Source organism: Gymnoscopelus microlampas (genome assembly GCF_963454915.1).
Source record: "Gymnoscopelus microlampas genome assembly, chromosome: 14".
NCBI classification, from domain to species: domain Eukaryota; kingdom Metazoa; phylum Chordata; class Actinopteri; order Myctophiformes; family Myctophidae; genus Gymnoscopelus; species Gymnoscopelus microlampas.
The window spans coordinates 37,506,011-37,578,099 of record NC_139951.1 but is presented as its reverse complement, the minus strand read 5'-3'; the positions used below and the strand labels follow the sequence as shown (position 1 = coordinate 37,578,099).

The 72,089-nt window shown below is 40.5% G+C and overlaps 4 protein-coding genes across 5 annotated transcripts; 3 read left to right on the top strand and 1 right to left on the bottom strand.

Annotated features, from left to right (window-relative positions):
• Nucleotides 1-26,452: 26,452 nt before the first annotated feature.
• Nucleotides 26,453-31,812, bottom strand: fbxl15 (F-box and leucine-rich repeat protein 15). Its single transcript, XM_084078065.1, has 5 exons — nt 31,673-31,812; nt 30,453-30,612; nt 29,072-29,574; nt 28,266-28,468; nt 26,453-28,134 (listed from the first exon to the last, which is right to left on the bottom strand). Exons 1-4 carry the CDS (start codon nt 31,699-31,701, stop codon nt 28,279-28,281), a joined length of 882 nt encoding a protein of 293 aa, XP_083934191.1. The 5' UTR covers nt 31,702-31,812; the 3' UTR covers nt 26,453-28,134; nt 28,266-28,278.
• Nucleotides 31,813-37,193: 5,381 nt separating this feature from the next.
• gpx9 (glutathione peroxidase 9) lies at nt 37,194-38,685 on the top strand (the record flags this gene model as incomplete). Its single annotated transcript, XM_084078892.1, has 5 exons — nt 37,194-37,325; nt 37,461-37,554; nt 38,157-38,287; nt 38,408-38,538; nt 38,628-38,685. The coding sequence occupies 5 exons, from the start codon at nt 37,194-37,196 to the stop codon at nt 38,683-38,685; spliced, it is 546 nt and encodes a 181-aa protein (XP_083935018.1).
• Nucleotides 38,686-39,938: 1,253 nt separating this feature from the next.
• Nucleotides 39,939-44,940, top strand: ndufb8 (NADH:ubiquinone oxidoreductase subunit B8). The gene is made up of 5 exons (XM_084078777.1): nt 39,939-40,060; nt 40,712-40,838; nt 42,818-42,917; nt 43,633-43,788; nt 44,772-44,940. Exons 1-5 carry the CDS (start codon nt 39,967-39,969, stop codon nt 44,865-44,867), a joined length of 573 nt encoding a protein of 190 aa, XP_083934903.1. The 5' UTR covers nt 39,939-39,966; the 3' UTR covers nt 44,868-44,940.
• A 1,174-nt stretch (nt 44,941-46,114) lies between these two features.
• sec31b (SEC31 homolog B, COPII coat complex component) lies at nt 46,115-71,041 on the top strand. Of its 2 annotated transcripts, XM_084078507.1 has the most exons (27): nt 46,115-46,226; nt 47,842-47,955; nt 49,652-49,775; nt 50,331-50,523; nt 50,783-50,878; nt 52,529-52,669; nt 53,096-53,238; nt 53,349-53,448; nt 53,565-53,726; nt 53,933-54,085; nt 55,314-55,547; nt 56,142-56,216; nt 56,348-56,440; nt 56,669-56,786; nt 57,322-57,500; nt 58,610-58,736; nt 58,973-59,118; nt 59,790-59,963; nt 61,720-61,872; nt 62,593-62,785; nt 63,198-63,608; nt 64,298-64,336; nt 65,241-65,299; nt 67,314-67,442; nt 68,061-68,180; nt 68,490-68,561; nt 69,084-71,041. In XM_084078507.1, the coding sequence occupies exons 2-27, from the start codon at nt 47,877-47,879 to the stop codon at nt 69,261-69,263; spliced, it is 3,693 nt and encodes a 1,230-aa protein (XP_083934633.1). In that variant the 5' UTR covers nt 46,115-46,226; nt 47,842-47,876; the 3' UTR covers nt 69,264-71,041. The 2 variants fall into 2 exon arrangements, with proteins under 2 accessions (XP_083934633.1, XP_083934634.1); XM_084078508.1 differs by lacking the exon at nt 64,298-64,336.
• The last annotated feature ends 1,048 nt before the right edge of the window (nt 71,042-72,089 follow it).

Here is a 72,089-nt window from a genome sequence, read left to right as displayed (position 1 = left end):
TTCACTGACTATGCTTCAGCATACACCCTGACCCCCACAGAGGCATTACAGTGGCCAAACATAAAGCGGGGCTTCATGAAGCCCGAGCTTATCTGGGCTCCGAAAGTATGTGAGACATGCCTGGGAACAAAAGGCCGTCTCTCAGCCCGGGGAGCAGGCCAAGGGGATCTCTTTCAGCGGCCACAGATTGCCCTGTGTTTTCTTAATTGACAGACCCTGGCCAGGTTTGATAGAAATGACATGCAGCTGGCGCGGTGCAGGTAGACCACCTTTCAGCGGCGAAATTGTCCTCAATCCACTTCATAAAAAGCAGTCTGGTTGGAGGTCTCGGGGTCTCCCCCTGTCTACGCGTCGCCCCCCGTGGAAGCCTCATATCACGGTGGCTTTACGGCAACGTGGGAACATTTCAGCAAAGTCTACGGTGTGGGGACGCAGCTTTCCTAAAGTCCCAGATAGTCCCACACAGCCCATCAATGAGTTGAGAGAGGCAATTAATTTATTTTAACAATCAATGCAGTAAAGTAATTATTAAACGTTGTTACGTTTATTGCCATGTAATCTAATGTTGATGGCGGTGGTGGCAAGTTATAAATATCATTATCAAACCTCCTCATTATAAGTACATATAACAGCTATACAGTGGTGAATGTGTTGTTATGGGGCGTTAGGGGGAGCAGCATAAAGCTATACGTTGCCTATCTCAGTCTGAGGAAAGCATGTCCTCAGCTGGCCAGATATAGTACTGCACCCTTTCTGTATAAAAGGCCCTCAGTTTTGTTAATCTAATTAGGTGTAAATGTTGCTTTATCTCTTTTTACAAGTGAATCCCCCAAACGTTACTGGAATTAACCTGTAAAATGCTGTAAAAGAAGTGTGTGTATGTGTGTGTGTGTATATATATATATATATATATATATATATATATATATATATATATATATATGTATATATATATATATATATATATATATATATATATATATATATATTAGGGTTGTCCGATATTGGCTTTTTTACCGATAACCGATATACCGATATTGTCCAACTCTTAATTACCGATACCGATATCAACCGATACCGATATATGCGGGGATTATTGTGATTAGGGTAAGCTCAAATTTCATATCACACACACCATATACAGTAAAAACTCCTGTAACTTACTTATAAAGCAAAAAAAAAAAAAAAAAAAAAAAAAATTTTTTTTTTTTCAAAAACCGATACCGATATTTTCCCGATATCAATTTTTATGCTAATATCGGCCGATAATATCGGGAGGCCGATAAAATCGGACATCCCTAATATATATATATATATATATATATATTGTTCAGTAACAGGAGTCTCCCCGTCTTTCAAGCTCTTTAGTAAACAGAAAATGCATTTTGTAAACAAGTGAAATTGGAAGTGATGGAAACAAAACAATTAGCAGACTAAATTGGAACTGGAGCACAAGCTCTGATAAATGGTCTTTATAGAGTTCTCTGTCCTCATTGGATGAAATTTGCAACCCACCTGAGAATGTATTTTCTGTTTATTAAAGAGCCATGGGGAGACCTTTACTGCACAAACACTCTATAGCAATGATTACTATGAATGCAATGAATATAGAGCTTTAACTTATAACAACAAAAATACGAATAAGTAAACAACACCACAAAAAAAAGAATCAAAATAGTATTTTTCTGTGGGGAAATGTTTGAAATACTTTTTAAAAGTAAATGAATATAAATGTAATCTGCTCACAGCTGAGCAATTACTTTATAAAATATGTAGCATGATGCACTGAGGCCCCTATAAGTCCTCTAAAGTAAACGATACAATGTTAAGACCAATCTTGGAGTGGGGTGGAGATAGATGAAGCTATAGAACAGGGACAGATAGATTGAAGTATAACATACTATATATGTGTAATAGAGCAAAATAACTACAATTTAGGTTGCTAAATACCTGCAGATATAATAACACCTACAGTATACAACACCTACAGTGGTGGAAAGTAACTAAGTACATTTACCGTACTCAAGTACTGTACTTTTGAATACCAAACTTTTACTTAACTGACTATTTCTACATTGTGGTATTGATACTTTCACTCAGGTAAAAAATGTGAGTACTTCTTCCACCTCTGAACACCTATTCAACCTGTACCTATATAACACCTGTAGATATCATCTTCATTTCAGAAATTAACTAACAACAATCCGTCATTTTTTATGTCAGTTGCCTCCCGATAGAGAGAGGTAACTGCAGTGATATCTGAACTATAGCAAAGATGGTGGTGCATCTAGTGTCCAATCCAGAAGCCGTCTGCTTCAAATAACTTTATCAACATTGTCAACCAGTGGGTGTCCTACCCAACGCTAGGGTCTATCTCAGTGGTAGGGAGACCATCTCCAACCACTGCAGATGTGCAAGTCATATCGTATTAACAAACTCTACCATACAGATTTGTTAATCACTTAAACGCTATATAAGTATACTTGGTCCCCTCCTTTTTTCCCTCGACTCATCTTTGTCGGAAATAGTCGATCTACAAGCTCACAACGCGTCACATTGCGACTGTTGCCCAGAATAAGAACACTAGGGGTTTACAGGTAAGTGGTTAAAATTAAAGTTTTAATCATTCAAATAAGTACTGGATTACTTTATACACGCTACATTGACCTGTGTATCATCAGGATTTCTGTGAAAAGAGTTGGTTCAAAGTTCAATGGTTTTCACTAAAGAAGGTAAAAGCATATTGCTGAAATAGATTTCAAATAAGCCACAGTCTTACAAAGGCAAAATGGTAATATCCAATCTTTTACACACGGAATATCTGACAATTTGTATTTTATCATAAATGGATTAAATTCCTCCATTACTTGATTATGTGGGAACTACAATATATTGTGTTGGCTGAATGTTGGGGAGTGGGGTGGGGGTTGTTGTTGTCTGTACAATACCTTGTTTGTTTTATATTTGTATTTGTTCTATAACTTATATCCCATAACATGTGTGAGAACTAAGACTATAATTTGACTATAAAGAGTGTGTTAGAACAGCGGTTCTCAACCGGTGGGTCGGGACCCCCAGGGGGGATCCTCACATGATTTTGGGGGGTCCCCAGATGACAGTAAAGTGACAAAAGACTTTTAAGACCCTTTAATACCTAAAAAAAAAGAAAGAAAAAAAGACCATTACTGCATCAAAAGTAATCAACAAACTGTACTATAAAAACTGGGGGGGGGGGGGGGGGGGGGGGGTCACGGTCTGAAAAGGTTAAGAACCATGGTGTTAGGAGAGGGGACCTTTGAAAGGGATTTAGTGGGGGGGGGGGGGTTACATTTGGTTAAGGTAAAATCTGCGTATAAGTGAATAAAACTAAACTGTATGCATAAATAATAATAAAGATATAAAGATAAAATCTAATATTACCCTGTGCAGAATCTACGTGCATGGTTTTCATAAAAGTAAAAAGAAAAACACGCTCCTGTTAAATTATATTAGAAATCGCTCCAGAGATATGCTGAAAAAGCATAGAAAATAGCATGCCCCGGTGGCTCACCTGGTAAGAATGTAAAAATAAGGTTATGGTTCTTCTCACAGGGTTCAAATCCAACCCAAGGCTCTTTAATGCATGTCATACTCCCCCTCTCTCCCCACAATAAAGCACCCCCCCCCCCCACCCCATGTAGATCTGCTATTTTTGAAAAATCTTGACAATTTGTGCAAATCTATGATTTTTTTAAAGTGAACATTTTTAACAATATTTGCTTCTGGGGGTCCCTGGAACAAAATATTTTGAGATGGGGGTCTGTGGCCAAATACATATAATTTTGGGGGTCCTTGACATTGAAAAAGTTGGAGCACCACTGATATAGCAACCAAACCACAACAAAGATTTGTATTTGGCCGCAGACTTCCCTATCTCAAAATATTTAGTTCCAGGGACCCCCGAAAGCAAAGATTTGAGTTAAAATGTTAGCTTTAAAAGAATATATATTTAAATATTTGCAATTTAAAAAATCAAGACTTTTCAAATCTTTGCAGATATACAAGCTCATCGCTATGAGCTTGTATATCTGCTATTTTTGAATAGCCAAAGAAATCTTAAAATGACACAGATGCGTTCCCGGATTGAATGAGTTATAGTGGGGGGGGGGGGGGGCACCCCAACGGCTCTGGCCCCTTAGAGAATAGAAGGGGCCATATGGCATCCATCTCTAGAGCTGCCAGGATCCGCTGGAGGCTGCTGCCTCATCCCGGACTATGAGAAAGGATCGGTGGGTGCCAAGCGGCCTTGGTCCCCAGTGGACATTAGTGGGCCGTGGCAGATAAGGACCTAGCCATCATAGACCAGTGGTTTTCAAAGTGGAGGGACCCGCAGAAAGCAGCGGAAAATGAAAGAATAACTAAATAAATGAATAAATAACTAAATAAATATGTTTTTGTATTTGTTTATTAGCATATATTAGGATTAGCTGATACATACTACCATCAGCTACTCTTCCTGGGGGGTTCACAATGTAATATGTTAAAAGTAGGAATGCACCGATATGTAAATTATTGGCCGATACCGATACTGATGTTTAAAATAACAATTTAGCCAATAGCCGATACAGATACCGATATTTGCTTATTTCGTTTTTGGTGTTATTATTTCCCCCTTTTGTGCCAGGGAAACAAATAAATCTTCACTGTAAGAAATAACTGTTCAGATTCTGCAGAAACACAAACATAATTGCCTCCTAACTCCTGTAAATTTAACCAGCAAAAAAATAAAAATGTTCAGAGATTGTCAAAAAAATATTGAAAATAGCAGATCTGCAAGATCACAACGTGTCACCTTTTGCTATTTTCATCATTTTTGTGGGGCCATTTTGCAACAGGCGGCCGCGGCCAGAGGCTATGGCAGGCTATTTGGGGTCCTTGGTATAGAAAGGTTTGGGAAACCTCTGTCCTAGACAGCGAGTTCCATGAGCAGAAAAAACTGATAATATAAGGGTCTTTCTTTCTCTCCTCCTGAAACCTCACTCACTGTTCCACCCGATGCCACCTCAGTACTCCATAATGTACCACTGTTCACCCAAAACCCTTATTGTCTTTGCTGTGATTTTATTTTATTTTTTAATGTAATAAACAATGTATCATTATTGTTAATTAACCAACTAAACTCTATTTTATACTTTAAATACGATGGTATCACATGTCAGAAATAGGCAATCTAGAAGCATCGCGACATGTGAGGTTGTATTTTCGGGTATTTTCACATTTTAATATATATATATATTTTTTTAATATACAGTATATTTGAAAGGTTTTGCCTATAATGACATGCCCAAAATAGGGACGCCAGGTTGAAAGTGGTTAATGCACCGACTAATTTTATTTCAAACTTTTGTTCAGAGGCTTCTCTCTTTGTAAAGTAGCCTACTTTCATAACAAGGCATTACTTTATTCCAAGAGGGAGAGACACTACAGAAAGGAGGTCAGAGAGAGTGGATGATAAGCGACTTGAGACCCGTTTCTACCTCAGGACAATTGCAATCCTATCATTATGCATGCAAACTGGTTGTGGAAACCAGGGTATACACCCTTTGTTTAGAAGGCTCCACACGAAACATCAACCTGCAGCAGTAAAGGTACGTGGCAAGTGATTTGACGGGTTTCGTGTCAGGTTTGGAGTTAAAAGTTTAGACTGGTGATATTTTGGGCTTTAAAGCCAAGTGGGAAATGGGATGTTTTTGTAAAAGGGCATTTGGGAGATTCAACCATCTATGTCTTCTAGATTAATTATCATCTTCACTGCAGAATGTATTAGGGCTTGCTTGGTGATATGGATGAAATAAAATATCACAATGTTTTTGACCAAATACATCAATATCAAAAATTTCAGGAATAGCCGATCTACAAGCTCACAACATCGCAACGTGCAACGTGAGCTTGTAGATTGGCTATTTTCACTGTTGAACATTCTCAAAACATTTTGAAAGCATAAAATATGGCTCAAGTAATTAAAACCCATATGGTTTAAGACAACACATATGCCATGTCACGATATTATGATATGCAAAATCCCAGATGACATCTACTCACAATATTGATACAAAGATATACTGCCCGGCACTAACATTTATCAAGAATAGTCTTCAGCTGAAAGTTGCTTATTTCCAACAAGGGACATCACTACTGTAGGTACCTTCAGTAGTTATCTTTACTCTCACCAAACAAGACCAGAAAGGTGGCTCAATACACAATACAATACAATAAAATGTTATTGTCTTTTCAAACACTAGTAGCCAATGAAGTCAACAATAACACTTCACACAATTTACAGTGAGGCTATTTTCTCTCACACATCATTAGTGTAAGAAGCAGAAGCCAATAAAATACCTGTTCTGACCACATGAACCCTAGCCGTCCCTGTTCTGGGGTGAACATTGGGTGAAAATAGCTCATCTACAAGCTCGCAGCACAAGGCATTGTGAGCTTGTATTGTAGATCGGATATTTTTGGCAAAGAGAGTTGGTGAAGACTAGAGGGAAGAAAGGAGGGGACCAAGTATAGACCCCTTGGGGACTCCAGTCAATGGGTTTAACCCATTAAGACCAGGAAAGCATTTTAGATTTGAACCACTTTAACCATTATTTATACTTTGGCTATTCAAAAATAGCAGATATACAAGCTCAAATCTTGAAAATGTGTGCAAATCTTTGAATATATATATTTTTAAAGCAAACATTTTTAACTCAAATCTTTGCTTCTGGGGGGTCCCTGGAACAACATATTTTGAGATGGGGGTCCTCGGCCAGATATATATAAAGTTTGAGAACCACTGTTATTATAGCAACAAGTTTTTTCAAAAAACTGTTAGAAGACATTTAGAAGACATTTGTAGAATCCCCCACAAGCAAAGATTTGAGTTACAAATGTTCGCTTTAAAAAATATATATAAGTATATATATATTCAAAGATTTGGAAAAAATAACGTGATTTCCTGTCTACAAGCTCGTAGCACGGCACTCGGTGCCGTGCTACGAGCTTGTATATCTGCTATTTTTTAAAAGCCAAAACAAATCTAAAAATTACACAGATGCGTTCCCGGTCTTAATGGATTAAGTGGTTAATGTACAGTATATTTCTGTACACAGCAGGGGGTTGAATGCTCGTTGACGTGTGGGTCGAAAATCTAATGGGGTCTGAAACTGTATACTTTAATATCTGAACCACTGGAATATAATGAGGTGCTTGATGATGAGTGGCAATGCAAATAACAAGGGCTGCATTATGCCTGTATAACCTTCTAAAAACACTGTGAAACTGATATACTGTGTAAAGGACAATGAATTCAAAACTTAAGGTCATCTGATACCATCTGAATAAGTCATAAAACCAAAATAAGAATCCTTAGAAAATATCTGGAGAATTATGCAATTCACAAGGTTGTGACAGCAAGATAAGTCCCCCCCCCCATCTTGTAAGAAAAAGAAGGAAAAAGAAGATGAAGAAATAAAATAATAATACTCAGCCGCAAGCTGAACAAAGTCTCTACTTCGGGTGTGACCATGCAATTGATGCTACTGTGCTTCCATGAGTGGTTATCAGTGTTGCCAGGTCTGCTTATAATATGCGACTTTGGGCTTGTTTTTCTGTAAAGTCTCTTGTAAATGTTGGTAGTTTGCTGGTTGTGTTTTTTTGGAGGGCTTGTTTCTAAAGTGTAGTTGCTTATTTGGGCTTGCTTCCATATTTTTTGATTATTTTTTAAACCAGTGGTTCTCAAACAGTTTAAGGACCCCCAAATTAATGTGAATTTGTCCACGGAGCCCCATCTGAAATTATAATTTGTATAATTTGTATTTCAAAAATATTTTGGTTTGTGCTAGATTATCCCCGCCCAACACAGTAAAAAAAACAGTGCTATGGGTCCTTCTTACACTTTCATAGTTTTGCCACTTATATACTTAGTTGACGGGGATCCCACAGGGGGTTAAACTTGGCTTACAACGCGCTGCGTTATGAGCTTGTAGACTGGCTATTTCTAGTCTTGTGAGCCAGACTTTTGCAGACCACGGTCATACAGTCAATTATCAATTATCAGAGGATAAAGACACCTCCCCGCTTCCGTTTCGTCTTTACAGTCGTGCAAATTTGTCCTAATAAAAATCGAAATAATCGAAGCATTTATAGCTTGCTGCTTATTAGAAATGGACATTCTAAAATAAAAAGTAAAGGTATTTTTAAACATATTTTCGTGAACGGAAATGACGAACAGATGACAGCTTGCGTACTCTGATTTCGGGAGGTGTAGTTCCAGACTCTATGTTTGATTGAATACTTTATTAGTCAGGAATTTAAACATCACACGGCTAAAGGGATGACACAAAAAAGTCCTGGGGACTGAGCATTCGGAGATTGTGGATTAGCCATTTCCGGTGAATGCTTGCCTATTTTCACCAAATGTTCACTCTGGATTTTACTATGTAGCCACCTGTCTCCAGCCACAGAAAACTTTTCCAGACGACCAAAGAGGGGAATTTAGGCACATAGGATGGGTCACAACCTCCCTCCTCTGCTCAACAGAGGCTGGTGGGCTAATGAAGAAACAACAAATTGGGCCCGCGCTAATTTGGAGTGGCATTTCCTGGCCCCTCTTGGCCCATAGAGATGTGTTTCATTTTCGCTTATCAGTGCTTCAGTCATGCAGCTTTCCGCATGGACGCCTCTGTCTCCCCCTTTCTTCACTGTGCTAATGGAAACTTCGTTAATGTCATTAATCTACAGGCTGAGACATGTACTAAACACATATTTGGATGTTTGTCCACCCTTTCATGCGAAATAATACTAAGAGCTTTCTTCATGTTAGGGTTTTTAAACACTGTCATGCCTGGTATTACAATTTTGGGCATGTGCGTATAGGCTAACATTTTCCCCAAATGTCTATTTTTTCAAAAAATAGCCAAACACGCGTTACGTCCTACCGGGGAAACTCCCCCGTCAGGTGATAAGAAGCGGTCTGCTAACTCCTCATGCGTTGAAGGAAGCATGAGCTCAATTCGGGGCACTCCCCAGGCTGGCAGAGGGAGAGTAGCGCCCAGGAATACAAGCTTAGGCATTGGACCTGGGTGAAAAATAGGGTTGCAAAATCATGGGATAAGAGTTATTTAAAAAAAGAATAATATTAATAACCAAACTGCAGATCTACAAATTCACAACGCGTTGTGATGCATTCTTATCTTGTAAATTGGCTATTTTTGTTTTTTGTTGTACAACAATGTACATACTTGAACTGGTTAAACAGACTAACGTAAAAGACACTGCACTCGACAATGAACCATGATGTGACCTTATTTCTAGGTCCAATCCTGGATTTGTATTTTAACCATTTCAACCAGGGAGTGAGTTACCAAAATAAATACAGACTGGCATCTTTTCCATGGCTAGATACACTCTCTTTATACCACTACTGAAATTCTTTACTGGTCTGACAAAAGCAGGGAACTCTTGCCTTAACACAGGAAGTGATGATAGTGCCACACACTGTAGGCTACTACTTTTTATTACAAAACCTGCAAACATTCAAAGTCAAATGACCATTTTTACAATGATGGGAACTGTTTACTGCTGTGCTGGTGGCACATGAGGACAATGGTTGCATCTGGATCTTGTTTGTAGTGGGTCTTGTTTGTATTCAGAGAAAGTCTGTTGCACTATGTCTTGCTACCAGAAGGGGAGACAAATCAACATTTCCCAGATTTCAGTTTTAACCTGCAAAATTGCTGTCTTACAATTTAGCCAAAAATAGACAGTTTTAAAGAGACTTGAATATTTTTTGGTGCTGCAGTTGAAATTTGAAAGAATTACGTTTAGTGACTTTGACTTAAGAAAAGGCTAAACAAGGGAAAGAAGAAATATTTTATTCTGCGATAACTCATTCTATAAAAAGATATAACTGTCAAAATGGCAAACAATAAAGGGAAATCAAAGTCGCCAAATGATACAGAGTGTAAATGTAGACAACCAAGGGAGGATCTTTCAGTGTCCGTCCGCTCAACATAACAAGATGTGATCTGTGATTATAGCTGAACTCTGATCTCTACTTGCTGGAGGACAAAAGTTCAACTCGTACATACTCACAATTTAGCAGGTCAGATTACTTGTATTGAGGGCAAAATGCCGCTGTCAGGGTGAATCCTCATCATTTTCATTGTTTACTCATTCTCCTAAAGTTATTATGTTTATATTGCAGGGAAATTGAGCATGCCTGTGGCTGACATCCTTTGCCCCCATGGGTGCTTAAAGGAGGGAGAGGCCATTATAACCATGCTGGGCATGTCGTAATGAGCGAACATAGCAGATCTATACAACATTGTGTCGTAATGCAACGTGATCTTGTAGATCGGCTATAAAGATATCTGCTGTAGAGGGGGAAAAGGAGGGGAATAAAGTAAAGACCCCTGCGGTAGCCCCAGTCAATGAGGTATATAGGGTTTAAGTGGTAAACCACATGGACTCTGGTGTCTCTATTTTGGGCATGTCATCATTATAGATGAAAATCTTTCAAGATCTTTAAAGAAATAAAAAAAAAATGGCTCACATTTTTTCAAGATTTTTCAAAAATAGTTCAAAAGTTGCAAAAGTATAAAATGGAGCATAAGTTAAGGTCAGTCAGAGGTGGGAAAAGTACTCACATTTCTTACTTAAGTAAAAGTATCAATACTGCAATGTAGAAATACTCTGTTACAATTAAAAGTTTGAAATTCAAAATTGACTTGAGTAAAAGTACAAAAGTATTGGCATCAAAATGTACTTAAATTACCAAAAGTAGAATGTACTCATGCAGAATGTACCATTTCACAAGTTTTAAAATGTATAAAAATCTTTTGAAAGTAGCAGATCTACAAGCTCACAATGCGTCGCATCGCGACGCATTGTGAGCTTGTAGATCTGCTATTTTCAAATGGCCGCAATGCATATAGGGCTGAAGTGGATAAAGTATGTTTTGTAATAATAATAAAAAACCTACAAAGAAACTAGTAACTAAAGTTTTCAAATAATTGCAGTGGAGTAAGTAATATTTGCCTCTGAGATGTAGTGGAATAGAAGTAAAAGTACCGAAAATTGGAAATACTCCCGTAAGGTAAAAAACACCTCAAAATTGTACTTAAGTACAGTACTTGAGTAAATGCACTTAGTTACTTTACACCACTGAGGTCAGTGCATAAGGTGTGCAATGGGAAGAGCTTTAAAAGTTGATATTGTGCGTATTACAGTGTGCTTCCTTCACACAGTGGATTGTGGTCCAGTGCACAGACAGCATCTTGCTGCTGTTCCCCCTAAGAGGCAGCTATAATGTGCTTTTACAAAAACACTATCACGCTAATGTCAACTGCCACTCCACTGCACACAGTCAAATCCTCTGTGTTAATTTATCTCTGAGAGTGTACAAAATAGGACCAAATGGACCCCGTGAGGGTCCAGGATTATACCGTGCAGAACCGACAACGGAGCTAACAGTCAGGCCAAGCATAAAAAGTACCATAAAAATGTATACACAGATGCATTAAGATTTACTTAAAGCAGTAGTTCACAAAAAAAAACGTATTTTCTATCAATTACACACACCATGAAGTATTACATTCATGGAGATTTTTTTTTGTTTTTGTAGCATTCCTAAGCCAATAATTTGATTACCAGCGGAAAGATGCTAATTGTATCCGGTAGGAGACTCAAAGGAGTCTCTTTGAGTCTCCTGCCGGAAATACACCCGGTCATAAAATTATTGGTCAGGAATGCGTCAAAAACTAAACAATCTCCATGTTTTCAAGGCTTCATGGGGTGTGTAATCGATTGAAAATAAGTCATGTTTTGGGTTAACTATTCCTTTAAATACTGTGCATACTGTGCATAAAATGTTAAATTGCTGGATCAGCAAAAGTAGCCTATAGCAGACTTATAGAATGTAGACCTATAATAAAGGTATACGAAACATTTGACATGTCACACAAAATCTAGGGCAAATATTAGCCTATAATAAATAAATCAACAACAACAATATAGTCCATGACAGTTTTGCTGACCTTCACGGTAACATATGGGGCTCTTTCTAAGAGAGAGCTGGGACAATGCATTCACCATTCAAGCAGTGAATAGCTCTTGTCTGTCACACTTGTCATAAAACTCCATTCACTGAAAAGGAGAAGAAGAAAAAGCTCCTAATGAAGAGAGATGGGCATGCATTTTTTTGTGGCCCGCTCGCAAGCCGGGGCCAAATGCCAGCAGGCTAAGCCCAGAGCTGGCTATGTCCATGTGTTGGCTGTCCAGTCTAGGGCTAGGAATAGAGTAATTAGCGAGGTGCTAATGGGTGCGATTGTTTGCTGGTATCCTAAGAAAGCTTCAAATGTCATCTTAATTGGGTATTCAGAAGATGCCTCATGTGACAGGGTTGAGATGAATTTATACTTTGTCACACGATGGTGTCGCTCACTGAAATATGACTGATTTTCCAGCCACCGTGTCACATTGCATCATACCTCGAGAATCTCGCCTTGGCCAAGCGCAAAACGGATTTGTGCTTGGCCTGAATCCACACAAAACGTCAGACACTTCTAGTTAGGACAACATGGGATCTTTCACAGTACAAAAACCAAAAGAGAAGAAAAAAAAACTGTTCACCTTCAAATATCTTTCTAAACACAGAACCCTCACAGTTTAGTTCAACTCAATTCTAAACATAAATGTTTATTCATGCAGATTACAAAATCCAACATTATTTCTTGCTTGGTTGATCGACATTTGATGGCCATGCTCACAAAGCCACCCTAATGTTGTCATTAGTTATGCTTCTCTGGTGGCCAAAAGACTGATCCTTAAGTCCCTGAATCCACTAAGGTTGTATATGAATGGTTGGAGGAGATAAAGTACATCAAATAAATGAGAAAAATGAATGACTGGTTCACTGATGAACACGGTAGAAAAGGTCCGTTAATTAAAAATATGAAAATTAACTAAAATCTCTCACACCATTTGGCCCAACCGTGGCCCCGTTGAATTAATTCAAATTGTAAGAAGGCCTATTTTGTTTTCATCTTAAGCATGAACTCATTTTGTTCCTAAAGTTGAGAAGAGAAATAAAGATCTCTCGAAAGAAGTGTTATTCATAAGCAGTGTCACCAAGTTTTCAAATAACATACGCACGATCTGTAATTGCATTCAAATAGGCAACACCAATTTGGGAAATGAATCAGAATCATCTTTTTTTTATCACTGTTTATCTCAAATTTACAGTATCATTCAATCCACATTTATACAAGCCAGATGAATGTATTACTTTTGATTCTTACTCCATTCCCTCTGATATGGCTGAAATTCTTAAGCACTTTTGGAGGCATGATGTGAGAATGTTCAGGAACCAGACAAGCTCGAAAGTGGTCTATCAGAAGTTTATTGGTTACGGTCAATAATAGCCGGATGCAGTCTCATGTCAGCACTAAGCTGACCTGCGAGAATAACAGCATACAGAGTCATGGCAAGTTACAGTATTTATACCCGCTTGGTTACTCCCCTAAATGGGAGTTGACAGATAATTCACACCTACATGACAGATTGTATCATATAACAAATACATGTGGTTGACAATTGCACTGTCACAAATAGCAGAGGGAATAATCCCAACAAAGGTATTGCAGAATGTATTATCAATCATATAATACATTAAGAAGCATAGTCTCTATTAAACTAATCAGGACAAGGATGAAAGAGATCATAGATTTATCTTTCTCTCTGTGTGTGTGTGTGTGTGTGTGTGTGTGTGTGTGTGTGTGTGTGTGTGTGTGTGTGTGTGTGTGTGTGTGTGTGTGTGTGTGTGTGTGTGTGTGTGTGTGTGTGTGTGTGTGTGTGTGTGTGTGTGTGTGTGTTTGGGAGCAAATGGCCTGGGGTTGATGACCCTTTATCTATAGATACTACAAAAGGAACAAAGACAGTTGTCAGGAAGTCACACCTGGGAGGTCACACCTGGCCAATGACTTGGTCAATTCTACAGTTAGCTAGAGAGTTCCTTGATCAAGCAGACAGATCATATTAATGCATATAATATGGAAAATTCCTTATCATTCCATCCTCTTGTTAATTAAACAATCTTAATTAAACAAACAACAAGTGTAGAATTTTCGTTCGTCTAAATTGTTTACACATTTGTGTTCTCAAATGGATCGTAGTTGGGCTCGGTAGTCTGAATTAGTTGGTATTGGAGTAGCTGGCCATGAATCAGACTGTTCACACACTTGTGAGTCAATGGGATAATGCAACAAACAAAAATTATTAAAATAACTAAAAGCATTCCCACTGGAACAAGAAGCCTTATCAACCATGCAGACCAAGAGCTGTGAGTTAACCAAGACCACACGTTCCAGCTTTGGGGAGTGGGTATGTCATTTTCCTTGATGTTAGTCAAGAGAGAATTCATGTGATCTATTACAGTGGACACATTTCCAGACACCTCAGGAATGAACGAGCAACAGCTTTCTCCTATCACATGGCACAAACCAGATTAAGATGCAAATATTAAGTCAAGGTCCATCATCATTCGGGCTGCTAGTAATTTGCTCCACATAACCATGCAAACATGGGGAGTTCTTGTTATGGAGAGGATGGTCCCCCTGTAAGAACTCTAAAGAGCAAGCAGCATTGAAAATCATTTTACAATTAGTTAGTGATCCCACATTGTGAGAGTGTATATCTCCAGATCGCTGAAAGCAATAATGAATGTGAGTTGGAATAAGGCGTTCATCTACTTGGCCCACGGGACTGAAAACACGTCAACTTTTAGACTCTCTGTAGAGAGAGGTCGAGTCTAACATCAGTGATCCAAAACACAATACTTAATAGGGGAGATATGGTTCAAATATTCCACACACAAATATTCCACACATCCCCCCATGGCAGAATTATAACTTCTGCCACAAAGGAATATTTTAAACACATTAACAAACATGACCTGGAATCCTGTCTGGAGGGAAACAGATTGGATTTTCAGTGTTGGCCAATGAATCAATAACAATACTGTCCGGGTGGACATTTGTCGGATAAATGCTCCTCAACGTATGCCACAGAAGATCTCGGTTTGCAGCAAAAAGTTGTCCATCATATAAGTTCGAGTTGATGTATCTCTGAAGTCCCGCTCTACTCAAAATGTCCTCCAAGGCATACATACACCAGCCAAGAGATCAATTTGTTAAAGTCTCTCATGGCTAATTGTGTGCCCGCTGAAAGTTCTTCAAATGTAGTAATCCATCCATGGGCAGTTTGGCTACCATATCAGACAAGTCTGTATGAGACCATGGCACATAGTCAAGATGTCTTCCCCTGATAATCACTGGCATTTGCTCAATATAGTCTATATCCTGGCTATTATCAGCCTGTTGTTTCACATCCTTCCGTGGCTCCGGAATGAAGGATCTGCCACTCAAGACAATGATCAGGTGTGCTTCTTCCACAAATATGGCACTCAAATGCTCCTTTACGATGCGTATAAACTCCCTGTTAGAAGGATCGGCTCTCTTCAATTCACTGACCAAATTGGCCCTTGTGCTGCGGACCCGTTCCATCCTGTCCTTCACCGAGTGCCCGCAAGACGGCTGGGATGTCCATGTCGTTTAGAAGTAGAGTCACGCCCACGTCCTCGACGTCTCCTGGATGATGTCCTCTTGCCATTGTCGTCATCAGAGCCTGCTGCAGACCTTGTCGAGTCCCCGCTGTAGTCATCTGGGTCCGATTCAGAGTAGATGGTACTGCTTGTCTGCTCCTCCACCCCTCGGCGCCGTTTGTCAGCATCATGGTCCCGGTCAGGCCGTCCCCTCTGGTCGTCCAGTATCCTCATGATGTGCGGCTTGCAGGTGCCCGGAGTGAAAGTTTTGGCACCGGGTGGGGGTGTGGTCATCCCAGAAGTTCCCTGCAGGTCGAGTAACGCTCCAGCCCTCTTCCGCTGCTCCGTCTCACTCCTGCCGTCCGGTTCGTCAAGCATAGCTGTGGACAATGTTGCTGCGATAATCTTCTCCTGTCTCTCCTCGAGTAGCCTAATCCAGTTCTGGCCTTCCTTAAAAAACAAATCTAAGACTGCTAGTTCTATATATTTCTTTTCTTTCCTAACATGTCCTTTTTGTCCTGTTTTGTATGTAGCAACCAGAACCTTCATTGTCCTAATAATTTCTTCATTAAAAGTACCATTCAGAGGCCATGGCTGATCAATATGAGGCCAATGTTTGGACAATTTCTTCGAAATTTCAGAAATATCTTTAAAATTTGGATTGTTTTGCTTCACAAATTCCACTGGTGTCTTATCTAAGGAAGCAGTTTTCTTCGGGCCCATCATGAATACTGAGAGAGTCCAAAAATGAAAAATGTCACGTTAAAAAAGCTACTAAAATGTACTCCTGTAGTCTGGTCTCCAGGAAATTGTATGCTGTTTTTTAAAAGATGTAAAGCTTCACAGCTAAAATCGGAGGCAGAAGGCCTTGTGAAAGCCAGTGACTGAGAAAAGTTATAGAGAGAGAGAGAGAGAGAGAGATAGATATGCAGAAACCAAAAGCTACCCCCCCCTGACTCCCCTCACTCACACACTAATTAACACAATCACCCACAGTCTCACAATCACCAGTGACTGTTTGTTTTGTCATAGGATATGGCTCAAACAAACTATATTTCTAGTCTAAAAGAAAGAAACCTTGAATTTAAACTTCAAGCACTGCACAAATTAAAGTGCTTATAATACAAACAACAAGATAATAACTAAGCTAAAAAAGCAGATGCTCAGTGACGGCTGGCCATTGAAAGAATCCATGCTCTTACAAACGTGAGCCTAACATCAATTAAATAATGATCTTGTTGTTTGGAAGAGTTTTCCAAAATATCGTCGAACAACCTAATTATTAAAAGGATAAATTGAATTTCCCTAATTCCTTAATTTTTTAAACCACTCTTAGTAATTTCCAAAGAGCGAGAACACATTTACTCTCATACCAAATTTAGTTTTGTAGCCCGAAAAGAAGGGAAAAATAGAAATCCTAAATTAAATCACTAATTTATCTCTGACAAAGACACAACCAGAACTGCAAAGTCCAAACAGAGTATTTTTGCTGATTTTTAGACTAGACGGCTGACTCTCTGTCAAAGTGTAAATGAGCAAAATAACTGTTTAAACCCACTTGATATATTGTTGCTTTAACATATATCCATAGTTTACATTACCATCCCCCCTTCAAAACATGACACAAACATGTTTTGAAAAAATATAGGAGAGAAGGCACTGTAATCAATGGCCAGAACAAAAAATCCCTCTCCCCTTGCAAGTACAAAATTACACCACTCCTGGCTGTTACTCAGGGAGAGTCTTTTGTCCCTCTGGGCCCTGTGAGAGTGTGTGTTTTTAGATTTTCCCTCCATATACAAAACATTATAAAGTCGCTCACTTCATCTCTAAATTATGTCTAAATACTCAAAAATAAAAATAAAACAAATTCCACTTAAAATTGTATGCACATGATAAAAACTCTTCACATCACAGATAAACAACTGCAGTTTGTCGACCCGTGATGGTTCAGAGCCCCCATTCATGTGAAACAACAAATGGGGCCTAACTAATGTAGATTTAAAAAGTATTCTATATTTCATTATTCTCCCACCCACACACAACACCGGTATATGCATGCGCCTGGGAGAACACCAAAATACAGGTAGCTAAAAATTCAGACCTAAAAGCTGTGATAAGGATCACCAACTTATTATTTTAGCCCAACTAAAAATCAAAAATGTAATTTGCAAAAGGCCACTCTAATCAATAGTTAACTCTAATCAATAGTTAGGGACATAACCATTGTCCCAAAAAATATACACTCATCTTAACCCTCAGGGGGGGGGTGTCTAGCCTTGAAATGTTAATGTCTGTGTCTCAACTTGCTAATCTACAATTCGGGTGTGCCAGGAAGGAAGACATAGAGACAGTGTCTTGTGGCTTTGTCGTTGGGGGTGTCAGTGGGCAGTGTGAGGGGGTGTGTCTGGATGTTTATACAACCTGTTCGGAGACGCTGTCATGCAGGCTTCAAACCTCTGCTGCCTCCCCCGGCCTGTTAGCCGTCGTTGCATACTCCATGGTGAGACTTGCTGGCGCCCTGTGCGTTTGTAGACTTCGATGGATGGGTAGTATATTTGTTCACGTTGATCATAGTAACCTTGTTGGTCCCTTCTGTCTCTCCATCCCGGTAGTGGGTGACCACGTGCTTTCTTTTGCAAGATGGGACAGCGACCCCTCCAGTGTTGAGCAGAGTGGCAGTAGAAGCATCCGTCATTTTGTTTCACACGTCTGTTCTCCTCAAACTTTTGGCCATCCTTAGCTTTCGATTGGGACAGCTGCAGGACTTCCGCCATTTTGTTGAATGCATCTGTCATGGAGATCTGGAGTGCTAAAGTGTCACTTTCATGCTGTTTCTTATCTTTCTGGTTCATCTCTCTCTGTCTTTTCTCCGCATACCTGGCATGTCTCAGGACTTCTGCCGGCTCCCGAAACTCGGCCTCAATCAGAGAACTCTTTACAGCTGTAGAAAGTTCTTCTCGCATATTGGACAGCAAAAACGTGGTAAGATATGACTCTGTTATGGAAGAAGTGGAGTCTCCAAAACCTCCATGTGTGTGTATCACTGTTTGCAAGCGATGGAAAAACTCAGAGATTGTCTCTTCTTCCTTCTGCTGACAGTCGCGAACTGCAACTAGGTCGACGCTAGTTGGAAATAATCTCATAATCTCTCGGCAAAGTACTTGTAGGCCAGCAAGAAACTCATAGTTTAGGTTGTATTGCGTGGCTACTGGTCTTGCATCTACATAGAGTTCCACAGCTGTCATGATGTCACACATCTTGGATGGATCGATGCTTTTTGCACAAATGGACAAAACTTCTCTCATAGTTGGACGGTATGTGGAGCAAAAGGCTTGGAGTTGCTTTTGCCATTGCTCTCCTCCCAGTTCTTTAGGTGTCTTGAGTGTCTCTGCAAACTGGGATATTTCCTCAGGTGTCCAAAGGCGTTGCACCATGATAGTGCCACTGCGAGTGTCTGCTACTTCAATCATCGGCATTTGCAAACTAGCAGGTACTCCTCTTCCCTGATTTGATGGGACAGGATACAGTTCTTTCTGTGGCTGCAGGGTGACTTGTGCTCCTTGTCCTGTTGGGTGAAGTCCCTCTCTGGAGGCAGCTACAAGGTGTCGAGTTGCCAAAGGTGGGGGCTGACAGGATTCCCCAATCGTCCCAGCAGGGTGCTGTTGGAGAGTAGACGAAGGCGTGTTTTTGCACAGGGCGATTCCCCTTGGCAGAGGATGGGGGAGGCATTTGAGGTCCTTGGCACCGCATGACTGCATCTGTAGGGGGGAACACAATGCAGAGACCTGGGTGTTTCCATATGGGATTGGGGGCATCTTATTTTCATTCAGTACATCGCAGTCCATTTGGTTACAGTTGTCAACTTCAAGGTTTTTTACGGCTCTCCCCTCGCTGTGAAATACCCGCAACTGCTTGATGTTATTAAGAGTCTCTTTATAAGTCATAGTCAGATCAGATTCTGCTGCAGACAATTCACTCAATTCTTTACTGAGGCGTTCACAAGTTCTGCGGTGTCTGTCTAATTTCTCACCAATAGAGATTAAAGTTTCAAAAAGAATTTGTTCAGCATCAACTCCGTCGCTCTCTTTATGTTCAGCATCACCACTCTCGCACATTTCAAAATCCTTTTTATGAAGAGTGCTTTTAGCTAAACATATTGTTTTAAGTTCCCTTTTTGACATCTTTTCATCTGATTCTTTCAACTTTTTTCCTTTTTCTGGGAAACCCATTTTGAACACTTTTTTCATACTTAAGGAACCTTTTTCTGGGAAACCCATTTTGAACTCAAAGATTAATTTCCATATTTAAATATCGTGTCAAAAATGAATATTCTTTGTTATGAACACCAGGAATATTTCCCAACTATTTCACAACACTTTATGTTGTGTTTACACAAAGGCTAATATCATAACAAATATGTTATGATCGACATTTCCACACAGCAAATCCACAAAGGCTAAAATCACAAATTTGTTCACAAATTTGTTCCCCTAACACAACATAACAATGATCTATTGTCACCTCTTTTTTTCTTTTTTCTTTTTTTTTTAAACTTCTTAATTGTCAGGAACTATTTATAACTCCCATTGAGAGACGTAATAAACCACTTGTTGTGTGGGAGACCACTGAACTTAACTTAACTCACAACTTTGGTGTATGAAAACAACCTTGGCGTGTGGAAAACCACTGAACTTAACTTAACTCAACTTAACAAAGACAATTTTGGCAACTTTCGGGTACGATAACCAGGCTAATTATCTTCTTTTCTGTAAATACTCAGTCAATTTTTTGTACTTAATATCTTGTTAATATATTAGAATATATTCACTATTAACTGGCTTGCAATTGTACTGAAGTTTTCAAGAAAATCAAGATAAATAAGCATAACTTGTTTAAAAGTTTGGAAAACAGAATATTCTCACCGCTCTAGTGCTGTAGCCACAGGTTCTTTGAATTCCAGGCGTTGTGGACTCGGAGGACAGAAGATCCGCTGGCTGCTCGGGTCACCAAAAGACAGGATGAAGTGTTCCACGCGGTTTCGTCCTCCTGAGCGCACAAACACTGGACGCACTTCTGACACCAAATGATATGGCTGAAATTCTTAAGCACTTTTGGAGGCATGATGTGAGAATGTTCAGGAACCAGACAAGCTCGAAAGTGGTCTATCAGAAGTTTATTGGTTACGGTCAATAATAGCCGGATGCAGTCTCATGTCAGCACTAAGCTGACCTGCGAGAATAACAGCATACAGAGTCATGGCAAGTTACAGTATTTATACCCGCTTGGTTACTCCCCTAAATGGGAGTTGACAGATAATTCACACCTACATGACAGATTGTATCATATAACAAATACATGTGGTTGACAATTGCACTGTCACAAATAGCAGAGGGAATAATCCCAACAAAGGTATTGCAGAATGTATTATCAATCATATAATACATTAAGAAGCATAGTCTCTATTAAACTAATCAGGACAAGGATGAAAGAGATCATAGATTTATCTTTCTCTCTGTGTGTGTGTGTGTGTGTGTGTGTGTGTGTGTGTGTGTGTGTGTGTGTGTGTGTGTGTGTGTGTGTGTGTGTGTGTGTGTGTGTGTGTGTGTGTGTGTGTGTGTGTGTGTGTGTGTGTGTGTGTGTGTGTGTTTGGGAGCAAATGGCCTGGGGTTGATGACCCTTTATCTATAGATACTACAAAAGGAACAAAGACAGTTGTCAGGAAGTCACACCTGGGAGGTCACACCTGGCCAATGACTTGGTCAATTCTACAGTTAGCTAGAGAGTTCCTTGATCAAGCAGACAGATCATATTAATGCATATAATATGGAAAATTCCTTATCACCTCCCATAACCATGAAGAGTAAGTACATTAAAACCAAGTAACGGCCTTTCCTCAACACAGTTCACAAAGATGAGAGGATCACAATAGATTTTCTTTTAGCTGTTTGCTATGAGGAGCAGCCACTGCCACACACATGAATGAAGCCCACCAGCCTCTGAAAAACACCATTAAGTTACTGTGTGTGTTGTTGGAAAGCCTTCTCGAAGCACGCCAGCCGCCGAGATTTATTTCTTTGCATTTCGTCTAGCCTAGTTTTTACTAAGTATATTATATGATGCCAGGGGGCAAAAAAAAACTGCATAGTGAATAAAAAAACGGAGCAACTTCATCGTGCCTTAGCATAAAATGATCAGTTACTATCGATCCATAATTTGGACAAGTGCCACATTATTGACAGGAAGACAAAATATGTTAGGCCAGCTATGTTTCAGAAATCCCCCCCACACACTCAATCACTGGAACAGAAATTGCTCCATAGTATATAATAACACAGCCATGTTTCTTTCCCCCCTCTAGATCAATGCTAATTGAGGTCCTAGATGATGGATGTGGTCTAAAATGTTTTTAACCCCTCGACTGCTGAGCAACACATCAAAAGGGGAGGCTACTGTACAGTTGAGTTTATACACAGTGACAGCTTATAACCCGTTCAATCCGGGAACGCATCTGTGTGTCATTTTAAGATTTCTTTGGGCTATTCAAAAATAGCAGATCTACAAGCTCGTAGCGCGGCACCGAGTGCTGCGCTACGAGCTTGTAGATCTGCTATTTTAGAAAAATCGTGAAAATTGGTGCAAATCTTTGAATACATATATTTTTGAAACAACATTTTTAACTGAAATCTTTGCTTCTGGGGGTCCCTGGAAAAACATATTTTGAAATGGGGGTCCGCGACCAAATACATATCATATCAATTTTGGGTGGTCCTTGACATGAAAATGTTTGAGAACCACTGATAATAGATCAAAAAACTGTTAGGATTTAGAAGACAATCTTTAGATTTCTTTGAGCTTTTTCAGAAAAATCATGAAAATCTGGGGGTCCCTGGAACAAAATATTTGAGATGTGGGCCAAATACATATCTAAAAATGTTTTCTAAATCCTAACAGTATGTTTCTACAGTATATCAGTGGTACTCCAACTTTTTCATGTCAAGGACCACCCAAAATTGTATGTATTTCTCAAAATATTTCGTTCCAGGGACCCCCAGAAGAAAAGATCTGAGTTACAAATCAGTCAGTGCCGCGCTATGAGCTTGTAGATCTGCTATTTTTGAATAGCCAAGGAAATCTAAAAAGACACACAGATGCTTTCCCGGTCCGGTCTTCATGGGTTAAGTTCTGTTGTCCAAACGGAATCAGTCAGCTATTCAACGTCTGATTGGTATAGTATGGGTGGCGGTGACAACAGAATGGGTTGAAAATGGGTTGCAGCATGTGTTGCTGCTATTTTACAATTGGTACTAAAGGTTTCTTTTCCTTTATCTATCTTGAACTTATAAAATAAACGTTTTATTTTTTATTTTTCTGTGACAAAACCACTATCTCCATGGCACAGGCACTAAGTTCAATATAGGGGAGATGGGAATGTCGAGCCACTGGGTAAAATGAGCCACCACATGTTTCAAGGACTCCTAAAACAATATGCAATAGGCTTATTTTGACTTTACAACAGCCATGTGATGGTTTGGGTCATACAGTGTACATACTGTGCATAGTGAATTAACTAGAGCCGAATATGGGATTTTTGTCATGTGAAGTGATTCAATTGAGCTCCTGATATACCGGTAATGATTTGCGTGTCTGAGGGCAAGTAGATCACTGGTTCTCAACCTTTTCAGGCTGTGAGACGGCCCAAAATAATCATATTTGAACTGGGGACCCCCGCTTATTTGAAGTGGGGACCCCCCCCCAAATAATCATATTTGAACTGGGGACCCCCCCACCCTGACAAGCACTTGAAATTGAGTTGAGGCACTACATTTAGTTTGACTGTCCACAGATAAATATTGTGAAAACAGACAAGCTCACAACGCCTCGCAACACAACTCAAATGTTTGCCTCTTTATTATACTATTTGACAATTTGGCCAATGTTTGACCAGTTTTTATAGTTAGTATAGTTTGTTGATTACTTTTGATGCAGCAATGGTCTTTTTTCATTTATTGAGTGGTGCCAACCACTCCTACTGTATATCTGACTTTGTCCGTGTGTCCGTATATATGTATGTCCAATAAACAAACATTGATGACAACATCAATACGGGGCTCATCAAAGGCACCACTCTCTTCACACAGGGTGTGATTTTTTTTATATTAAAAAGGTCTTAAAAGTCCTTACATTGTCACTTTACTGTCATCTGGGGACCCCCCAAAAATAATTTGGGGACCCCCCTGGGTCACAAGCTGAGAACCACTGAAGTATATAAGATGCTATCACACATCCGTTAGTGTTTACGCTACAACTTGAGGTTATAGATCAGATGTGATATTACTTTGGTCTGTCCTGTTGTGTACCATTACTGATTCAGATTGTGGCTAAGCCTATGGGGTGAGTCACTGCTTTTGAGGCAAATTGAGTCTTTACTAAATCAATGAGAAAATATATGATCATGCACCACTTGGCTTGTCTTATTTAATACATATAATTTGATGAGCTTTCTTGCAGGATCAATTTACCCCACACTGGGGGCAACTAAGTTGTGCCAAATAACACTTTTGTGTTGTTTTCATGAAATGTGTCTCATCTTCTGCCATTCTCCTGAGACCTGAGTGGCAGACACACATTTTCAAAGTTTGAATAAAAATCCACAGAGTGCATGTCTGTACTCTTCTATGCAACAACTTACTTACCTAATGACAACTTAATTTATTTTTCACTGGAATAAAACGTGCACAATCAGCACTGCCGACAGGATGCCAGTCAATCCCACAAGCCTGTATAGTGAATTGGTTCTTAAAGTGGTTTGTGGACCCCCAGGGTCCTTGGGGGGGTTCCAGAGGTCCCCAGAAAAGTAGTTAACATAGTGGTTTAACATAGTCTAAGTGTCAAGGACCCCCAAATTGATATGTATATGTACACATAGTTTAACATAGTCGAGTAAAGTTAAACCACATAGTTAAACCACCTCATCCATTTATATGTTGGCTATCCAAAAATAGCAGATCTACAAGCTCACACCGCGTCACTTCATGCAGCGCTGCCAGCTTGTCTGCTATTTTTGAAAATATTTGAAAAATATCAAAAATGCTGTGCATTAATAATTCTGAATAATTTTTTTTTTTTAAACTTACATCTTCTCTTCTGGGAGTCCCTGGCACAAAGTATTTTCAGATGGGGGTCCTCGGCCAAATACATACATTTGGGGGTCCTTAACATGAAAAAGATTGAGAACCAGTGGTTAGAGTGGACCTTCAGCAGGTGGTTCTGGTCAACACAGATAGCATGGATAAAACATCATAACTTAACCCACCAGAATGTGGAAAACACACAGTGACCATTTATATAACACTGCCAAAAGGTGACAGCAGGTCCTCCGACTATAACAAGTATTTTGTAAATAATTAATTCTCAAACTTGCTCATGTCAAGGACCCCTAAATTCATGTATATTTAAAAATATATATATATATATATTTAAAAACGCTTGATATGTTTTAACTAATTTAGCTTGGGACCCCCTGGAAGTGGAACCCATGCACTCAAAAGACCAATGGGGGTCCCCGGACCCCACTTTGAGAACCCCTGCATTAGACCATTGACAATAACTCTGTGTACACTCTCAGCCCCATAAGGGTTCATTTGGTTCCTATTTCCTACTATCAGTCATTTAGCTGGGGACCCCCTGGGGGTCCCTGGAGGCCTGGACCACACTTTGAGAAGCACTGTTGTTCTAAATACAAAGTCAAGCATGACTAAGCTCTGGTTTGTTATTTCATTGTTACACCTACATCTTATTCTTCTTTTACATTTTGTTTGAGATGTTTTGGAAGTCTAGTAGTAGTACAGATATCATGTCCTTAGTTTTACATCGTATAAAGTGTTAATAAGTCAGTACAATGGACCTGAAAGACAACATTTGAAGTTTAAATGTATCGTTTAACACTCGTTATCCTAACACGTGGACGCCACCTGCTGTTCAATTAAAGTCATGAAAACAGTAACCAAATGGTCACTCCGCCGTCTATGAATGCGTTTCCTAGTTCAGAGTGTGGAAAGGAAGCCTCAACAATGTATATCATTTACTTATTAAAACGATAAACAGTTAACATATGTTTCTTCCAGGTTACAAGCTTCTGTGTAACGTTTGTTTACCTGTTCTCCTGTTGGCGCCGATTCAGCAGAGAGGGAAAATGATGGGCCTTTTTTTTGGCGGTCCAGGAAACTTTTAACTACTTTTAAATAATTAACTTCGTTTTTTTAACCTATAAGTCCGGTTCTTCTCTTCTTAACAGGCTCATTCGCCGAAAGCATTCGCCTTTAATTAAAGCAGGTGATTTGCATCCCCCTTTAGTCATTTCCCTCTGGCTTTTAGCCTGAGTGGCTTCAGCCAAACGTCCACAGCAGAAGTTAATTCCAAACAGGCTGATTCGCCACACTGGAAGACTGTGGTGCAAAGTAACTGAGTACTCAAGTACTGTACTTGAGTACACTTTTGAGGGATTTTTACTTTACTGGAGCATTTCCAATTTTCAGTACTTTTACTTCTACTACACAACAACTTAGAGGCAAATATTGTACGTTTTACTCCACTACAATTATTAGAAAACTTTAGTTAATAATTACTTTGTAGGTTTTGATTATTACAAAACATAAATTAATCACTTCAGCCGGGCTGAATCAGCCCTGTATATACTTTGGTCATTTGAAAATAGCAGATCTACAAGCTGATGTATCGTGAGCTGGTAAATCTGCTATTTCCGAAAACATTAGAAAACTTGTGAAATGGGACATTCTGCATAATGAGTAATTTTACTTTTGGTACTTTAAGTACATTTATTTATGTCAATAAGTCTGTACTTTTACTCAAGTAAAAAAAATATTTTAACTTTTAACAGAGTATTTCTACACTGTACTGTGGTATTGATACTTTTACTCAAGTAAGAAATGTGAGTACTTTTACCACCACTGCTGGAAGAACAGGACATCATAGGCCCGACATTACAGGCTAGTATTCTAATGCATATATTTATACATACATACAGACAGAGAGCAAGGTGTTATAAAAAGCAGTGAATTACAGTGCAATATATTCATGTTTTAAACAAGTTCAAAATGTCTGTTCATGTTTTACAGCAATATCACTGACTGCATGTAAATAAATTATGTAAATTCATGGGATTGATATTCTGACATTGAAGGCCACTTACCACAACCTGTAATTTTCATATTTCCAACAACATTAAGAAATGTTAGACAGTATTGCCAAATATGTGACATGAATTACAATCAAAAGATAAAATCATAAAACAAAACAGAATTATATTACAGTTATTAATAACAATGACTTAAGCTAGCGCATGCATGCAAAATAAAATGTTTAATTAAACTCAAACATTTTAAAATGTCTCTGAATGAAACAAACTTAATGGTTTCTTACATTAAAAACAGCTTTGCAATATACACAAAACAAAACAAAACTTTGTTTAAAAGTAAAATAACATTGTATTTTGGTTAGATTTGCTCTTCTTCAAAGCCAAAGGTGACGACAATGATTGACGTATCTAAAAAAAAAAGGGCTATAATATATCTAGGACAGTGATTCCCAAATTATTTTGGGTGGTCCCCAGATGATTAGCTGAATGTGCAACATTGTTTTCTCACTCAAAAGTAAACAAACCAACATACAGTATAAGTGTATACAGGGTAGACTGCACATTTCTAAAGTTACACATTTAATGACCTTTAAGACCTTTTTAATACCAAATTGGCCAAATTGTCAAATATTACGTAAGAAAGAGGCAAACATTGTGAAAATAGCCGATCTACAAGCTCACAACGCCTCACAGTGCACAATATTCACAATATTTATCTGTGGAACCGAGTCAAACTAAATGTAATGGCTACAATTCAATAAGTGCTTGTCAGGGTGGGGGGTCCCCAGTTCAAATATGATTTGAGGGGTCGCGGCCTGAAAAGTTTGGGAACCCTCGATCTAGGACATGGGACTTATTCCTAAGTACAAGTACAAATTCTTCAATTGTTTATAACTTCATATATCTGTGGTTCATATACCAGTGGTTCTCAAAGTGGTGTCCGGGGACCCCCAAGGGTCCTTGAGAGAAATCAATTAATATAGCATAAAAATCAGTTTAACCACTTTAACCCTATTTTATACTTCAGCTATTTTGGAAAATTGTGGGGAAATTGTAAAAAGAAATAATAATTAAATCATACATTTTTTTAATTTTTCTTTTTTCTTTTAACAACACAAATCTTCTATTATGGGGTCCCTGGCGCCAAATCTTTTCAGATGGCGGACCGTGGCCAAATACATTTCAATTTGGGGGTCCTTGACATGAAAATGTTTGAAAACCACTGACTTGTACAACAGCAATAAATATGGTAGTTTATTTCCTACACACTGTACACATCAGCTTGCTTTTGCATTGTTTTATATATATATGAGATACCGTTGAACCAGTCCATTTGCTTTGAAGGCAGAATCTGCAAACAAGGAAGGAAATATTGATTAATAAATACTCGCAGTACTACTTCCAATACACTTAATCAAGAGTTCTGATCGTTGTATGTCAGCACTGAGAGTGTCAACATCTGCTAATGTGTCTGTGAGCTACCTGTTTTGGGTTGTTAGATCTGGAGATTAATAAAGGGGGCGAACCCCACCACGTCCTGTAGAAGCACCAACGCCCTCTGCAAAGGTGGCTCGACATCAATCTCTACGTTCCGTTTCCGTAGGGGATCTAGACTCGACTCGGTCACATTGTGGCAGTGATTCACCTTCAGGGACTGCAGCTTTGGGCAGTACTCAGCAACGGTCCTGTAAATACAGCATGCAGAGGATTGATATACTGTAGGCAGGTCAGGGTCTGCAAAGAAAAACCATCACAGAGGTGTGTGGGGTGGCTGATGCCGAAGGGTGCAGCAACGGTGGCACAAAATGTGTCTTCAGCCTCATTTACACAGTACTTACCGTAGCTGCGTGACATAGCAGTTATACAAGCTCACAACGTGTCGCAGTGTGACACGTTGTGAGATTATTGATCTACTATCTTATTCTATGAAGATTATAGAAAGGGAAGATGTGAGATTTTTTTTTGCATGATCACTTTACCCCACACTGGATGCAAGTTTTTCCAAACAAACATTTTTTTCAGTGATCAGTAATTTAATTTGTAAACTACATTATATAGCAAGGGTGGCACAAAGTTTGAGTCTACTCGCCTGATTTATTCTTTAGTAATTAAGCAGACCGAAAATAGCTGCTGACCTACAACGAGCTCACTTGTAGATCCGACTATTTTCGCTGCACAACCACCTGCATGCGACCAAGTATAACTCAGACTTCTCTGCAGTGGATGACTCTCTGGACCACAGAATAAATCTACCGTCCTATCATGTAATAACATCGACAAAGTGGTACCTGATGGACTGGTTCCTAACCCGCAGGCAACCCGTCAGGTCCAGCTGCTCCAGGCCCCTGCAGTTCTTGGCCACCTCCTCCACAGACTCGTCAGTGACATTGGCATTGACTGCCACAGACAGAGACCTCAACTTGAGACACTTCTTGGCCAGGTAGCAGATGGCCTCGTCCTTCAGCTGGCGGCAGGCGGTGAGGTCGATAGACTGCAGCCCCCCGCAGTGGTCGGCCAGGCTGCGCAGCGACAGGCTGTCCACCCACTCGCAGTGCGCCAGGCCCAGGTGCTGGAGGTGCGCGCAGCTCAAGGACACCGCCACCAGGGAGTGGCGGGCGAGTCTGACGCATCCCTTCATGTCCACTCTCAGCAGGTGCTGGTTCTGGCCAATCACTGGCAGCAGCTCCTTGTCCGTCACCCAATTTGAGCAGTTGTGAAGTGACAGGTTTTGGAGAACTTTGTTGTCCTTCAGCATAGTGCAAAACGCCTCCTTGGGAATGCAGGACCCAATCTATACATTTAAAGAGGGGGGGGGGAGTGTTTTCAATAAATAACCAAACTAACCTTGCTATCAATGTTTGTCTCTCTGTGAGAGACATTGTACTAGAACAGGGGTCTTCAACAGGGGATCCGAAACCCCTTGGGGGTCCTCAGAGTTACTACAGGGGGGCCGCCAAATCTTGGTGTGATAGGATTTCTTTTTTTTACATTAACCACTTGAACCCTAGCATCCCTATTCTGAGGAGAACTTTAGCCAAAAATAGCAGATCTACAAGCTCACAGCGGGCGTTGTGAGCTTGTAGATCTGCTATTTTAGGCAAAGAGGTTTGGTGTAGAGGGGAAAAAAGAGCAGACCAAGTACAGAGTGAAAGGTCAAGTTTACAAATTATTGACACTTTAAGTTATAGGTCTTCAACGGGGGGTCCTCAGAGTTACTACAGGGGGCCACCAAATCTTTGTGTGATATGACTTTTTTTTTTAAATGAACCACTTGAACCCTAGCATTGTGAGCTTGTAGATCGGCTTTTTATGGCAAAGAATATAGGTGTGTAGAGGGGAAAAAGAGCAGACCAAGTAAAAAAAAAAAAGTTTAATCTGAAACACAATTTTATACAATGTAAAGGGGATCCCTGCTTCATTTCTCTCTCAGCTAGGTCCTTGGCTTGAAAAACATTGAATACCCCTGGTTTAAGTGGTTAAATGTCTGAAAAATACACATTATCATGAATCCAACGTACACCGACTACAGTGCTGTAAAACAATGAAATCTATGAAAAAGTTTAATATGAAACACAATATTATACAACAAACTCATGCACAATGATATTTTCTCCATCCCTCATCATCACCATCATCATCATCATCACCATCATCATCAACACCACCTACCTGTGATAGATCAAAGGTCCGACAGTTGGCCATGTACACCTGGATGAGGGCAAGGAAATGCTTGCTTACTCTCTGGAGCCTGACTAGCTCTCGCAGTGGCAAATGACACAGAATATGTGGAACTAATACATCCTCCCAGGGCAGATCCAACAGATGACAACTGAAAGAAAGTAGGGTGAAAAATGCAGTCAGTTTATTCAGCATCAGCAACATCACCAGCTGCTACCCAGTGGTGTAAAGTAACTATAAGTACATTTACTCAAGTACTGTACTTAAGTACAATTTCATTTTTTATTTTACTGGAGTATTTCCAATTTCCAGTACTTTTACTCCACTACATCTCAGAGGCAAATATTGTACTTTTACTCCACTAAAATTATTTGAAAACTTTGTATATTTTGATTATAATTACAAAACACACATTAACCACTTCAACGCTATATACATTTCGGCCATTTGAAAACTCTGCTATTTTCAAAAGGTTTTTATACATTTTGATTGAACTTGTGAAATGGGACATTCTGCATAATGAGTACTTTCTACTTTTAGAACTCGTAAGTACATTTTGATACCATTACTTGTACCGTTAACTCAAGTAATCAAAACATTTGAATACCCGGACTTCTACTGCAGTACTGATAGTTTTACTTAAGTAAAAAATACCACTGCTACCCATAGCATTGTCTGCCAACTCTAACGTTGTTATCAGCTGATTGCTGCTCGTAGTCGTGGTAACAGGATAGGTGGGCAGTAATAGGGACATCTGGGCACCTCAATGTAAAATTGGCTATTTTGTCCGAAATGTGAAAAAAATAAAATATTTAAAAAATGGCCTTAAGCAATGTAAAGTATACATGATTAGAACATGCTTAAACATTCGACAATGTAGGTCTAATATTTCTACAATTGCTACAAAACCTGTATATCCAGTCATTTTGGAGCATAAACAAAAAGCTGAAGGATAAAATTAAGTCTGATAATGATGTACTGTGCATGTTCACATCATGTATACTTTACATTACTTAGGACCATTTTTCAAATATTTTATTTTTAAACATTTTGGACAAAATAGACAGTTTTACATGGAGGTGCCCAGATGTCCCTAAGTGCCCACCTATCCGGTATCTGTTGTCGTAAGCTAACATTAGCCTGCTAGCTACGTAACGTAGCTGGTTTTGTGATTATAAAGACATCGGCAGCATGCGTTATAAAGCACCTACTTTAACACCCCGGCTTCTTCATCTTCCATTATGACTCAGCAATCGTATAATATGTTAAAGATAAACTGTTATTCTTCATATAGTACAGAAGACAATGGAGTGATGGAGCCTGAGGGAAATTTGCTACCGTTAGCTGTAGCTGTGTTCCGTGAGCAGAAATAAAGGAGCAGAAATAAGACTTCCGGTTGACGATCTCTTCAGAATAAGAGTACCCTCTAGAGTAAAAAGAAACCATTGAAAATCATTGAAAAACGGTTCATTTGCACATTAAAACTATAAATTAAGCATTTAAACGAAGCTATATAACACATATTATGTTTCTGTGTAACAAAAACGTTTTTTAAAACATTAAAACATTATCTAAATGGATAAATGCTGTTTAAAGGACTGCATAGCCTATACAAATTGGACACTGGACCGGAGACGGCTGGCGATGCCAGCACTTGTGACATACACACGCGTTCAGGGAGACACCCTCTACACTGCCACACTCTCTGCTAAGTGGGAGAGGTGTAAAAAAAAGTGTGGCGGGCCGTCCAGTGAGGTCAGAGGTCAGAAAAGTGCCCTTTTCTGACATTTTCAGACAATAGTGGACACTGGACCGGAGACGGCTGCCGATGCCAGCACTTGTGACATACACACGCGTTCGGGGAGACCCCCTCTACAACGCCACACTCTCCGCTAAGCGGGAGAGGTGTAAAAAAAGGTGTGGCGGGCCGTCCAGTGAGGTCAGAGGTCAGAAAAGTGCCCTTCTCTGCCATTTTCAGACAATAGTGGACACTGGACCGGAGACGGCTGCCGATGCCAGCACTTGTGACATACACATGCGTTCGGGGAGACCCCCTCTACACTGCCACACTCTCCGCTAAGCGGGAGAGGTGTAAAAAAAAGTGTGGCGGGCCGTCCAGTGAGGTCAGAGGTCAGAAAAGTGCCCTTTTCTGCCATTTTCAGACAATAGTGGACACTGGACCGGAGACGGCTGCCGATGCCAGCACTTGTGACATACACGCGCGTTCGGGGAGACCCCCTCTACAACGCCACACTCTCCGCTAAGCGGGAGAGGTGTAAAAAAAAGTGTGGCGGGCCGTCCAGTGAGGTCAGAGGTCAGAAAAGTGCCCTTTTATCGCCTATTTTAACTATTTTAAAATAGTCCCAGTCCCACACGTACAGTCCCAGTCGGCAAAGTGTCACCTGGTACTACCAGGTGACCAATTGACACTTATTTGCACAATGTTATTTACACTTATTTGCACAATGCACTGACAGACAAATCTAAGAACTCTCAAACCCATAGAATCACTTTACAAACAGACATTAAAAACACTTGATCAAAAACCCAACCGTTACCACCATTGCCGTATAGTTCAAAAGTATAATTTATTTAATTTTGATAGCTTTAAACATTTTGCAGATGCCTGTCTCATTTTTAAGGTTTTAAATGGGCTTGCACCTCCACCACTAAAACAGTTCATAGAGCGAAGGGAGAGTGGTGACAGAACAACAAGGGCAACTACCAGGGGAGACTGTGAGGTACCATTCAGACGGAGTGTGTTTGGTAAAACAGTCTTCTCTGTTAGAGCCTCCCGTCACTGGAACAGTCTTCCTACCGAAGTAAGAGAGACCAACAACTTTCTAACCTTCAAATTCAACCTTAAAAGATGGCTACCAGTAAGACTCCCTAATCGGGAGATAAGCGACCGTAGGTCACATGTATACAGAAGAGGGCTGTAACGGCGATTGGTTCCTAGTTGTGTGGGCAATGTATAGTTTTGTTTGGTGGTCTAAGAAATGTGGTGGCAGGCATGTTGATGACATGAGTGTACACATACTGTGTAGTGTGTAGCAATTTGCGTGTTTTTAGGGGCAAAACTGTAGGAGTAGTGGGCAAAAATGTGTTGTGAAAAGCGGCCTGAAGGTGGCGCTAGAAGAGGGCCATGTGAGAAATTAGGGGTGGGGTGTCCGCGTTGCCTTGGCGGACGAATAGGTACCGGCCGCGGCTCTCCCGGACGCTCCTAGCCCGAGTTACGGCATTTTATGTGAGCTGCAGTGGCAGGGGGTCCTCCACTGGGGGCGCCACCACTTTTGCATCCGTTCTGGAGCACCAGGAGTGGGTGGTCCCCGGGAATGCCCCGTGAGCAGCCCCGTTGGGGTGGTCATTTGGTAATTTGTCCACATGTGCTCATTTTTTACACTTGGGGGTCCCCGAGGCAGCTGGGGGTCCCTGGAGCTCCGGGGGTCCTTGGAGGGTGTAGTTTGGCAGGTAAGGAGTGTGTGTGCAAAATCTGGCATGGATCGGGGCAACGGGTGCGGAGATATGAGCAGGGCAAAAGTGTGACGGGACGTGTGTGACGGAGGGACGCACGGACACCTGGAGCAGGTTTCTATAGTAAATGCGACCTACGGTCGCAAAAAGCTAACCAAATTTGTAATCATGAATAAATTTCGCCTCCATTAATCACTGATGTGTCTTCTCCTATTTTACTGTATTGTATTGTTTTGTCTTTTGTACTATGTCTACTTGTTTTGTATAGTTGACGATGTCTCTTTTTGTATGGATAACTATACCACTTTTTTAACAGCCTGCCCAGGGACTACAGATGAAAATTAGCCAACTCTGGCTCATTTACATGGACGTGAATAACTGACATGTTGATCAATGTGCATTGTCCCTGTTAAATAAATAAATAAAAATAAATGTGCACTGACAAGTGATTCTGACGTATATCTGCATGCTAATCGTCTATTTTCACTATTTCAAAAATGTTTTAAAGGGGGTCTGAAAATGGCTGTTTTCTGACCCCTGACCTCACTGGACGGCCCGCCACTTTTCCAAATACACCTCTCCCGCTTAGCGGAGAGTGTGGCGTTGTAGAGGGGGTCTCCCTGAACGTGTGCGTATGTCAAGTGCTGGCGCCAACAGCCGTCTCCTGTCCAGTGTCCAGTATTGTCTGAAAATGGCACTTTTCTTACCTCAGGCCGCACTGGGCGGCCTGCCACTTTCCTTTTTTTACAAATTATCTCTCAAATGTTCACCAACATTCTGTACTGGTCTGTATCCATTTTCCATCAAGTTTAGGGGCGCTCATTTATGGAGAAGTACACACACACACACACACACACACACACACACACACACACACACACACACACACACACACACACACACACACACACACACACTACAAATTTACTAATATTTCTGTCCTCTATCTTTTTTTATGCTGTGTTTCCATGTTGTATATATGTTGTTAAATAATATACATTTTTAATTTTTTTTTTCTGATTACATTTGTATTTGTATTGTATTGTTCTCACCTGTTTTTAAATAGGTGAGATCAACTTTATAAACCCCAAATTCTTCTTTTTTTTTTTATCTCACCCGCACTATCTACTATTATTATTTGTAGCATATTTTGTGGTCTCTTTTATCATTGTTTATTTGCTTCTGCAATAAACAATATTATATCATCATCATTTTCCAAGAGTGACCTGGCCTAGAGTCATCATTATTACAACAATGGACAAACAATACAAAAACAATACATATATGTAACACACACAAATCAATATCCAGTTAAAGTGCAAAACAGTGCTAAGTGCACATTTAATGGGGGTCAATAGCCAATTTCAAACTGGAACAACCTGGCACTTAGAAGTGATCTAGTATAAGCCATTTAAAAAGACATACTGTACATCTTAAATTTATTTTTTAAATACAATTGTGTCTTTTTTTTAAACTTGCCACTTGTGTTTTAGTATGCGCCATTTAAAAGGCATACATCATAAATGTATTTTTAAATTAGATTTGTGTCTTTTAAAAAACATTAAAAATTCACGATCTTATTTTGAAGGCAACCGGAAACTTTATTTCTGCTAGCTCGAAAACCGGAAGTCCAATTTCTGCTCACGGAACGGAGCTGTTAGCTGTAGACTTGTTTACACACTTCCGGGTTCATCCCTTGGTTCAGGTTCATTCCCAGTGGTGGAAAGTAACTAAGTACATGTACTTAAGTACAGTATTTAAGTAACATGTTGAGGTATTTTTACTTTACTGGAGAATTTTGATTTTTTTAAATTTTGAATACTTTTACTTCTACTCCACTACACCTCAGAGGAAAATATTTAAAGAAAAACTTTGTAGATTTTTATTATTTAGCCCAGGGGTCTTCAACAGGGGGTCCGGGACCCCTAGGGGGTCCTCAGAGTTACGACAAGGGGTCCGCCAAATCTTTGTGTGATATGATATTTTTTTTTACCTTAACCACTTGAACCCTAGCTCAAGTGTTTTTTGGCAAAGAGGTTTGGTGTAGTTTACAAGTTTACAAGTTTACAAATTGTGAGCTTGTAGATCGGCTATTTTTGAAGTATAGGTATAGGTGTAGAGGGGAAAAAAGGGCAGACCAGGTAAACTAAAAAAGTTTAATCTAAAACACAATTTAAACAATATGTAGTGGGGGTCCCTGCTTCATATCTCTCAGTCTCAGGGGGGCCCTTGGCCTGAAAACTTTGAAGACCCCTGATTTAGCCCTTGGATCAAGACTATCAGATGTATTTTATCGATTTTGACATAAATTATGCTATCATAGATACGAAAGTAAAAGTCAGACTCGATAAAAAATACATCTACGATAGTCTTGATCCAAGGCTAGATTATTATTACAAAACATACACTAACCACTTCAGCAGCCATATATATATTTCGGCCATTTGAAAATAGCAGATCTACAAGCTCAGCTCACGTCCTGATGGGATGCATTGTGAGCTTGTAGATCTGCTATTTTCAAAATATTTTTGTATACATTTGTAACTTGTGAAAAGGGACATTCTGCACAATTAGTACTTTTACTTTTGGTACTTTATCTTTAAATATACAGAGTTTAGGCTATCTATATTGCAGTATTGATACTTTTACTCAAGTAAAACATGTGAGTACTTCTTCCATCACTGTTCATTGCACTGATTCCACTGATCTATAATTAGTTTATTATAGGCTAGTATCAGTGGTCGTTTGTTAGAACTGCTCTCAGAGACAACCTTTCAAATGCAACTTTGAATACAAAGTGTTGTGCAATACAATAATGTTTAGATTATGGAATGTACATTTTGGGAAATGCATCGCATCCACTATCACTAAGAATTTGACATTAATAACACCATCTTTGGTTTAAAGCTGGTCATAAAAGCCTATGAAGTGCATTCTATCAAAGTAGGCTACTATTCTGAATTTAAATTCCCTGATTCTCTGTAGCCTTGGGTACCAAGTTGATGTTAGTAGTTGTCAGTTGAATGAATATTATGTAAAAGCATGCCAGGAAATGAGTAGGTTCTGCAGGCCGATGCATGTTGAACAAATGACCATGCTGTCAATTCACCTCTAGGTATACGGAACAATGGAATCAGTCATGCTGAACAGCTGCTGACTGCAGAGTTATGTTTCACTGAATGCAGTGAGCCAACAGGATGGCTTTGTGAATACCCACTTTTGACAGACTACACGCTGTATTTCAAGCTAAGAACAAGTATGGCGGATAAATCAATCTATGATTTCTGTGCCGAGGAGCTGGATGGACAATCTGTTCCATTAAGTAACTACAGGGGCAAGGTGCTTCTGATTCTGAACCTTGCCACCTTTTGAGGATCAACAATTGAGGAGGTAATACTTTTGGAAGACCACTGATGACTCACAGTCACATCACATCATCAGAATTGATAAAACATTCAGCTAATTGCTTCTCTTTTGTAAAGATGTCTGAAGTGGTGTGTTATTATTCACTTTTTCTTTTCTCAGTACCACAGAATGAATGCACTCATGGAAATGTATGGTGACCTCAACTTTACCGTGCTAGGATTCTCCTGTAACCAGTTTGGTCTTCAGGCACCTGGTACGAATGCTAAGTCTTTTGAACCTAATGACAGACTTCGAGGATTATACGGAAATTATTTCATTAAAATAAATGTCTATTTTTGGGGGGATTATCTGTTACAGTACCATCATACCTAGTTCTTTAATGGTTTAACCACTTGAGTCCTCTGAGGACATTCTGCGAAAATAGCAGATCTATACAAGCTCACAACGCATCGCAACACAAGGCCTTTTTAGCTTATAGTTCGGCTATTTTCAGCAAAGAGGTTTGATGTAGAGTGAAATACTAGTGGACCTACAGTAGTATACAACCCTGGGGGTCCCCGGTCAACTAGGGTTTAGTTAACTGGATAGCCCATCAACACGACACTTCAGGTCTAATTTCATGTGTGAGGCCAAGTTGGACTCCAGGGCAAATTGGATTGATTCTAGAGGTGTAAGGCAACTGTAATCTATGTGGCTTTATTTCTCTTCATTTCTTTTTTATGTTGGAAAATATTTCCTAAACAATGCTTTATTAAATAGTCTGTGTATGTCCACAGCTCTTTTTCCTGTTTTAATTGTAACCACAAAAAACAGTAAATCAAAAGCTGTAAATTAACTGTATCTCAACTCCTTTAGAGGTAAATCATGAAACTCTCAATGTTCTGAAGCATGTGAGACCTGGCGGAGGATTCGAACCAAAGTTTCCAGTCTTTGGCAAGGTCGAAGTGAACGGATTAAATGAAGAACCACTTTTTGCCTATCTCAAGGTAGTGTATTTTGCGTCAAACTTAGCTTTGTTTTTCCTTATTGGTGAATATCATATTCTTTTGTAAATGCACAATCTAATATAATGTTACCAAGATACTGTTATTTCTATTTTCCATCAGGAATCTTTGCCATTTGTGAACCCTGTTATTGGAGATACAAAGAGATTCTTTTGGTCACCCATCAAAGTCAATGACATTCGGTGGAACTTTGAAAAGTTCTTGATTACAGCAGATGGAGTGCCCTATAGACGGTTAGTAATGCACTATATGTTCTCCAGTGTTTCTTCTGAATTTTGAATTATAAAACTACAGCCCTTACATAATTATTTTTTTGTTTCAGGTATGAACTTCACTGTCCCTGTGAGAAATTGGAAAGAGATATTGCAGAACTTCTCTAAATGCAGTTGTCCCATTGATTCTTCACTTAAACTTTAAGTCTTAAAGTGTCCTTTAGTGTCAGTGGCAGTGTGACGATCCCCCAGTAAATGCAGACTTGCACCTGAGTTGGATCTGATGAGAAGTGGAACAGGACTCGGAGGTTCAGTGCATTCACTCTGAGGCCAGCTTCCCTTCAGCCACTGGAAACAGTTATAGTGTATGAACGATTCTCAATGAGAGGCTGTTATTCTGAAATAAAATGTGAAGAGTTTATTTTGTTTGGCTTCTTTATTTATTGTGAGCAAATCATGTAGGCTACATCAATATTAGAGTGGCAAAGCATTTACATGATTCAAGCTATGATGTGCACATCCAATGGTTGCTGGTGCCAGACAAAATGAGTAACAGTGAAGAAAGGAATGAAGTCTGCACAGAATCAGGTACACAACGTGTCGGCCCTACAACCTGGCCCTACAATCTACAACCAGGTTTATTGACTTTATTCCTTTCTTCTGTTAAGGCCTGTCAACTCTGAGTACCTCTGTACATCCCATTGATAAAGCCTTTCAATTAAATGGAAAGTTTCAGGACATTAGGAAACGCTTTGCTATGCTTTTGTGATTGTCTGTTACTTTCAGTTACTTTATCCCTTTCTTTGTTGTCAGCAGTCAAACAATTGACAAAATAAATTGGCCTAATTGTCAACAGATACTTATCATGACTAACTACTGCAGTGGTTCTCAAAGTTGGGTCCGGGGAGGACCCCCAAGGGTCCTTGAAGGGGTAGATCTGTAGATCTGCTATTTGAGAAATATTTTTTAAATATCTTGGAAAATTATGTCACATTGTAAGTAATCCCTTTTAAAAAATATATTTTTAATCAAATTATCTGTTATGGGGCCCCCCATCTGAATAAACGTTGGTCTATTCAGATGGGGCTCCGCAGCCAAACACTTCAATTTGGGGTCCTTGACATGAAAAAGTTTGAGAACCAGTGAACTACTGCATTGGCTTGTGTCAAAACTGGGCCTGCATGGGTCATTGCTGAAAACGTTAGTGAATCCCTGCACCACCACAGTACAGTACACCAATGTTAGTTACAGTTAAGTCGTGTGTGTGGACACAGTGGTGGCACCAAATGCCCATAGACCGTACAAATGAATGGGGTGGCACATAACTCTATGGGTGGCACTAATGCGCTAATAGTTTATGAAAGGTCAAATGTCCCTTTTGGCGACCCATAGCTCACATCCTACGCATGCGTAGTGTTATTTCTGGCAGAGACAGTGGGGACAGTAAACATGGCTGGTGTTGTTGGCTTCCAGCGATGGGTTCGAGCCCTCACTAAGGGGAGAGGAGCTGGGGTTCCAGCCCTGCTGTCGGCAAGCAGAGCAGGCAAGTACACTCTCTAATGTTTTTAATGAAGCCGTAGGAACAGTGTGTTTGAGCATAGTTTCAGACATCAAGGCTTTTTCGTGTCAGAGTAGCTGTAACCTTGACAAGCTAACGCTAGCTTATTCTCCCACAGCGGCCACCGTAGCGTCTATGATGATGATCACTGTGTTCCACTAACTTATTGAGTATTTTCCCATCTGTTTGACTTGATAAAAGAACATTTATGTTGACATTCTTTATTAGGAATAACCCCTTGAGATGCAGCATCTCGTTTTCGAGGAGGGGGGTCCTAAAGACAGCAGTACAATACTGTACACACACACACACACACACACACACACACACACACACACACACACACACACACACACACACAATAGAACATTTTTAACAAGAAACATAAATGCTTAATATCAACCAGACCAGAGCAGCTGCACAACACATAAGACAACACAAAAATCATAGTATTATACTCTAAGGAAGCACACAAAGATGGATCATTTGTTCAGAGTCAAATGTCATTGTCAGTGTCGATGTCAAGAGTTGGCATACAGTCGATTTAAAGGTATATTTAGTCCGTTATTATGATGAGATATAGGTTATTATTAGTTATCATTTCCATTCACACATTTCTCATTATTCACGTGTCAGCCTCGGGACCTTCGAAGGACAGTCTTCCTGGCCCATACCCCAAGACACCTGAAGAGCATGCTGCTGCAGCCAAGAAATACAACATGAGAGTTGAGGACTATGAGCCTCATCCTGACAACGGCGAGGGGTGAGATAGATTCATCTTGCTCCATACTTCACTAAACCAGTGGTTCTCTCAACCTGTGAGAGGTCCCCAAGTGATTTTCGGGGGTTCCCCAGATGATGCTTAACGTGTACATATAGTGTACACTGTACAGAGTGTCTGCACATTTCTTAAGTGTCCATTTAAGGACTTTTAAGACCTTTATAAAACCATTACTGCATCAAAAGTAATCAACAAACTGTACTAACAAAAATGGTTAACATTGGACAAATTGTCAAATATTAGAGGCATAAATTGTGAAAATGGTAGATTGTGAGCATATAGATTGGCTATTTTCACAATGCAACCGAGTCAAACTAATTGTAATGCCTCAACTCCTACAATCCCAAGTGCTTATCAGGGTGGGGGGTCCCCAGTTCAAATATGATTATTTTGGGGGTTCGTGGCCTGAAAAGGTTGAGAACCACTGCAGTGCGCTAATAGAAAGTTTTCCTGACAGAAAGAAAGGATGTGCATCATCTGGACTGCTATCAATCTGGGATTTACATTATTTATTTAGTTATTGTTAAGGATTTGCCTGCCTTTTGCACACTGTAAAATGTTAGGGTCAGTGAAAATGTGACTACATTTGATGTTTTAAACACAGCATTTAGTCCAGGGGCCAACACTGATATTTTGACAAATTGGTACCACCTGAGGTGGCCGTAAAGTTTTTGTATTTTTGTATTCCTACATGTCTCTAGTTTATATTTTGGTATGATACATCTTCCAATTCAGTAGCTTAATGACAGTAATCACTACCTACCGGCTAATGTATCCGGTAGGAGACACAAAGTAGAATCTTTGTGTCTCCTACCGGAAATACACCCGGGCATCAAATTATTGCGACAAAAAACAAAATATATCCATGTATTCAAGGCTTCATGGGGTGTGCAATTGATAACTTCTCAGATTTTTGGTGTTTGCAAAAAAGACTGCTTTCCATAAGCTTGTAAAAGTTGACCCTCCTTCGGTCTAGGGTGGTCATAGCTGAATGGGTAGAGAGTCCCCCTGGGAAACTTAAAGGAGGACTTCACCCAAAAAATGATTATTTTCTGTCAATTGCACACCCCATGAAGCCTTGAATACATGGATATATTTTGTTTTTTGATGCCCGGGTGTATTTCCGGTAGGAGACACAAAGATTCTACTTTGTGTCTCCTACCGGATACATTAGCCGGTTTAGAGTGATTACTGTCATTAAGCTACTGAATTGGAAGATGTATCATACCAAAATATAAACTAGAGACATGTAGGAATACAAAAATACCAAAAATGTACGGCCACCTTAGGTGGTACCAAAATCTGCCTTGGCCCCTGGACTAATTGTACATTACATTACAGACAGGTACGTACATGTGTTCATGTATCTGTCTAATTCAATGTACAATGCTGTTATGACTTTGTAATTTTCCATCAGTGATTAATATAGTCAACTCTATTCTAAATTTAGAAGAATATTATGATTTAGTGTCAAAAACAAGAGGGGGCTATTATTGAGCCCTTAGGAATCTAGACCTCTAGACCTACTGCACATATAAACGGAGCTGCTTGTGCTACCTTTTAAACACATTTTAAATCTGAGGCTTTTTTTTGGTATACTATTTAGATAGTTTTGAGAAAATGTGCTGCTAATTGTGCCAAAGTGACTGCAAAAGATTGCTGCTATTTGTTTCAAAAAGCTTTATACCCTGTACATATAACGACGCAATGTGACAGCTCTGTTTGTTTAACACAATGCTGTACCCCCTCCAACTGTATACTTTACTTTCCCCATTTTCTTAAACTGTTTCTATTATATTTTGACACTTGCTATGGCAATTTAAACATATCTTTTCTCATGCCAATAAAGCTCATTTGAAATGAATTGAATCCAGCCTCTAACCTGGGTGTGCATTCATCATGTTGCTGAGCAGTGAGTGTGACGGTTTACTGACTTAACTTTTCTTTTTTTTTGTTTGCAGCTATGGTGATTATCCAAAGCTCCCAGATAGATCTCAGCACGAGAGAGACCCCTGGTATACATGGGACCATCCTGATCTGAGGAGGAACTGGGGAGAGCCAGTAAGTTAATGAGATACTGTATGAAATGCAGGGCATTTGTTTTAAATGTGTCTTTGTCTGTTCAACGAGCCAAAAATTGTTCAACTAAGAGTTTCTGAGTGTTCCATTAAAAAGTGCACACAAAAAAAGCTTGAATGCCATTCGGTGGCTTTCTATAGATGTGATTTTAGTGATTTGGTGTAGACGGGAAAAGTATAGACCCCGGTTAACAACGCTCTATGTTCCCATAGTAATCATTGCTATATAGAGAGTGTGTGCAGTAACGGGTCTCCTCGTCTCTCCAGCTCTTTAGAAAACAGAAAATACACTTTCAAGTCAGGATTTCATCCCATTTTCATCCGATCAGGAGAGAGAGAGCAAAGTGAAATTGGAAGTGATAAAATTACAAAATCAGCTGAAAGATTTTGAATTGGAACACTATTATAAAATTGAAGCCATCAACTTGAAAATGTATTTTCTGTTTATTAAAGAGCTGGAGAGACGGGGAGACCCCTGTTACTGAACTCTTTAGTACTAATACTATTAGTGTTAGAAGTGAAGGTACCTCACACACCCCTTTGTACTGTCAAGTATTGTCCATTTTTTTAATGCAATCTTCAGATGCACTTAAGTCTGTGAGGGCACAGACTATACTCGGCCAGACTATAAACACTGTTTGAATATATTTAGTTTCCTCTTAACAATTGTTGCTTTGTTTTTTCACATCCTCTTGTAGATGCACTGGCATTTTGACATGTTCATCAGAAACCGGGTGGACACCTCTCCCAGCCCTGTTCCTTGGCACACAATGGTCAAAACTCTGGGCGGCTTCATTGGCTTCATGTTGTTTATGTTCTACCTCGGGGAACAATTCCCAGCATACCAAGCTGTTGTAAGTACAGGAAATCTTAGTGTTTATTTTTATTGTCTCGTTCATGATTGATTTACAGCTTTTCACCCGAGGTGTCAGGACATTGAACAGGTTATTTTAACTAAAGCCTGAGTTATACTTGACTGCACGCTAGTGTTACACACAAAAAAATAGCAGATCTACAAGCTCACAACCCGTCACAGTGTGACACGTTGTGAGCTCTGCTCTATCATCCATCTCTCTCCTTTGTAAACTGCCCTCAAAACCCACCTCTTCAGACTTTGTCTTGAGACATAGTCTTTTCACCTTTATTATTTTTAATTAACTGTTTTTATTCTTCTTTTGTAGCCCCTATTTCTTTTATTCATTTCTTTGCTTCAATAAAATTATATTTTGTTTTTTAAATCGACTTTGAGTACCCAGATAAGTTGGCTGTATTATTATTATTGTCTGTACTTTCGCCCCTGGTCTGAAAATGTCTGTACATGTAGGATAGTGTAAATGTATCCCACAGGCCTTGGGTCTGTTATAGAAGATGGTTGTGTTTCACTGCTGGAAACAAATACCATGTGTTTTTGTGTCAGCTTTTGTGTCACTTTGGGCTGAAAGCCAAATCCAGTATTGAAAATGTACTAGGTTATTTCATTCAGAGAGAAACATGGCTGATTTGACTGCAGGACCCAGGAGAACAGATGAATAGATATTTGCTGATAAGCTGGCTCTTTCTTTCCTTTACATTGCAGTCTGTAAAGTCTGTATCTGACTAAATTAATATGTAGGCAACTGACAGTCGTAACATTGTGAAAGTTGTATTACATTTTTTTCCCCTGCAAGCTTGTTTTATCAAGCTAATAATCTGTGTTAATGTTGTGAAGTAAATTCCATAAGTTTAAGATTAATTTCAAACTTTACCTTATTATCCGTTGTCACGGAAACTTGTTTTGCAACCAGCGGCAGAACATAATTATATGTATACAAATATTCAATGTTTTGTTTTGTTCTAGGGACCGAAGCAGTACCCATACAATAACCTGTATCTGGAGAGAGGGGGAGACGCTGACAAACAGCCGGAGGAAGAAGTCAAAAATTATGAAATATAATGTCTAAACTGTCACGCTACTTGTGTAAATATATTTCTGTCTCTAATAAAGACTATGTTAAAAGTTATGTTAATTTCTTTTGGATATATCTATTTGTGTGTGTGATTTTGCACTTAACCCATTAAAACCGGGAAAGCATTTGTGACATTTAGGCTCTAGCGTTGGCAATTCAAAAATAGCAGATGTACAAGCTCGCAGCGCGTCACTTCGTGCCGCACTGCGAGCTTGTACATCTGCTATTTTAGACTTTTTTTTTTTTATCTTGAAAGGGAAAACTACTGATTTAGAACTAAGGCATTTGTAGAATCGGCCTCAGGTCTTAATGGGTTAAGTTGCTCGGGATAAGAGTGTCTGCTAAATGCCTACATTGTTTTCAAGTATTGCTTATTTTGTTATAAATTATTATACTTTATGCTGGACCCTGTGGTGTAGGCCAGTGATTTTCAAGGTTGGTGTCAAGGGGCATACCGAATGAGTTTAGTTTTGTGATGTCTCACTCAGGGTATTTCATTCATAGATTCATACAGATACAGTGCAGTGGTCCTCATGAACTGAAGCATAGAACAGTGGTTCTCAAAGTGGGGTCCATGGACTTTCAGGGTTCCTAGAGGGGGTTCCAAAATGGTTCCTTTTTACACTCTGAGAGTGTAAAAATCCATTTCCAAATTCCATTTGTACACTCTCAGAGTTATGGGGGTCCTTGAAATTAAAATGTTTGAGAACCACTGGCATAGATAGAACAGAAGATAAGTAATGAGTAAAGTCTACTCGGGTCAAAAGAGGACATGCGCATTGTGACCCTCGTCGGCCACTGTAGTGATGTGTCAACACAGCACACTAGTTGCTCCGGACTCCCTCTTTTCCCGGTGTTTTGACCAGGTGGGCGCGGTTTTGGAGGTTGGGTTTAGGCATAGTTCCTGTGAGGTTAAATTTAGGGTTAGTTAGGGCTAGGTTTAGTTATAGTTTTTGTTAGGTTTAAGTTTAGGCATAGTGTTTGTGAGGTTTAGGTTTAGGCACAGTTCCTGACACTTCCTGTGAAGGTTTAATAGGCATAGTTTTAGTGAGGTTAAGTTAAGGGTAAGGGTTAGGTTTAGGCATAGCTTAAGTGAGGTTAAGGTTGGGTTTAGGCGTAATTGTAGTGAGGTTAAGGTTAGGTTTATTTAGCCATAGTTGAGGTTATTATAAGGTTAGGATTAGGGTTAGGGATAGGCATATAACCACGCCCACCTGGGCCAAACACCAAAGAAGCAGGGAGTCCCACCAGTGCTCAGGTTGTCGCTGGTTGAAGCAGCAGCAGCTAGCAGCAGTGGATTGTTTTCATTGGCTTGACTTATTGGGACTTCAAATAACGACTCTGACGTGAGTGCTATTATTACATTCAAATGACTGTCCGTCGGTGGTATAAAAAAACAATACAGATAAATAGTGGCTAAATATGTGGCTTAAGTTTTATCAACAAGGCCAACTAGGTGGGTCTAGCTAGCTAACGGCGGCTAGTAGCTTCAGGCTCTGACTTGACTAATACCAAGGAACATGAGCTTAGCAAATAATCACTACACGTCTCTTTAAACTGTGTTTGCATGGGGTTCAAAGTGTCAAATGATTCCTTTTTTAAATCAGTGGTTCTCAAACATTGTCCATGTCAGGGACTCTCAGGGAGTGACCCCCAAAAATGTATTTGTGGACCCCAATCTGATAAGGTTTTGTGACAGCTAGGGTGGAGTCCCATAGGGGAATTTGTGTTGTCAACCTCTAAATTGTTCAGGATTTTTTTTTTCAAAAATGTATTGAAAATAGGCAGCAGATCTACAAGCTCACCACAACGCGTCGCAAGTAGTGTGGTTGAGTTGAGTCAGAGAAGAGACACGTACCACCCATAGAGTTACCCTGTGATCATCAGCTTATTGCTCAAGCCAAAGCAGGGTGTGATAGTGAACATTATAGTGCAGACGTGTTACCGTTATGTTGTTATTAATGTCTCGACCGTGTGTGGACGCATATAGAGGTCTAACGCCCCATACAGTACTAGTTGCGTACCGGTGTTGTGCTCAGTAAATACTAGTAGATCTACAAGCTTGCAGATCTGCTATTTACAACATGCAACTAGTATGAATCAGGCTTAACCGGTTAGTAGACGCGTATCCTCTGCAAAGGATGACACATGAAATGCTAATATTAGTTTAACCAGACAACGTTTTCATATTGTCAAGGACATGCAAATTGATGTTTTGCCTCGATTGGATCCCGATTTGAAAAGATGTCAGCAGGGACAACATGTTTTCGTAAATAGCAGATCTAAAGAAAAATAAAATAGAGGTTTAAGTGTTTAAAATGCTCCTCATTTTGCTGGGGACCCCCTGGAAGCCCCTCAAGAATTCCAGGGGGTCCCTGGGACCCACTTTGACAACCAGTGAGGTAAATATCTAATATAACAGAGTCAGAGTAATATATACTGTGCATCAGTAGGGAACCAATCAGTCGTACTATCATTTCTTTATATTGTAGAACTTAATCTTCAGGTTTATTTGTCACATCACAAGTTTACAGGTGTAAAAGAGTGGGTCAAATTATTTTAAATGATTGATAGAAAAAGCACAGGAAATTACAGTTCAATACAAGGTCTGCTAAGAGGATTTTAAACCCAAGAAAGCCTATGCCTTGTTTCCATTGGAATTCATCAAATTGTCACCTCCCAACGTGTTTCTGGTAACAAATAGTTACAAGAATAGAGAAAGAAACAGGGGGGGGGGTCAGGATAATCATATAAAATATACAGTACATAAAGCGCAAGCGTGCGCATGTATTAACTTACTTGAAAAAGTGACCGATAACTAATATCACAACCAAGTGTCACAAATCATGAGTTAATGTGCACATGTAAGACACATTCTTGAAGCTACAACAAAAGCAAGGAAGTTTGCACTGAATTGGAAATCCACCGCAACGCATTAAAGCTGTTTGATTGTCTGTCCAGGACCTTGCAAACATAACCGCGGACGGTGCAGGAAGATGAGACTGAAGGAGATCCAGAGGACCGCCCACCAGGCCTGGAGTCCTGCAAGCCACCATCCCATCTACCTGGCATTAGGTAATGTAGCTGCAACAACAACTGCAGTGTAATGAATGAACTCTGGGAGTGGGCCTGTCACAATTATTACATAATCGTCTAATCGCAATTATTTGAGATAATCACAATTATTTTGTCATAATTGTTTCCATGTTGAAAAATGTCATACATTGAAAAAAGCTGAAATAGCTGATCTACAAGCTTACAACGGGTCACGAAGTGACGCGTTGTAAGCTTGTAGATCAGCTATTTCAGCTACTTTTAAGTTTTTTTTAACACATCGACTGCCTAGATCGAGTTAACTCGATAATAGTAATCCAGCGCTCGACTGCCTAGATCGAGTTATCTCGATATTAGGTATTTTCATTGGTTTCATCTGTGATCGCGCGGGTCTGTTTACTTTTCATCATCACTTTCGTTTTCCGCCTACGTCACACTCACCCGAAGCCGGATGTAAAAAAAAATTTTCGTTTCCGGGTCACATCGTTTTTCTCCGGTCATTTTCGTCCAGAATAGAGAAAACCCCTTTTTTGGACACGCTATAAAATACAAAGGGAAAGCTCCCCTTTTATTTTCTTTGGTCCGGGTGACGATCAGGCATCGTCGTCGTGTATCACATCGTATCACAAGCCGATCAGAGATTGTCGAAGACAATCACATCCGGTTCATGTTGTTTTGACTGTTTGAGCCTGGAGGGAGGGGGGGGGCGAGTCAGCGAGTCATCGAGGGTGTCATTTTGCTGCGCTCTGCTGGTCGATCGTCGTATGTGTTCAAAACCATGGCCTGAGAAACTTAAATGCATTTAAATGCAGAAAATAGAGAAAACAAAAAAACACGCAAATCGCTGGCAGCCAAGGGGGTAAATTTGGAATAAACTCTGGCAGTCAATGTGTTAAGTGTAAAATGATTAAATATGTCATGTGGAACTTTTGATTACGAAGCCTAAAAGGCATTTTTTAATTCATATGTTCCATCGTTCAATACCAAAAACACAATTAAATCGTGGCAATTAATCCTCAACTTAAATGTTGTAATCGTGACAGCCCTATCTGAGAGTGTACAAATACCGAAATACGGGCCCATTTGTACACTCAGAGTTACATCTGGATTCTGGATAGATCAACACTGACTATTTGACTGTGCATGCTTTACCCGGCTTTTCTTTTATGATCATGCCTTGGAATTTCATTAACTAGAGGGTCGGGGCGCTGCGCGCCCCTCCCCCCTATCCGCTGCGCGGTGCTTTGTGTTTGTTGGTCTCTATAATATATAAAGCCATAATAGGAGATGTTCCCAATGGAGCTATGCCCAAATATGGAGTGTGTTGTCTGACCTCACTTGGGTCTCGTTGGGCGGTGGTCGGCGATGACGCTAAGGAACAACATGGCCGACTGTAATGTTGTGAGTTTGTGTTGGCCGCAATTAATTATGCTGCGAGGGGGCAGATGTGTGCTGAGCAGTATGAAGTGGCCTACAGACTGCGCGTAGTAATTCTGCACGTTGTGGCGTGTCTTGTTAGTGACATTGATATGTTGTTTTTGTGTTTAGTCCCACACAGTGGCAGGTTTTTTTGGGGGGTTTTGGGTTTAGAAATGTATTATAGGATGTATGAAATGTGCAAGTAAGATGTTTTTTTTTTGGTAAAGAATTTGAACGTTGCAGAGCGTTGCAGGTTTTCAGTAGTACCTGTTTTTGTTTTGTGTCAATGATGCAACAGGCACGTCGGCTCACCAGCTCGATGCCTCCTTCAACACCACTGCTGCACTGGAGATATTTGAGGTGGATTTTGCGGACCCCTCCCTGGACATGAAGCTCAAAGGGTCATTACCGACCTCAAACAGGTGAGTCCATGAATTAACACTCTGTTTTTGTTCATCCACGGGAGTTTCTAAGGGATTTGAAGTTTTGAATTTAGCAGAATTTTTATTTTAACCTTTGCTTAAAAAAATCTATTATTATATGTATGTATTCATTATTTAATTTGTAAATTGATTAATTAATTAATATGTTTATTTTCTAAACATAAAAAAAATATCTTTTGACACATTTCTGGCATAGACGATGTACTCCAAAAATAGTTTGTTATTTTCTCCAGTGGCCGTTAGACCAGAGAAGCTTATCTGCCCCACAACTAAAGATTTATCAGCATTTGGCTCGTTAAGGAGAAACCAGTTGGAATCTACATGTGTCATTCTAAACTATTACACCAACTCGAGGCGTGGTTACGTTTAGTAAACGCAAAGAAAGCCTCAATGACGCTTACGTCAAGTTAAATCGAAGGTGCTGTGTTTGAAGCGTTTGCTCTCTCTCTTACACCTACACTCCGATCAGCAAAGCTGAGGTCTTGAACTAAATGCATCTGCTCACCATGTCATAACATTTCTGTGTTCCAATAGGTTGCACAGTATCATATGGGTTAATTTTGGATTGGGAGCAGACGATTCTGAGGGAAGATTGGTTGGTGGCAGTGAGAACGGCATATTAACGGTATATAACCCAGAAGCCATCATATCTGGAGGAGACGCAATCGTGGGACAGTCTGACAAGCACACAGGTCCCATCAGAGCACTTGACTTCAACCCCTTTAAGGTAATCGATGCCATCAGAGTGAAGTCATCCCATAGCACACTGTTTTTCAACCAGTGGCATAATTATAGGTGGTCCATTGGAAAACATTTACAAGTCTGGCTTTCAGATCATTGATGTTAAATATTAATAGTTTTTTAATTAACAACTTGAGTTGATTTTTTCAAAATATGTTAGTGGTCTAGAACTCAGAAAAGGCTGAGAACCAGACAGTGCCTTAGTTCACTATTCCACGTGTCTGATCGATTTGAATCTCTTTTAGAGCAATCTCCTTGCATCAGGGGCCAACGATTCAGAAATATACATCTGGGATCTCAACAATTTTAACAACCCAATGACACCTGGAACAAAGACACAGGTAACTGGATAAGTAATACTTTGAATGTTAAACATTTACAGTATTAACCATTGATTATTTTCTTACCGATTTATTCTATTGGTTACTTTTAGATTATTTGAATGAACCTGAAGCCCTTTTTTTATATATATATTTTTTTTTTAAATCAACATGAAAAAATTGGTCTTATAACTACTTAACACCTATTTTATACTTTGTTGTACAATGATGTAATGGAAAAATAGCAAATAAAAAAGCTTGTAGATTTGCTATTTTCGGTATTTCTTTCACGTTTTTGTCAGCAATGACTTGCCCAATTTCGATCGATTATTTTACTAAAATGTATTTATTTTTAGATAACCAATTACATGGACTAGTTGCTCTGTTGCACCCATACACATGTTCTATAAAGTTATAATGTTTAGGGGGTGCTGGGGGGTTATGTTTGATGAAATGTTGACCCACATTGGCTCTTGAAGTCCAAACTGAAAGCAGAAAGCACAATGCCACAGCAGAAGTTGAGTTGAACTGTGGTCTCCCTGTTCCCTTACCTTTTTTTGTAGCCGGGTGAGGTAAGAATGAAAGTTGCCGTTCGGTGTGTGCGGTGTGTTCTGTTTAACCCATTAAGACCTGAGGCTGATTCTACAAATGCCCTCTAAATCAGTGGCTCTCACACTTTCAAGATTTTTCAAAGAATGTTCAAAAATAGCAGATGTACAAGCTCGCAGCGCGGCACGACCCAAGTGACGCACTGTGAGCTTGTATATCTGCTATTTTTGAATAGCCAACGCAAAAAATCTAAAATGACACGGCTTTCCCGGGTTTTAATGGGTTAATTTCCTTGTGCTTGTGGGAACGATAATAATAATAATAATAATACCTTTTCAGGTGGACAATTCCATCTTTGTTTTATAAAAACATCTCAAAGATCATAACAGTAAATTATTAATGTAATTCTTTGCAGGAACGTTGTGTAAAGAATAACAAAAAGAAAATCTGATTTCAGTGTGTGGCTTCTTTGATGTACTGTAGATGTTGATTGGGGTGTGTGTGTGTGTGTGTGTATACTGCACGTAATGCCTAAAATCTAATCAGAATGGCATCTGAATACATTTTAAATTAAATACAAGAGATTGTTGCACGTATTTAGATTTCAACGAGTGTGTGTGTGTGTGTGTGTGTGTGTGTGTGTGTGTGTCTCATCCCAGTGCGTCATCAGCGTCAGCTGTTTGGGGATCGAATCTTGAGTGATCAATATTAACACTGATAGCATGGCATGTGAACTGTGATTACATCATTTGACTCTCAGATGACTGATTGCTGGCAATCGGTGGTGGACAAAGTATATGCTCAAGTAAATACTCAAGTATTGAAAAGTACAAATTACGAGTGTACATTTTCTTTAGAACATTTCCAAAAAAGTGTTAAAATGTTTTAATAAACCTGAACATTTCTAAAATAGTGATCTACAGATTGTCTATTTGTACTTTAAGTACATTTTGATACCAGTACTTTTCAAGTACATTTTTTATTCCGGAATTATACCTGTAACAGAGTGTTTCTACATTGCAGTATTGATACTTAAAGAAAAATTGAGGACTTTTTCCACCACTGCACAGTTGTCTGTCTGTCTGTGTGTTTGAAAGTGACGGTGTCCTCCTTGCATTGCAGCCTGCTGAGGATATCAGTGTTGTGTCGTGGAACAGGCAGGTCCAGCACATCCTGGCCTCCGCCGACCCCAGTGGCAAGGCAGTGGTCTGGGACCTGAGAAAGAACGAACCCATCATCAAGATCAGTGACCACAGCAACAGGGTGGGTGGATGGATTCAAATGAGCAACACAGCAAAAATCTTTTGTAACTCCAAATGGGTCCATTTGGTTCCATTTGTATACTCTCAGAGAGTTAAAGCACCACTGTGTAACTTTTTAACAACTATATAGCATATTATCTCCCACAAAATGTATAAAGTTACATGTTTAAGCAATAACAGTCATCCTTCCATACATTTATAGACTCAGCGGGTCGAGTTGAGCCCCGACTAGAGAGCACATAAATCAGCGCCTATGGCAATGATTACTTCGGAATATAGAGCCTTATAAACATATCAATTACACCGCCTTTAAATTAGCACTCAGGATTTTACAGTGAAGACTTGATCACTTCCATACCAATGACATTCCACCCTAAAGCAAATCTGTATATTTGTGTGTCTCTCAATGATTTTTATGTGTTTCCAGATGCACTGTTCAGGAATGCTGTGGCACCCTGACGTGGCCACACAGTTGGTGTTGGCCTCTGAAGACGACCGTCTGCCGGTGATGCAGATGTGGGATCTACGCTTTGCCACATCCCCCCTCAAGGTCTTTGAGAACCACACAAGGTAAAGGCTATCACTATTTCCCTATTTCACGATGAATATGTCTTTTGGACTATTATTGCTATATTATTTTGGTTTTTAAGTTAATGTTTTGGGATTAATTGTCACTTCAGGGGAATTCTGTCCATATCCTGGAGCCAAGCGGACTCTGAGCTCCTTCTCAGTAGTGCTAAAGACAACCGCATCCTCTGCTGGAATCCCAACACTGGAGAAGTATGGCCCTGCTGCAGTGGCAGCTGCTTCTTTGTGAACTTCTTGATTCATTTGCACAATTTATTGTTATAATATAATAGCACGCCACTAACGCATCGCGTGTCTCTTTGTTCCAGGTCATTTATGAGCTGCCTACGATCAACCAGTGGTGTTTTGACGTTCAGTGGTGTCCCAGGAACCCTGCACTGCTGTCCGCAGCTTCGTTTGACGGGAGGATCAGTGTCTACTCCGTGATGGGAGGGAGCTTGGAGGCTCAGCAGCAAAGTACTGTAGATAAGGTATAGGCTCTCATGTCTTACTTTACTTTTGTTCCCTTAGGTCAAATCTACAACTAAAAATAAAGAAATAGCGAAAATAGCTGATCTACAAGCTCACGAAGTGTTGTGAGCTTGTAGATCGGCTATTTGTCGTACAACGATGTATATCGTATAAAGCGTAAGTGCTTCCTTGCGCTAAATCTTAGCATTGTTTTTTTTTACCACAGATATCCTCCTCATTTGACTCAATGGACCCTTTTGGGACGGGACAAGCACTCCCTCCCCTTCAAGTTCCTCAGCCCACAGGGCAGACCACCATCGTTCCCCCTCTGAAAAAGCCACCCAAGTGGGTCCGCAGGCCAGTGGGGGCTTCATTTGCTGTGAGTTTGACAACACTGAAAACCTACTGTATACAGATCTATCTATCTATCTATCTAAAGTAAATTTTCTTCCGTAATATGATTCAAAAAGTGAAACTTTCATATATTCTAGATTCATTGCGCATAAAGACAATATATTTAAAAACACATTTTTAATCTTTAATTTTAGTGCACAAAGTTCTCTAAAATTATGTTAAAGGACATCAATCTATAATTTCTCCAACTGGTTGGCTGTATGGCTACCAAAACATCATATTTCTAGATATTGTTGCGACCAAGTGGAGCATACTATGACACTCGGCTCGGCTTGTGTGTCTGTCTGTGTGCAGTATGTGTGCAGCCGCGCCCCCATGTCACTCACGCTCTCATTGGCTGCCCCCATGTGAGTCACGCTCTCATTGCCTGCATGCACTACAGTGTGGCTGAAATGCGCCTGTGCCCCTGGGTGACAAATTACACTCCTCCTGACAAAAATATAGCAGCAACAGTCAGAAATAACACATCTGCAAGCATCTACACGAGTTCATCTATTGGGATATCTAAGAATTCCATGTCATTTGTGCATATTTCAGGCCGGATGGCAAGTAATTGCTCATTCCTTTCTATTCTTCTTATTGTTATTTTCGAGCTGCGTTCGCTTCCAGCGTTCGCGCGTCTTACTTGTGCTAATTTTCCGCTGCGTTCGCGCAAGTGAGCTTACTATGAAACCGTGCTCGGGTTGTGTGTCTGTGTGTCCGTCTGTGTGCACTGCCTGTGTGCAGCCGCGCCCCCATGTGACTCACGCTCTCATTGGCTGCTGACAGATCTCAGTGTGGCTGAAATCCGCCTGCCCCTGGGTGACTAATTACACTCCTCTGAGAGAAATATAGCAGCTACAGTCAAAAATAACACATCTAAAAGCATCTAGACGAGTTCATCTATTGGGATATCTAAGAATTCCATGTCATTTGTGCATATTTCAGGCCGGATGGCAAGTTGAAAACCCCTTAGTTTGAGGACAGTTTGAGATTTCTCCATGTCATTCCTTTCTATTCTTCTTATTGTTATTTTCAAGCTGCGTTCGCTTCCCGCGTTCGTGCGTCTTACTTGTTGTTTATGAAACGCTAGTGTGTGTAGGGCTGGGGGCTCCTTTCACGCTGTTTCTCTAATCGCATATTGGCACTTGGCTCAACAATTTTTTTTCAGGCGTGAGAGTTTTACCTTAACCATGTGGTTTCTTCCGTGTCAGTTTGGTGGGAAGCTGATCACATTCGAGAACCCCAAGCCGGCGCCGGTGCAGAGCCCGCCGTCCATCGTCCCCAGACAGGTGTTCGTCAGCCAGGTGACCACGGAGACCCAGTTCCTCCAGCGCTCCAAGGAGCTGCAGATGGCGCTGGAGTCAGGCTCCTTCGCCAACTACTGCCAGGGGAAGATCCAAAATGCACAGACGGAGGCTGATCAGGACATATGGAAGTTCCTTTTGGTAAGCTTCACAACTTCCCGTCTGCACCAAATGTCATCGCCGAAAATAGCTGATTTACAAGCCCACAATGTTCGCATGTTTTCGCCTGTTGTTCACCTATTCTATGACATGCCCAGAATAGGGACAGATCCCATAATTAGGGATGTATGGCAGAGATTTTAATTTATCGTGAAATTGTCCGGCTAAATCAGCTAGGGATGCAAGGGGTTTGAAGTGGTTAACTAAAGTGGCATTTTAAGTTTTAAGCATAATTATTGCGATAATATCGTTAATCGCAATTGTTTTTGCCACAATAATCGTGACGTTTCATATCATATCCCATCCCTACCCATAATCACTGTGTCTTTGATTCAGCTTTGTCACTTGGTTTTGTAGTGTATGTTTGCTTCCTTTTTTATGTTTTGTTGAATTAGGTTAAGACTCAGCTGATTGTTATCTCACCTCCACAATTAGTTTATCTTATTTAGTCGTTTTCCTACTTTATAGCGTATGAACTTATTACAAGCTCATTATAAATCCTCTGTCCATCATTTGGTGTGTAGAACGTTTTTTTTTGTAAACTGTCTCTGTAAAGTTGCCTCTTAACTTTTACAGGTCAACTTTGAAGATGAAGCCCGAGTTAAATTCCTCAGACTTTTGGGTTTCAGCAAAGATGAATTGGACAGAAAGGTACACTGTCATTTGTTTTACATGTATGCAGTATTTTTAACCAGGCATTGGATGCCTGGTGCAATGTTTTCTCTGTATTGTGAGCACTTAGAACCTATGAACTTAGTCTTAACTGGATTATTTTCATCTAGATTTCAAAATGCCTGGGGAAGAATTTGCAGCCCAACGGACATGGAGTGGATGCTAAAGATTTGGCTGAAAAGATGCAGCTGCTTTCCACTGAGGTTAGGATTCCTTAAAAAATGTTGTGGTAAATTGTGGTATCTAAAAAGGAATTGAGGGTCCGTACTCTTAGAATATAGTTATAATATCTTTTCTGTCTTTTAATGAAACATTCAGGGGACGGATTAAAATAAAAACAGACCCCCTAGCCTAGGCCTTCATCAGTGTCACTCAACTTTTTGAGGCCATCATTTAGTTTTTGTTAAATCAAGTTGCTGTTGTCCTTGCAGAGGTCTGACGAGGCCAGCGCTGCAGGTGACATCAGGACATCTGGTTCCGCCTCACCGCTGGACTTCTTCAATAACGTCCCAAAGGAGAGTCCCAACTTTCAGATCCCCGTCTCATCTGGTAAACTTAAAAAGTTCCAAGTATTCCATATTTTATCTCTCTGTTGGATATCTGCAAGTCATACCTGTGTTCCTTCTTTTATTTTTTAGAGATGCCAATTATTTTTACCACCCTTTTCTCCCCAATGTAGTCGTTATGCCAATTAATTCCTCATTACACACATTTCTGTGTTGTCACTGCTGTCGTATCCTACTGACTCACCTGCCAGTGGGGAGCCCTCACTGAGAGGACGTAGGGCCTTCGCCCTACTCTTCCCGCCCAACACTCCCTGCTGACATGTGCCCCCCCTACTCGTAGGAATACATGCAGTGACAAATAATTGTCAATTATTGTCAACAATTCCCTCCCCCAAACACAGGGGAGGGAATTGTGTTCGCATAGACACGCCCGACAAAGCCGTATGCACCACTGGTGGATTCGAACCCACAACCTCCGTGGTGGTGGGCAGGGACTTCACCACTGCGCCACCCGAGCCCTGTATGTATTCCTTTTTTAGCTGAACGCTCATCTGCTTTTTGTTCCCTTGTTGTTGAAGATACTGATGGCCTGATCAGCCAGGCTCTGCTGGTGGGCAACTTTGAGGGAGCCGTGGACCTGTGTCTGAACGACGGGCGATACGCCGAGGCCATCCTGTTGTCTATCAGCGGGGGAGAGGAGCTTCTGCAGAAGACCCAGCAGAGATACCTGGATGAGCAGCGGAACAGCATCTCTATGGTGAGACTTCACATCATTGTTTTTAGTAAAGTTGTTCCGATACCGATACCAGTATCGGAAAAGGTGCCGATGCTGCTTAAAAGCTGGTGTCGGAATCGGCGAGTATGATGTTTCATTTACAGTCAATATTTTGAATTTGAATCAATTATAAATGGAATTTTTATGTATTCCTAGATCAGTGGTTCTAAAAACCTTTAATTTCAATGACCCCCATAACTCTGCAAGTGTACAAATTAGGTTCACAAATTGCTACTGCAGTTCACACTTGTATTAAGTTCCCTATCCCGGAACGATTCTAGTAAAGAGCAATGTTCAAACAGGCAAATACAGGATAAATTATCAATGTGTCTTAATTCATAACACTTACTGTATATACAAAAAAATGGACACATCGGCTGCATAATTGTCTTATCTGATGTCGTAAAGAGAGTTATAATGACCACATCTCAGCCAAACTATGTATTGGTCGGCTTCTGATCCTTTTTTAGTTATAACCACACACTAGATAGTCTCGCGTAGCCAGACCCCACAGAAAATGAAAAACAGCGACCTCTGCTTTTCTGATATTCTGTGGAGTCTGGCAGGAGTATAATGTTAGACTAGAGCGCAGGGAAACACCGGTTTCATGTCTGCCTATAGCGCATCACTTCCGGTTGGTGCGACCATGTTTTCATTCCCACTAACAATATTTCTACACGGAACACTAACACCACTTCTCCCAGAGAACATGGATGGTTTTGGTTATAAGCCCACTTGTTTCTATGATGAAAGAGTAATTTAAAATGTGAATATCTTTCCGTGGTTTTGTCCGCTCCGAGGACGCTATTGTTAAATTAGTTTCGGCTAGTTTCGAGGGGGGGAGGGTGGATCATGGTGGATGGACACGTGAATCCCGCCCACTACATTTGATTGGGTAAAGCGCGGCCCACTTCCTGATCTGAAGGCACGCCCACTTTTAGCCAATGCGCACTGGTTAGGACGAACCGCTCCGACAGATTCCACCGCAGGTCGGAATCTGTTCTTGAGAGATTACACACTAGATACATCATGCACGTCCAGCCTTCCTATCAGGTATTGTACGTCAACTCTATTATGTCCGGTTTCCGCAGCTCATCTCGTCGGTGGTGACGCAGAACTGGAAAGACATCGTGCAGAGCTGTGAGTTGGACAACTGGAAGGAGGCCCTTGCAGCTCTCCTGACCTACGCTCACCCAGAAGAGTTTGCGTACCTGTGTGGTGAGTTGTTCAGGAAGGAGCTCAGAGCATGAATCACACAGCGACTCGTCTCGCCTCAAGGCGAAGTTGCACCAATTAGTTCCAGAGGGGTTTGTAATTACCTGCCCTCTTAACATGTCTACATCTGTCCCCAACCGCCTCATTCTCTCAACCCCCACCCCCCCCCCCCCCCCCACCCCCCAATTCTCTCCTGTCTTTTGTCCTTCCTGTCATCCTCTCCCTCTGCCCTTCGGTAGACACTCTGGGAGCGCGTTTGGAGGGTGAGGGAGCAGAGAAGCGATGCCTGCAGGCATGTCTCTGTTACATCTGCTCTGGGAACGTGGAGAAGCTGGTGGAATGCTGGGCTCTGCAGAAGGACTGCTCCAGCCCCCTCGGTCTAGAGGTATTGTTGTTTACGCCTTCCAGAGACTCGGGTTGTAAACATCCCCAAAGCTGTTGTATAAAATAGGGGCCGTCCCGGCCATGTGCCTTGGTCTCTTTTCATTCCAAAAATCACTGATGTGTTTTCGCACACTTTAGTAAACTCCTTGAAAAGTGTGGGGGGGGGGGGGTAGTCCCCAGATGACAGTAAAATGACAATTTAATTACTTTTAAGACCTTTTTAATACCTTAAGATAAAATAAATAAAAAAAGACCATTACTGCATCAAAAGTAATCAAGAAACTATACTATAAAAACTGGTCAAACATTGCCAAATTGTCAAATAACATAAGAGTCAAAACATTTTAAAATAGCCGGTCTACAAGCTCACAACACCTCACGCTGCGAGGCATTGTGAGCTTCTAGGTCAGCTATTTTTTCACAATATTTATCTATTGGAACTGAGTCAAACTAAATGTAATGCCTCAACTCCTACAATTCCAAGTGCTTGTCAGGGTGGGGGGGTTCCCAGTTCAAATTTGATTCATTTGGGGCGGTCCCCAGTTCAAATATGATTTATTTTGGTGGGTTCCCCAGTTCAAATATGATTATTTTGGGGGGTCGCTGCCTGAAAAGGTTGAGATCCACTGACATAGAGTGATGCATGTTGTGACGTGTGTGTGTGCTCGGCAGGATCTAGTTGAGAAGGTGATGGTCCTGCGCAAGTCAATCGAGCGCCTCCGCAACGTTGAGGTGTCGGTACAGAGCAACGTCTTGGCAGAGAAACTGACTTGTTATGCTGGTATACTGGCTGCAGAGGGGAGCCTGTCCACTGCCATGGCCTACCTGCCTGAGAACTCTGACCAGGTAAGAGAGACCTGAGCCAGCACACCTTGTTCAAGACCCGGATTTTCTTCATACATTTTCTTTCACGATCAAACCCTTTTTTTCTTTTTATTAGATCGTAATATGTGTGCATATAATTAGGGATGGCATGGGTAATCAACTTGTCGATACTATTATTGTTTATCAACCTATTTTCCCAGGTACAATACCCCTAAACTTTTTTTGCCAGTTTTTACTATTTTGAAAAAACATTTAATAGTTCAAATAGCCGATCTACAAGCTCACAATGTGTCGATGTAGATCGGCTAGTTGAACACTTTTAAAAGGTTTTTCAAAATAGTAAAATATGGCTAATAAGTTTAGACATAAGGGGTAAGGGGGGCGTGCAAAATAGGGCCCTAAATCTCTGAATCAAGAATTGTTTATTTGTCACTTAACTCATACATGAACATGCAGTGAAATGTGTTCCACGGAGATTCTGCACAACAGACACAACACAACACTACAATATAACAAGACAATAATAAATGAATAAATACATAAACAATACTGGATGAGATAGAAATACAGTACAGGTAGAACAGCAGTATGATAAACATCTTAAGACGGGTACAATATATTTTAGCAGCTGTTCAAAAAATGTGGAAGAGCACAGGCATTATTTATCTTTAGCGGAAGTGTCAAACTGCTTGAAATTTGGGAATTTGTTTGGCTTTGTCTGAGGCGGAATAGTAAAATGTCCCTGTCAAATTCCCTTATATGAATTGTGTAGTTACAACTTTAATCCATGGGGTGGCACTGTTTCCTTGTTGTAGGATGCCTAGTTCCCAGTATGGCAACCATGATTGATTGATTGATGTACTTTATTTAGTAAGACATGAGAACAGTACATGACAGTACATAACAGTACATGGAAGTACACATTCACATTACAAGGTCTACTAAACTGGAAAGCTCATTAAGCACTAAGCTTGTTTAAGATGAGATCCCCATGCACACAAATCATGATGTCTTCCAAACTAACCCAACGTACTTTACAAAAGTAGTGAAAAAGAAGAGAATGTAATGCCCAAACGCTATCAAACTAATCTGCTTTACAGAAACAAGTCGTTTTGACATTTCTTTTTTATCCAGCACAACGCGTTGTGAGCTTGTAGATCTGCTATTGTAGTCGTGCAACACCGGCATGCAACTAAATCTGTCTTAAGAAAAGGAAGCTTTTTCTTTGTCCCAGTGTCACATTAAATATGGCTCAGTGTGAGCAGGTGTAACTGTAGAGCTACTGCTTCCACTCTGCTGTACATTGTATAACACCTGTGGAACACCCTGCAGCTCAGTTATCAAATGTAATGTCCAAAACAACGGCATACTTCCAGATATCGTTGCTGTCGGGCAGAAACCTCATATGGACATATGAGGTTTCCACCCGGCAGACGATATATAATCCGAAACTTTAATCTTTATTGTCACGTCACGGCTGTAAAGAAGCGGTTGTAAGAGTTAGAGTGCGCTCAATTTATTTGTAGTTTTTGTGAGAAGAGAGAGGATAGACATAGGGTAAAGTAGGAGAGGTAAGAAGGGGAAAATGATTGAATGGATTGGTGACGGTATAAATGTATACATATATATTTAAAAAATGATTTCAGTTATCGATCCATATCTGTTTCTTTAGTTTAGTTTTATATGTGTTAGATATCTGTAAATTCCCATCCCTAGTGCTACAATTACAGCTACATTTGAGGCATTTAGTGCATACTGTGTATTTCTCTGTCTCCAGCCAGGGATCATGATGCTGAAAGACAGGCTGTTCCATGCTCAGGGAGGGGCTGTAGTGGGACAGCGCCCCCCCGTCCCCTACGACAAAGTGGACTTGACTCCAGCCCAGCCCGCTCCTGCTGCTCAGCCACCTGCACAAAAAGCACAAGTCATGGTATTACATTCTCAGTGACTTTGTGAATCCAGTCTTGAAAATGAATGTAAACTACACAATATTGCAGTGTTCTAATGCCCTGGTTCTCAACGTGGGGGTCCGGGGACCCCCAGGGATCCTTGAGGGGGTCCTCAGCTAAATTAGTTAATATAGCATCAAAATCTGTTTATATACCCTATATATATATATATTGGCTATTTGCAAAAAATCTTGAAAAAAATGTAAACATTTGGAATATTTTAAAAACATTTTAACAGCAAAAATCTTGTATGGGATCCCTGGCACCATTTTTTTCCAGATGGGGGTCCGTGGTCAAAAAATACATATTAATTTGGAGGTCCTTGACAGGAAAAGGTTTGAGAATCACTGTCCTAATGGATGTCGTCCCATTTCTTAACCCATTACGTATCTGTGTCATTTTAGATTTATTTTGCTATTCAAAAATAGCAGATCTACAAGCTCATAGTGAGCTTATATATCTGTTATTTTTTTTAAATCGTGAAATCTTTAAATATATATATATATTTTTTTTTAAAGCGAACATTTGTAACTCAAATCTTTTTTTCTGGGGGGGGTTCCTGGAACAACATATTTTGAGATGGGGGTCTGCGGCCAAATGCATATCATTTTGGGGGGTCCATGACATGAAAACGTTTGAGAACCACTGATGTAGCAACATTAAAGACTTGAAATGATTAAGCCTTGACCCTTGCACCACAGGGTCAGTACCAGCCTGCTCCTCCAGCCCAGATGGCTCCTGTTGGGCAGCCTCCAATGCCCTCCGTTTTCACTCCACAAGCTGCTCCTGCCAACACCGGGCCTGGCCTGCCTCCTTCCTCCGCTGTCCTCCCCCCTAGCGCACCACGCCCCGGCTTACGGCCTCCCTACCCCCAACATCCCGCTACCGCTCCAGGTCTGCCGTGTGTCCATTCTAGGGCTGCAACTATCCATTATCTTCTTAATTATTATTCTGTCTATTACTTTTTTCCATTCTTCGAGTAATTGAGAATGATGTTTAAAAATGTATGTTTATCATCGAATTAACGCGAAAAAGGTCGAATAGATTTTTCATAATTGACTAAATCGATTAGTCCGATTAATCACTTAAACCCTTTTTTATATTTTGTTGTACAACAGTGTTGCACAAAAATAGCCGATCAAAGCAACGCGTTGTGGGTTTGTAGATCAGCTATTTTAGTAAAAAAATATATATACAGTAATCCGTGCAATCAGTTTGATTAACTGTTGTGCCTATTCACTCATGACTGAGTTGAGAGTCTTCAGATCAGATGTGACGTTTTGTGTTTTGTCCTCTCTCTCATCAGGCATCATTCAACAGCCGTTCCATCCTCAGCCGCTGGGTGGACCCCCATCCTTCCCTCCGCCAGGTCCCTCTATGCCAGCCGCTAACTTATCAGGACCCCCGTTGCCGTCTCATTCGTGCGCCCCGGGTGGCCTGCCTCCCATGCCCAGCCCCGGGGTGCCGCCGATAGGCTTCATACCCTCCACGTCTTTGCCGTCGGGCCCCATCATGCCCCCGTGCTCTCAGCCCGGAGCCCCTCCTGTCCCCATGTACCCTGGGGGGCCAGCAGTGCACAACCAGGGCCCCCCCGCGCCGCCTTCCATCATGGCACCCGGTCCGTACCCGTCCCTCGGCCCAGGATACCCACAGGGAGGGCCCGGAGCTCCTGCTGCAAATCCCTACCCTGCTCCTGCTGTCCTTCCACCTCCCACAGGTAGACCCACACAGCACTGCAGAGCCCACTGCCAGTCACCACCACGCACTATTTACTGTTTAGCACATTGGTTCTCAAAGTGGGGTCCGGGGACCTCCAGGGGTCCTTGGGGGGGTACCAAGGGGTCCCCCCTTGAAAGTTTGTGCAAATCTTTGAATATATATATTTTTAAAACGAACATTTGTACACACTACTAGTCAACAAATGAATGGACCTTTTTAGATTTTAGCTAAATATCGTCTCTGTCGGGTGGAAACCTCACATGTCCAAAACTGTTACTTTTCAGGATTCAAAATTCAGAAGTAGCAAAAGTAGCAGGTCTACAAGCTCAAAACGTGTCGCCTCACGCCGCGTTTAGAGCTTCTGGATCTGCTACTTTTGATGCTTTTGTGTGACGCTGTGGTATGATCAAGTAAGGAATTAATTTACAAAATAAATTTGGAAATACGTAAGAGGTTTCTGCCCGACAGGCAACGATATATATAGCAAAATACTGTAGGTTTTTCAGAAAACTGATAGAATTTAGAAGGCATTTGCAGAATCGGCCTCAGGGCCTAAAGGGTCAAATTCTGTAGAGCACAAAGAAAACAATGACGTGCTACAAACTGTACAAAGTAACTAGGAACTCCCAACGTTCATTCCTGTAACATTCCATGCTGTTGAGATGTCCTATTCATTTGACTTTTCAGGACACTTTCCTTGGCTGAGTTCCCACTGTGACGATCAAGGTGACAGGGTTAAGGGCCCGTCCACACCAAGAATGTTAACTATAACGATAACGATAATGATGTGAGCATCCACACTGATGAACGATTACGTTCTGTTGAACATGAGTGATGTGTTGAACGTGAGTGACGTGTTGAACGTAATCGTTTATCAAATGACTCTGAAAGTTATCCCAACGATATCATTCACCGTTGCTTGTTGTCTGGACTCCCACCATCCACATGAGTTTGAACAATTTTGTGAAACTATCTGTTATTAAGTCTATAGTTGTTCTTGGTGTGGATAGCCATTTAGGCTGGATAATATGACATAAGAGTGTAATTGGTAGTGTTTGCTTTTGCGGCTACATGCTTGAGGTTAATGTAATGACTTAAGAATGGATATAATATAAACTAAAGCAACCTGTTGTGCATAATCGGTGAGTCCATGTTTCAGCCCAATTTGGTTTTGGCATTTTCCACACCCTCTGGTGGACACATTTGCAGACAGTGACATACAGAATATATACAGTATACACTAGGCTTAGGTAATAACCCAACTAATGAAAATAACCTGTTTTCTTTTATTATACTGTATATGAAATATTTAATATTGCAAATGAGTTTTCAGTTTTGCTAACAACATCCATAGCCGTGACCACAACCACAACCTCTTTTCTTAGATGCCGCTTGGCCATTTGCCGTAATCTTTTTTTTTGGTTTGTTGTTCTTGCGGTGGTACTCGATTAACGGACAGAAATTGTACAACATGAATATAATATGTTTCCCTCCTTTTTAAATGCTTTTGCCATGTAGACTAATCTTGGTTACTTGTTTGATAAAGGCTCATCTTTGGCTGCTTGGGTATTTGATTGGATGATCAGATTTATTGATCTGTTGGTCTAATACTGTATCCGCTCTGTTACAGGAGGTCAAGACGGATGGAATGATCCACCAGCGGTACGAGGTGGACCCAGGAAAAAGAAGGTACCTTTTGTGCTTATTGACCTAGAATAGTCTGCACCTCACTCTGTCTGTCGAGACGGATTGAAAGAAGAGGGTCAGATGCAGAACACTAATGCTTCATTTATACTCCATTGCACAGTTGTGTCGCCTGGTGAATATAGCCGATCTACTGGTTATTTTAGACACGCATTGTGAGCTTGTAGATCGGCTATTTTCAAATGGCCGAAATGTATATAAGTGGTTATTGTATGTTTTGTAATAATAATCAAAATCTACAAAGTAACTAGTAACTAAAGTTTTCAAATAATTGTAGTGGAGTAAAAGTACAATATTTGCCTCTGAGATGTAGTGGAATAGAAGTAAAAGTATTGGAAATAGGAAATACTCAAGTAAAGTACAAATACCTCAAAATTGTACTTAAGTACAGTACTTGAGTACATGTACTTATTTACTTTCCACCACTGATGGCTACTAAACGGAAACCAGCCAATGAAGGATTGGGACTAACCGTTTTAGAATGATATTTTTTAGTCCACAAATATCATGATAACACTTTGAATTCATATTGGCCAGCTCTAGGTTCTCCTATCTGACAAAGGGGGAATGGAGAACCCAGGACGGTAGTAGTAAGTGTGTTGTAATAAATAAACGGAATGTGGCATAAGTGTATAACCTGTGACGATAACCCGATGAATGGACTCTGCATTAACAAGCGTGCCGTTTTTTGCATGCTGCCTACTGATTATTTGGTCTTGATATCAGTAACCCCTTTAATATTATTCATATTAACTGGATAATCAGAGTGTTTAGTGTAGATGTAATGACTACAGTATAAATGAGTAACTGAGATAAGGGTTGCAATATTGGTCTTCAATTTAGTTTTTTAAACATGTTATGAGATGCTATGAACAAGGTCAATGCTGCAGCATACTTCTTTCTTGCAAAACAAAGTTTGGCGAGGCCATAGAACAAAATGATGTATTGCAGCTTATTTTGAGCGATTTCAAGATTTTCAACCAACCGAACATCACCGCAGAATTCATTATCTTAGCATGTTGACCACTAGCATGTTTTCTAAAGGTTTCTCAGAGTGGGTGCCGTGATGCAAGTCCAGGGGTGCTGCAGGATACTATGATAATATTTGGAATTTATCAATATGAATTCAGTTTAACCACTTAGACCCTCTTATTAATTGCACTGTACCCGGTGCTTTCTTTTTCAATCTAGACCAAATCTCTTGTCAAAAATAGCAGATCTACAAGCTCATAACGTTTCGCAATGCGACACGTTGTGAGCTTGTAGATCTGCTATTTTTGATATAGGTTATTTTTGGCTAATGTTCCCCCCTAGAATAGGGATACTGGGGTTCAAGTGGTTAAATGTCAAGTATGAAGTTATTTTATATTTTCATATTAATGTACCGTAATATGACAAAAAATGTAAGGTGCTGTAAAGTAACTATGTAATTCAGGGGGTGCCATGGGTGAAAACGTTATTTACAGGAGTGCCCTGAGCCAAAAAATGTTTGAGAACCACTGTTCTAAACCAGTTGTTCTCAACCAGTGATCCGGGGACCACCAGTGGTCCTTGAGGGGGTTCCAGGTGGTCCCCTGCTAAATGATGGAGAGTTGGTAACCAAAGGGACCATTATAGATCTTTAACTCTTGAGAGTGTAAAATGAAACCAAATGGACCCCTAAGGGTCCATTTGGTTTCTTTTTACGCTCTCAAGAGTTAAATAATTGATAAACATCTGCATTACTTAATTAAAGAATTGTTATTTTGATCAACGTTGCCCTGTTATCTCTCCTATTTGTACCAACATCAATACAGCATGGATGTAATTGTGGTCAAAATTGTATCCAACGATAACAAAATACTCTAAGTCTTGGGTCTGAGAGGCTAAATCTCATCAAACGGTGGTCCGTGGCTCAAATGCCGAATGATTAATGGACCTTGATATGAAAATGTTTGAGAACCACGTGTTCTAAACCTCTGCCCCTGCCTGGTGTGTGCTGCCTGTCTTCTGTGTGCAGGTCCCTGAGAACTACACTCCACCCGCGCCCATCACCGCCCCCGTGATGGGCTTTCCGGTTGAGGCCCCTCAACCACATGACCACCACCCCCAGGTCCCTCCCGGAGCCCCTCAGGAGCCCAGTGTACAGGTCGGTGTCAATTAATTAGCATCTGTTATTTTTTTATGTATTCATTTAATTGTTTTTTGTGTTTTGTTATTTTTTTTTTGGGGGGGGGGGCGTTGAAGGGGCATCTGTTGCTATACTGCTATATATATATATATATATAGCTATTGCTATTTTATTTTTTTTATCCTGAAAAGTAGCGGTTTTGGACGTGTCGGGTGGATGTAGCAGTGGTTTGTAGGTATTGGTATCGGAAAAGCTGCCGATACTGGTATCGGTATCAGCGAGGATGTCGGTCTATTTCAGTCCGTTACTGTGTAATTTATCACATGATGATATGCCATTTACAGTCATCAATTATTTGGTATTTTGAATGCTTCATGATGTTGCACTACGGCTTTATACTCTTACTGTACTATTCTTTTTAAAGATTTTTTTTTGGGGGGGCTTTTTTTTTTTATGCCTTTATTTAGAGAGGGATAGGGAAAGTAGGCTGTAGCAATGGGGAGAGAGATGGGGGGGGGTGGTGACACGCAGCAAAGGTCGTCGGACCTGCGACACGCTGTCAGGCTGGCATTATGCAAGTTATGGGCGTCGGAATCGGTGTCTCTAGTGATCTGTGGGTTGAATTTGTTCCCTCAGCTCCTCCAGCAGCTGCCAGCAGAGAGGGTGGAGCAGCGGGAGATCCCTGCTGAACACATGGTGCTCAGAAGTACCTTCGACAGCCTGGTGCAGCGGTGCCAGCTAGCAGCAGGAGATCCAGTAAGTCTCTAGAGCTTGTCACACTGGTTGGTGTTCAATATTTCGTTGCTGTCGGGCCATAAACCTCCCATCTCCATATTCAAACTTTTTGTGTTCTTTTTTTTTGGGGGGGGGGGGGGATTAACGCCCTACTTGATCATACTTCGGCGTCACACAAATGTATCAAAAGTAGCAGATCTGCTGACTTTTCTGGGGGGTTTTTTTGTATTTGAATCCTGAAAAGTAACAGTTTTTGGACAAGTTTTTATGAAGTTAATTATAAAAACAAAAATGTTCTTAAAAATATATTTATTTTGCATTGCATTGCAGCAAACAAAAAGGAAACTTGATGATGCAGCCAAGCGCCTGGGATTCCTATATGACAAGCTGAGAGAGCAGTCGGTAAGGAACTATCAACATATTGCTTATTGAATAGTTGATTTCGTCGACTAGGAAAAATGTCTGTTGACCACCTTTTTTCACTTAAGAAAACGAAACGAAATTAAAAACTAAGCTATGATGACTAAAACTATGACTAAATATACTGACAATTTCGTCAACAAATAAAAACTAGTCTAAAATGTTTTGGAGGGACTATAGTGGAGAATAGATCCAGTAGAACTAAGACAAGTGATCATAGGTGCGCGCGGGTGTCACAGACTGAAAATAGTTGATCTACAAGCTCACAACGCGTCGCGTGAACTTGTAGATCGGCTATTTTCAGCATGCAGCTAAGTGAAAATCATTTCGATGCCATCACGGCCTGGCAAATGAAATGTTATGATATTTAGTGAAATAAAATTAGACTAAAAGTAAAACATCCCTTTGTATTGAATAAATGGAGTCCAGACAACTTGTGAGTTTACTCTAAATTCAGCTACGCTTGTGTACCAATAGTAAATATCATATCTTTCCTCTGCATAGCTTTCACAGCATATCCTGGGTGGGCTCCATGAGATCAGTCGCTGTGTGGCCGGCCAGAGCTACCAGCGCGGCTTGGAGATCCACACCCAGGTGGTCAGCAGCAGCAACTTCAGCGAGATCTCCGCCTTCATGCCCATCCTCAAAGTAGTCATGACCATCGCCAACAAGCTGGGCGTCTAAAAGAAAGCGGTGGTTCTCAAACTTTTGCGTGTCAAGGAGGACCCCCAATTTGATATCTATTTGGCCGCGGATCCCCCATCTGAAAAGTTTTTTTTTCCAGGGACCTCCAGAAGCAAAGGTTTGAGTAAAAATGTTTGCTTAAAATAAATAATAATTCAAGTATTTGCAAAAGAATTCAAGATTTACATATTTCCAAGATTTACAAGTTCATAGCACGTCACTTTGTGCCGTGCTATGAACTTGTAAATCTCGAAAATGTGTGCAAATCTGTAGATCTGCTATTTTTGAATAGCCAAAGTATAAAATATGGTTAAAGTGGTTAAATTTCATTGTGACCCCTGGAGGTCCCCGGACCCCACTTTGAGAACCACAGGTCTAAAGCACGATTTATACGCTGCTCGCCGGAAACGGCCGATCTACAATCTCACAACGCTTCACATCTTGACGCATTGTGAGCTTGTGTAGGTCTGCCGTTTTCGGCGAGCGGCACCACCGTGAGACGGGAGTAAAAACGTTAGCATAACCCCGCAGGACAAACACAACCAAACTTCAGTGTTATTGATCCTATTGTTGTTATATACATTATTTATTTCTTTTTGAGCTAATGACGTGCTTTGAGAATAATTTACCATTAATATAAAAGATTGTGGTATGTAACCCACTCCTTTTTCTAAGGAATCTGCGGCTTGGGTGGTGAGTTTGGTATTTCTGAGAGAGTTGTGAATGTTACTGTGGTAGTGTGTGTGTACAATGAGGTGAATGTGGTCTGGAAGTTGTGATCCTGTGTAATTGTGAGAGTGGGAAATGTTGGTGTAAAAATAAAAGTGACTAGAACCAAGGCTTTGGTTGTGCAGGTGGCCACGCAATACACTGTATACAAAATAACATATGATGGTCCTCTCACTTTAGCTGTAGTTGTTTCCCCCAGTTTTTTGGTTTTTGAAATATAGTACTGCTACTGCCAAAATTGTGTGTGGGGCTAGCGGCTATATCCAAAGTAAGGTTGAAAAAAACGTGGGAATACATATTTGGCTGCACTTTATGTCATCGATGGGACTCCTCCAACATCGCTTTGCTGAAGATGAATCATGTCACCGCACAGCAGATTCAGGACATTCACGTCAGTGTAAAAAAAAAAAAGAACTTTTAAATGCATACTGTATGGCTTAAATGTTTTTGTCTATTTAATTGTGCCATTGGGGTTTTCGGGCCAAAGCACTGCAACAGAATGTAATTCAATGATGATTATCAACGTAATAGATTTTGTTCTTTCAGAATTAGTTCAACCCAATTAACGGAGCTGCTGCCGGGTGGCTTGTGTGATTGTTTTTTCCGTCTGTTAGCTGTACACTTCTTAAGTGTGCATCTATCCATTGTTAACTGCGGCTTTTGTTATTCTGACTCAACTGTATGCATTTCTACAAGTATCTGCCTTCCCAATGTTAAACTATCCCGGTCTAGCCCACATACCCCTCTCTGCTGAACCCTTTTGACTCGTCTTGTTTTAGTTTAGAAGATAGGACAATATATACAACTCAAGGTGTGTTGAATTGTTGAGAGTGGTTAAAATTTGAGGAAAAGTAAGCGTGCTATACTGAGTTCTGTGAGTAGTATTCTTTAAGTCGATGGACATAAGCAGGTGAATGTCTGTATAAGCATATGGCAGCAGAAGGCATTGGAAGTGCCTCAGTGCTCATTTTGGTTGCACAGATATTTATACAATCCATGTTGCTTTATTATTTTCTGTATCTTTTCCAATAAAATTTAATTTAAAAGAGCTAAGACGAGTTGTTTCACGAGTTGGACTTTCAATTCATGCATTAGTAATGTTAATAGTCAATTTATTGCATGTAGTATTGTGTGTAGTATTTGGCAAAGCACAATAGAGAATTTATGCATGCCGCAAGGGTGTCCTGTAGTCCAGGAGCAGCTCTTTGGTCTTGTTGATGTTGAGAGACAGGTAGTTTTCCCAGCACCATTGTGTGAAGTTCACCTCTATCCTGTAGGCTGTCTCATCGTTGTCTGCCATCAGGCCTACCACTGGGGTGTCCTCAGCGAACCTGATCATTCATGGCCACAGTCGTAGATGAACATACAGGGAGTAGTGTACTCCGAGTAGTGTGTTGAGGGTCAGGGTGGGGGGGGGGTAGAGGCTTTAGAGCCCATTCTCAGCACATGCCATCGTTCTGACAAAGTCAAGAATCCAGAAGGAAAGAAAATATACTTTGTCATGGCATCACAGATGTGACATGCCCTTATATGGAGAGTGAGACCACTTGAAACCGTGCGATTCTAGGTACGAAGGCCGCATAGCAGCCTGAACATCTGGTAATAAAAAAAAGTGTATCTATCTAAATCACCCTGTAATGCTCTCATCTTCAGTCATTCAATTGACCTGTTAAATGTTGCCATAGGCCGCCACCCACTGGCCGCTGCAAAGGCCTATACACGCCAAACGGACTTGTCCTGACTCCTAACTTCAGATGTCAGGTGTAAAGGTATTATTTGGCTGATGGTAATTTGCCAGGAGTAATCTGCAGAAGTATTGAGCAACAAATACAGTACATACCCTAGAGATTCGGGGATCAGCTCTGATGTCACCCGAATCCGCATGTACAGATAAGTAATCCACCCGCATCCACCCAATCTACAATTTAGGCACTTGGCAGACGCTCTTATTCAGAGAAGCTTTCAAATGCGAGATCGGAATAAACAGAGTTAGCATGAACCCAGTCAGTAAACAAGGTAATAGCCACAGGTAGAGATAACAATGTAGTGCCTCAAAGAAATTAGGATATCAGGTAAACAATGAATCTGTCTAAACAA

Coding starts and splice junctions, on each gene's coding strand:
- ndufb8 (XM_084078777.1), top strand. CDS start 39,967: ATGGCTGGTGTTGTTGGCTTCCAGCGATGGGTTCGAGCCCTCACTAAG. Junction 40,061..40,711: donor GCTGTCGGCAAGCAGAGCAG/GCAAGTACACTC, acceptor TTCACGTGTCAG/CCTCGGGACCTTCGAAGGAC. Junction 40,839..42,817: donor CATCCTGACAACGGCGAGGG/GTGAGATAGATT, acceptor TTTTGTTTGCAG/CTATGGTGATTATCCAAAGC.
- sec31b (XM_084078507.1), top strand. CDS start 47,877: ATGAGACTGAAGGAGATCCAGAGGACCGCCCACCAGGCCTGGAGTCCT. Junction 53,239..53,348: donor GTCTTTGAGAACCACACAAG/GTAAAGGCTATC, acceptor TTGTCACTTCAG/GGGAATTCTGTCCATATCCT. Junction 68,562..69,083: donor ACAAGCTGAGAGAGCAGTCG/GTAAGGAACTAT, acceptor TCCTCTGCATAG/CTTTCACAGCATATCCTGGG.
- fbxl15 (XM_084078065.1), bottom strand. CDS start 31,701: ATGGAAGATGAAGAAGCCGGGGTGTTAAA. Junction 30,613..31,672: donor GAAGAAGCCGGGGTGTTAAA/GTAGGTGCTTTA, acceptor ACTTTCTTTCAG/TTGTCATCTGTTGGATCTGC. Junction 29,575..30,452: donor GGACCTTTGATCTATCACAG/GTAGGTGGTGTT, acceptor TTAAATGTATAG/ATTGGGTCCTGCATTCCCAA.